At 37.6% G+C, this 72,089-nt stretch overlaps 2 protein-coding genes and 1 long non-coding RNA gene across 3 annotated transcripts; 1 reads left to right on the top strand and 2 right to left on the bottom strand.

Moving 5' to 3' along the window:
- Positions 1-29,541: 29,541 nt before the first annotated feature.
- Positions 29,542-34,189, top strand: LOC141684737 (uncharacterized). Its single transcript, XR_012560669.1, has 2 exons — positions 29,542-30,104; positions 30,340-34,189. It is a non-coding gene; the product is annotated as an uncharacterized LOC141684737 (long non-coding RNA).
- A 347-nt stretch (positions 34,190-34,536) lies between these two features.
- On the bottom strand, positions 34,537-37,262 carry LOC141684346 (uncharacterized). The gene is made up of 2 exons (XM_074489269.1): positions 36,934-37,262; positions 34,537-35,547 (listed from the first exon to the last, which is right to left on the bottom strand). The coding sequence occupies exons 1-2, from the start codon at positions 37,164-37,166 to the stop codon at positions 34,902-34,904; spliced, it is 879 nt and encodes a 292-aa protein (XP_074345370.1). The 5' UTR covers positions 37,167-37,262; the 3' UTR covers positions 34,537-34,901.
- Positions 37,263-66,419: 29,157 nt separating this feature from the next.
- On the bottom strand, positions 66,420-66,923 carry LOC141685694 (uncharacterized). The gene has a single exon (XM_074490784.1). It carries the CDS (start codon positions 66,921-66,923, stop codon positions 66,420-66,422), a length of 504 nt encoding a protein of 167 aa, XP_074346885.1.
- Between the last annotated feature and the right edge of the window lie 5,166 nt (positions 66,924-72,089).

Genomic DNA, 72,089 nt, shown 5'->3' with positions numbered 1-72,089 from the left:
AATCCATTTGTAGTACAGGGCATTAAACAGGTGTAACCGGTAGTGTGGATTCTTGACAGTGGATCATCAAGACATATGACCGGAGATAGAGCCCTGCTATCAAATGTGGATTGAGAAAGCTGGCCCCCTGGTTACCTTTGGAGATAACAGCAAAGGTTTATCTGAGGGATATGGCTGTTTGCAAGCTGGGAATGTTATCATTGTAATTTTGTATATTGTGCTAGGTTATTATCAGGAAGCAGTATCTAACATATAGCACCAGTGACGAGACTTGAGAATATTACGACATATCAAGCACCTGCTGCACATTACACTTGGAATTGTACTCTAGTAAGATGTGTACAAGTGTACTCCTGGTTGGTAAGTCAAAAGAGGAAGTCAATGCACCACAGTTCATGAACTTTGCGGTTGCAGATCTATTGGACTATGCAATCTCTTCTTCACAATCTCACTTCAGGTTGGTATGAACTAGTATACTGCTCAAGCAATCGTCAAGGACATGGTATGGCACTCTAACTGCAGTTACAATTTTATATGAATAAGTAGAGTCGTCATATTTATAACTATCTTATCACTAAGCACAATCATATTTTTTTATATGTGCAGTGGTATATTGATTATGCAACATAACAATTAGTATCTAAAGTACTTGACAAGTATCGGTCAATGATATCTTGTTAACATTATGTTGCAGATATTTGTAAGCTTTTGACATGAATGAGAATTACTTAGACTTTACCCTAAGTGATCAATGTTTTATCAAAAACTCATTCATATTGAAAAACAAAATCAAACTTCTTTCTACATTAGTGATTTCTTATGTCATGTAAAATCTTTTGAAATCACTATTGTAAATCATTTTCTCTCTATTACCATTTATTCTGTGGTACATGTTCAGTCTCCAATGACTTTCTTTCATTGACAGTCATGAGGTTGAAAACCCACAACGTCTATCCCAGACTGTAAAGACAAACACAAAAACAGAACCAACCAACACTCTCTTACCACTAAATATAGTATGAATGAGCGTGAGGGAGATAGTTCCTTAGTACACCACATAAGGAAGGTTCTGTAGTCAACCCAGTAGCTCTGTCTCCTACATAGATGAGTAGTATTTAAACCGAGACAACTGCTAGCCCCCATACATCTTCTCAAAAAGATGTAATGGTTGAAAAGGCACAAAAACAGTTACTAGATTCATTCTCTCAAAAGGGTGCGTCTATTGAAATTTGCCTGTCGGCCAGGGTATCCGATGTAGTGTCACCACTTCAAACATAAACAATTCTTGATACAAAAGGAAAGGTTACACACACAAAGGATGAGTTGACGGAAACAAGAGTTTCGACCATTTTAAGGTCAGATTCGATTGTTCAAGGTTCGTTAATGGACCAATTGCCTTTACAGGTGTTAGGAGAGGATACTGATCCAAAAGCCATATGTCAGTGGTCAGTGTCTACCTCCCCAGGCTTAAATCCCCTGGATGCATCTGCGGATAGTGGATCTGACATAGGTGCAGATCGGCAACTTGTTGACAATGATTCAGATATTACCTGATGAGTCACAAGGAAATGTCTTCACAGACATTAGAAGGGAACCTTGATCTTTATGCTAAATTCTTTGGATCATTGTTTACCTTCCCAGAATTCAAATCTGGAACCCTCAAAGGGAAACTAGCAACTTGTAAATTATGACTCAGATTCATCTGACGAGTTTAACAAGGATGGGGATTTTCGAACTCCCATTGCACCACCTGTGACCTCCTTAAGGATGGCTCAGGTGATTTTCCTTGCAGGTACAGCTGGATTATGGAGCTATGAGAGAAGAGTGATACACTTGTGAGAATGAGTGTAAACACGAGTGGAGAGAAGAGTGAAACACATATGAGGTACACTAAACAGAATCACACACTCACAGTGAGGAAGAAAGAGAAACTACTTGTTATTTCTTTTCCAACCAAGTGAATATGAGAACTCCCTCAGACGACGGCATACATTCCTTCTTTAAGGGGGAGATAAAAGCTTAAGTAATAGTTTGGAGGATTCCTCAACTAAGGGGGAGAAATAGCAGGGAGGAAGAAAAAGATCATATGTACACTACACCACACCATTGTTGTTTGTAACTACGGATCCTATTGTACGGGAGAGGTGGTAAACACAAGGTGATTTTCTAGTAAGGGAAGAAGCTGTTTTCAAAAGGGGAGTACCATTGGTTTTTATCTGCGGATCCTATTGTACGGGAGAGGTGGTAAACGAAGGTGATCTTCTTTAATCAGTTGATTCTCATAGGGGGAGAAGCAAGAGATATATGGGCTTCTTAACAGGAAATGTGGTTGTACAAATGAAGATGGAACTACTTGAAGATATGTTCATTCAAGAGGAACATCTACTTGGAATCTGGAAAATGTTAAATCTAGTCCAGAACTTTTCTACTATTTACTTTGCATTTCTGTTTATATCTTTTTCTTATTTGTTAGTTGAGTTATCCTCTAGGTATTTGTGTGTTATTGTCTAACAAACAAATAGGGGGAGATTGTAAGTCATATGTCATAGGCCTATTTGTATATTCGAGGATTCAACTCAACTCAAATAAGAATATAATAAGTAAATAGTGGATCAACCGTCAGAGAGATCTCGCAAAGTAATATCTGTCAAAGGATTCAGAAACAAGGTTCATCTACAGACTTGAGGAGTTAATTCACTGGAAGAAGTTCAAGAAGTTGATCATGCCTCAGTGATATAAATCAAGATCGTGGATTTAATCAAGTGACAGAGATCTCGTCAGAGTATCATTAATTACAAGGATTTAATCTGAAGAAAATCAAAGTGTCAAAGTCAAGACATGAAGAAACGTCACGGAAGTTAGTCACTCATGAACCAGACAGTACATCGAGTGTCAACATTGAAGTGGTGGAATTGATTCATAATTTTCAGTGATTTTCAGAAGATCTGTAGAAGGATGGGTGCTGTTGAAGACTAGAATTAATTCTCTATTAATTAATTAAGTCATCTAATTTAATTAAGAAAATAAATTATATCTGCGAAGAATAATTTATTTATTAATTGAATTAATTGATTAATTAATTCTGAATTAATTTTAGGAATTTTCAGAATTTAAATTGGATTAAAATATGCATTAAATCAGCAAGACAATTGAAAATGAACTAGCATGACAATCAGGATTGTCATACCGATTGTCATGCTAGGCCATTTTCAATAGTCTCACCGAAAGTTACACTAGGAGAAGGATTGTCTTGCTAGTTCATTCTGATTGTCATGCTAGTTCATTCAGATTGTCTTGCTAGTTCAATCAATTGTCCTACCGAAAGTCTTGCCAGCTAAAGGATTGTCATGCCAATTCAATTCTATTCGGTTGTTGATTAAAAAAAGAAGCAGAGAAGCAGCAACTCAATAATCCAGAACACAGAAGTCAAGAACAAAGCAGAAAAGAAAAACAAGAAGAAATATTTCATCTTTTCATCTGCATACTTCAAGATTAAATTTCTAGATTGTAAAGTTAAATCCAATCCACTAGAAATCTTTATCTTGCTCTTGTGTAACAATCTAGCGGATTAAAATCCCTAGAACTTAATCTCAAATCGCGTTTAGCATTTGATTCTAATTATTGCAAAAATAGAAAAAGTTCATGTCGAATTTATTCTAAATTTGTGATAATTAATTTGAGATTAATTCTTTGTAATCGATACAGTTGTTGTAACACCTTTCAAGTTTAATAAAAGTTTTATTTAACTTGAATTTTTTTTCACATTTTTTATTCCGCATTTAATTCGATTATTTGGTACTGTTTGTATTCAACCCCCCTTCTACAAACACATTGGGACCTAACAGATGCTAAGGTACGACATTTACTGCATAGTGTTATTGATAATGTAATGTCAAACAGGGTAATTAACTGCAAGACTGCAAAGGAGATATGGGATGCCTTGGAGACAAGATGTCAGGGAACTGATTCAATTAAGAAGAACAGGAAGACTATACTCACTCAAGAGTATGAACACTTTAACTCAAAGTCTAATGAGTCATTGACTGATTTATATGATAGATTTGTCAAACTCTTGAAAGATATGTCACTAGTTGATAAGGAGTATGATCTTGAAGATTCAAACCTTAAATTCCTGTTAGCTCTTCCTAAAAGTTGGGATTTGAAGGCCACAATTATAAGAGACAACTATAATCTTGAAGAAACAACTCTTGATGAAATTTATGGGATCCTCAAGACTCATGAACTTGAGATGGAATAAAGAAGCAAGAGGAAAGGAGGAAAGTCAAGGACAGTTGCTCTTAAGGCTGAGGAAGAATCCCCAAAGCAGCTACCTCAAGGAAAGGCAAGGGAAAAGCGCTCATCACAAAGTCTGATACTGAGTCATTAAGTTCTGATAGTGATGATAATTCAGAAACTGAAAGCTTTCCTGAGATGGATGCTGATGAAGAGATGATGAAGCTGTGTGCTCTTATGGTGAAAGGAATCACAAGGATTGCATACAGAAAATTCAGGAAGGGAAAGAAGTTTTCCAGGAAAGGTGCAAGTTCTGATAAAAAGAATTTCAGAAAGTCTGAAGGCCAAGGAGGAAAGTCTGACAGAGGAGATAACACAATTGTCAAATGCTACAACTGTGGTGAGAAAGGCCACATATCTCCTGATTGCAAGAAAGTGAAGAGTGACAGAGGCAAAGCTCTTGTCACAAAGAAGAAAAGCTGGACATACACTTCAGATTCTGAAAGTGAGGAGAACTATGCCTTGATGGCAAATGCTGATAGCAGTTCTGATGCTTCTGAGTTAAAGGTACCTCAAACTACTTATGCCTTTCATACTGATGATATTAATGAGTTGAGAAGATATCTTAAAACCATGTTTATTAGTTATAGAGATCAAACCTTAACATGTGAAAGATTAACTTCTGAAAATCTTGCTTGTAAAAAGATGAATGATTATTTAGAAAAAGAGTTAGTCATGTTCAATCAAACTCAGAAAGATAGAGATGATGCTTTCTATGTTAGGGATGAAGTACTTAAAATGAATGAATCTTTAAAAACTGAGTTAAAAAAGGAAAGAGATATTATCAGGACTTGGACTAACTCTGGTAGAACAACTCAGAATTTGTTAAGTAGTGGAAACTGGAAAGAGGGCTTAGGTTATGGAGATGATAAGAATGATAAAGGAACTGTAGAAATTAAGCCTATAGTTGTTAAACAAAAGCCAAAGGTAAAACCTGTTAAGTTTGTAGCTGTAAAGTCTGATACTGAGAAATCAGAAGTTAAAGAGGAATTAACTTTTGACAAACTAAAACAGGAAAAGCCAACCGAAGTTAACATAGGCTTAATGACAAAGAAGCAGCTTAAGCATAAGCTAAAAGATGTTAAAAATGTGAACAAGGTAAAGTCACCTAGGAAAAATAGGAATGGAAAGGAAGGTGTGAATAAAAGCAATAGTTATAAGCCTGTTCCTAATGCTCCTAGGAAAACATGTCATAACTGTGGAAGTTCTAACCATCTGGCTTCTTTTTGCAGGAAGAATAAGAACATAAACTCCTTACCTTCAAAGTCAGGAGTTAAGAGTCAGTCTGTTAGATATAGGCCACAAAATCCTTGTTTTTATTATGGTAGTTTATGGCATTCCATTTATACTTGTAAGGAATATCATAGTTTGTACTATGATTATTATCAAATAAAACCTTCTTTAAAGAAAGTTAGCATTGTTCCTTCTAGTGTAAGTTCTGATACAAAGTATGATAAATACTGATAAGAAAAATGTTAACATAAACTCTGATGCTAAATCCGCTGTAAATGTTAACAAACTTAATAAGGCCAAAGGATCCAAGCAAGTCAGGGTCCTTAAAACTAATCATTTGTGGTCTTTGTGATTGCACAGTAACATGAAAAACATCATAGTTCTGGACAGTGGATGCTCAGGACATATGAATGGAAATAAAGCCCTGCTATCAGACTTTGTGGAGAAAGCTGGCCCAAGTGTTTCTTATGGAGATGGAAATATTGGAAAAACACTGGGATATGGCAATATCAATCTTGGGAATGTCATCATTAAAGAACTAGCTCTGGTCTCAGGACTTAAACACAATCTGCTGAGTGTTAGTCAAATCTGTGACAGAGGTTATCATGTGGATTTCTTTGAAGAACACTATGAAGTTGTAAGAAAATCTACAGGCAAAGTTGTTCTGAAAGGATACAGGCATGGTAACATTTATGAAGCCAAGCTTTCAACAAGTATTGATGGTTCTGCAATATGTCTGTTGAGTAGAGCATCAATTGAAGAAAGTTGGGACTGGCACAAGAAATTCTCTCATTTAAATTTCAACAATATAAATGAACTAGTCAAGAAAGATCTTGTGAGAGGACTGCCAAAATCATTATTTGCTCATGATGGCCTTTGTGATTCTTTTCAGAAGGCAAAAGAAAATCTTTATTTAAGAGCAAGACTGAATCATCAATTCTTCAGTCTTATCACCTACTACATGTTGATCTATTTGGTCCAGTGAATGTCATGTCTATTGCAAAGAAAAAATATGCTATGGTCATAGTGGATGAGTTCACCAAATACACATGGGTGTATTTCTTGCACACAAAAAGTGAAACTACATCTATCTTGATTGATCATGTCAAGCAACTGGATAAATTGGTCAAAGATTCTGTGAAGATCATAAGAAGTGATAATGGCACTGAGTTCAAGAATTTGATCATGGAAGAGTTCTGGAAAGACCACGGAATCAAGCAGGAATTTTCTGCTCCTGGAACTCCACAGCAAAATGGAGTTTTTGAATGAAAGAATAGAACTCTTATTGAAGTTGCACGAACTATGCTTGATGAAGCAAAGCTACCAACCTATTTTTGGGCTGAAGCTGTGCAGACTGCTTGTTTTACACAGAATGCTACACTCATTAACAAGCATGGAAAGACACCATATGAGATGGTGAAGAAAAAGAAGCCAAATCTGAAGTATTTTCATGTATTTGGATGCAAATGTTTTGTTCTTAAGACTCATCCCGAACAACTATCCAAATTTGATTTAAAAGCTGTTGAAGCAATTTTTGTTGGATATCCACTTTCCACAAAAGCCTTCAGAGTCTACAATTTAAGAACAAGGGTTGTCATGGAATCTATCAATGTCTCCTTTGATGATAAGAAGATTACTGGACTTGAAGATTTCAATAATCATAATCAGCTGAGATTTGAAAATGAAGACTTAAATTTTGATACTGTAAATCCTAACAGTCTAAATCCTGATACTGCAAACTCTGATGGATTAAACTCTAATGTTATTAAAACTGTGGTGACTACGCCAAAGGAAGATGCACCTGTGCAGGGGGAGCATACTGAAGATACAACCACATCTCAAGAAACATCAGAACATACAACTGGCTCTTTAAGTTCTGATTCATCAAGTTCTGATGAACCAAGTTCTGATAATTCTGAAAGATCCAACTCAGAGAGCATAATTTCAGGGGGAGCAACAGAAAATGTTGATGAAGACAGCATGGATCATGGAAGAGCATCCAGTTCTAAAGAAAACCTTTCATCTGCAAGGAAGTGGACTAAATCACATACAACTGACTTAATTATTGGAAATCCTGATGCAGGTGTCAGAACTAGAACAGTTACTTCAAATGAATGTCTCTATAATTCTTTTCTTTCTCAGACTGAACCAAAGAAAGTGGAAGAAGCTCTTCAAGATGCTGATTGGGTGCAAGCAATGCATGAAGAGTTAAATGAATTTGAAAGAAACAAAGTCTGGACCCTAGTGCCAAGACCAAAGAACAGATCTTTTGTTGGTACAAAGTGGGTGTTCAGAAACAAAACTGATAGTGATGGCATAATTATAAGGAATAAAGCAAGGCTGGTTGCAAAAGGATATTCTCAACAAGAGGGAATTGATTATAATGAAACATTTGCACCAGTTGCTAGATTGGAAGCCATAAGGATATTTTTGGCTTATGTTGCTCACAAAAAGTTTACTGTCTTTCAAATGGATGTGAAAAGTGCTTTTCTCAATGGAGAATTAGAAGAGGAAGTATATGTTGAACAACCTCCAGGCTTTGAAGATTCCAAATTTCCAAATCATGTCTACAGGCTTGATAAAACACTTTATGGCCTTAAGCAAGCTCCAAGAGCATGGTATGAGACTTTAGCTCAGTTTCTTCTGGAAAGTGGATTTAACAGAGGAACTATTGACAAAACACTGTTCTACCTCAACCATGGAAAGGACTTACTTCTGGTACAGATACATGTTGATGATATCATTTTTGGTTCTACAAATGACAGACTTTGCAAGAAGTTTGCCAAACTGATGCAGTCAAGAAATCAAATGAGTATGATGGGGGAACTTAGCTATTTTCTGGGCTTTCAAGTCAAGCAGAATGAAGAAGGCACTTTTATTTGTCAATCCAAGTACACCAGAGATTTGCTGAAGAAATTTGGAATGCAAGATTGTTCAAGTGCATCCACTCCCATGGCCACTGCAACAAAATTGGATAAGGATACTGGTAAATCAGTAGATATTACTGATTACAGATGTATGATTGGCTCACTACTCTATCTAAATGCTAGTAGACCTGATATCATGTATGCTACCTGTCTTTGTGCAAGATTTCAAGCAGATCCAAGAGAACCTCACTTAACAGCTGTGAAAAGAATTTTCAAGTATCTTAAGGGTACAGCTGATCTGGGATTGTGGTATCCTAGAGAATCAGACTTTAAGCTAATAGGTTACTCAGATGCAGATTTTGCAGGATGTAAAATTGACAGGAAAAGCACAAGTGAAAGCTGCCAATTCCTTGGAGGCAGATTGGTTTCTTGGTTTAGCAAGAAACAAAAGTCAATTTCCACATCAACTGCAGAAGCAGAGTACATTGTTGCAGGAAGCTGTTGTGCACAGATTCTTTGGATGAAGAATCAGTTACTCGATTATGGGTTAACATACTTTAAAATCCCTATTTACTGTGATAATCAAAGTGCTATTGATATGACAGGTAATCCAGTTCAACACTCAATGACAAAGCACATCAGCATTAGGTACCACTTCATAAGGGAACATGTGGATGAAGGTACAGTGGAATTGCACTTTGTTTCAACAGATCAACAACTAGCAGATATCTTCACAAAACCACTGTGTGAAGCTACTTTTACAAGATTGGTAAATGAACTTGGAATGGTTTCAGGTTCTTTCTCTAAATCTGCTTAGTTTTTGTTCTGATGCATCAGATTTTATGATCAGTATTTACAGATATTACTATCTTTGTGTATTATGTGCTTAATTGAAAATTGCTTAAGTACTGATTGTTGTCTTATGTGAATTTCTAAACTCTGATAGTGATATGAATGTTTTTGTGACTATTCAATCCAATGAGGATAACTGTGCTAGATGCTGACCTAGTAGTCTTTAATATACTAAAGTCCCATGGTTGAAGTAATTGGTTATATGGAAATCTCTTAACACAAGCAAATTCTGATATTGAGCTTAGTTAAGTTTACTTTGTCTATCTTATTACTAAGTCACAAAGTAGAATAATGCTTCTTATCTGTTAAGTTCTGATGTTCGTAAATTTGGTGGATGTACTAAGTGCTGATAAGCCTCACTTATCAAAAGAAAAAGAAAAGGAAAGGAAATAAAGATCAGGTACTCCTTTGAGATCTAGAGTAAAATTGTGGAAGGGACGATCCAAGTGCATTGCTGGTATTAAGTAATATACATCAGAAAAGCAAAATAAATATTTTCTTGGTGACTTTTCACACTCTATGGTTACTGGAGAAATACTTTGATAATAGCATAAATTCTGATGAGCAGTCGTGACTCACTTACACTGAGAAGCCACTGTAAAATGGAATTTCAAAAGATGCATAAAATTAGCACAAAACAGTTGAGGTGGACTCATGTATGAACTCATTCTAAAAGTAGACTTCAGAATCATGACAGATTTTTTAGCAAAGTTCTCAGTTATGCCTTATTTCTAAGATGTACTGAAGTGAATCAAACTTTAATCTTTATCTGATATTTAGCTTACTGCACACACATACACTCCATATGAATGATGAAAATTACTGTGGTGATAAATGTTGTTTTAGATGAACAGTTTATGTGTCAGATTGCATAAATTCTGAGGATAAGTTATGATGGAAGTTCTGATGATTAAGTTCTGAAGAAACGAAATCAAAATTTGTGTGAAGAATTACAGATATAGGCATTCACTTTTTGAGTTAAGGAATCATGTTCTGATGACTGTTAAGTTCTGATATAAGTCTAAGTACTGATATTAGATCCTGATTCTTTACTTGACTTATTTGAGGCTAAAATCTGGAACAGTCATATTTAAAATCAGAATATGTTTAGGTGAGATATAGACAGTCAACATAATTTGGGTTAATGGTACTCGTAGATGCACAGTAATTTTTACTTATTTTGTGTGCTCATTAACTCCTGTTTAAGCTTCCAATGGCTGTCATAAGTACTCATCAGTCTAGGGAGACGAGGTAGAATCACTCTTACCTATAACCATTCAATATTACTTGCGTATCTTGGCATTCTATTGGTTATTTAAACCAACACCTTATTCCAGCCTACACATCATTCATTTTCTCACAAACTCACTCTCTTTTTATTCATATCAACAAAAATAATTCGTTTCAACATGTTCTTGAACTATGAAACCTTCAATATGGAGTTGAGCTGTGCGGAATGGCAGCAGGAGTGGCATGTCACTGCCATTCCTGATGAAATCTGGGACTCAGTTCCCCAAGAGGTTCTCACAGACCTCTTGTTCTTCTATATGGACTATCATCGCCATCTTGAGCGTCTGGAAGAGGAAAGGAGAGAAGCTCTCCGACAGCAGGAGTGAATCATTCGTCTTGCTGATCTTTTTGTTGAGAGTAGGAAGAAGAAATAATTTCAGCTATCTGTTTCTCTTCACCGTCAGCTTTGTCAGTCTTCTTAGACTAGGACTAAAGTTGTTGATGTTAGGATTCGAAGCTTAGGATAATCTTGTAATTTTAAGCATGTAATTTGAATTTCATGAAATGTATTTGCTTAATATATTAATGAAATTTTATATTTTTGCAAGATTTTGTCTCGAGTCGTTTCATATTGTGATAACATTTTAAATCCTGATACTAGCCATATTCTGATGACCTCGTTAGCTCTGATACAAATCAAGTTCTGATTCTGACGTGGTAATATTTGTTTACTTGGTTTATTATTGGTCATTCTCTCATTGGTCAATTTTTTTTCAGAATATTTGTAAAGCAGTAATAATAATTTATTAAGTGGGAACAGTTTTAAAATTTAAAATAAAACTGAATGTCCTTGATTAATGGGATTACTTGGTTAGTGGAACGGTTTTTCCTTGAAAAACTGCATGTTCTAAGTAATGATTACTGAATACCCGTGCCCATTAATTAATTTTTACTGCTGCATGTCTGACAGGTGTCTCAACGGTTACTTTTTCTACCGTGTATAAGTAAAAGAGAGAAAAGATTGTAAAATCTTTTATTTACTTTCATATCTTATCTCTCTCTTTTTACTTTTATTCTCTCTCGTCTACTGACGATTTTTCATACAGACGTTTTATCAAACACCTTACAGGCAACTAAATGTTCTCACTAATTTCTCATGGCACCCAAGGACATAATTTTTAATGGAGCCAAGTTTGTTCCTAATAACTTCTCTGCCATTCTCAGCAAGTCAGAAGCCCCATCTGAATTTCACTTCATTCAGGACTTTCTTGCTAGTTCTGATATTGGGTATGCTCTGACCGAACCCGACGCAGTCTCTGGTACTCAAGTACTGGAGTTCTGGAGAAGCGGTGTATACGATGATGGTGGTGGTCACGGGTCCCCAAGTATTATTTTTTCATCAGGGGAGGATGAGTATGTTATGACAGTGTCTACGGTTCGACAAGTACTGCAGCTACCTGAGAACTGTGTCTATTCTACTGTTGAAGAGCCAGTTCTACAAAACATGATGGCCAGTCTGGGATATGAGAAGACATTGGCAAAGCTGGGCCAGTTGAAGAGATCTTTCATAAGGAGGGAATGGAGTTTCTTTTTTGATTGTATAACCAAGGCTTTTGCAAACAAATGTTCAAATTTTGATGCAATTCCCATATTCAGCCAATAAATCGGGTATGCTCTCATAAATCAATCTGATTTTGACTATGCAAGTGCTGTCTTAGGTTTTATTGGGGACAAAATGAATGAAGATAGATCTACTGTATATTTTGCTAGATTCTGTCAGCTTATCTATAGTTTCTGTTGTGATAATAAGCCCCCAGATGCTAGTATTAATTTCATCATTCAGAATAGCTAAAAGAGCTTTTACTGACTTATTATCTACTGATAATAAGAAGGCTGTGTTAAGACCCCTCTTTATTCCTTTATCTGTCAAACAAGCCTTAATAACCTATGATCCCGTTAAATACACTGCACTATATCCTGATGTTCAACCATATGAACCTCATCCATCAGCACCTACCACCTCTACTCAACCACCTCAAACTTCTCAACCTAAACTTTCAGAACCTACAGTGCAACCTTCATCTTCCAAATCTAAGAGGACTAAGAAAGTAACTCAGACACAACAGAAGAGAAGGAGATTCATTCTGCGAGATGAATCAGATGTTAAGGAACAGGTTTCTGTATCAGAACCTGTTGTTTTAGAAGCTGAGAAGGTCTCTTCTCAGAAGGATGTTGATGTTGGGAGTTCTAGGCCCCTAAAAAGGCTTAGAAAGCATAATTCTGATGATACAACTCCTACAGCCTCCTTAAAAGCTAAAAGATTCAAATCATTGGCAAAAAGGCCTGAAGATTCTGGTAAAGGAATGGAAGCAGCAGCTAAGGAAGGGGGTCAGGAATCTCTGATCTCACAAGACCCTGTTGAAGCTCACAATTCTCCTAGTGCTGATCCAGACCTTCATGCAACTCGTCTCTCTCCACCACATGAGCAAGAAACAACTCATATTCCCACACCACCAGTATCTCCAGTACATGCTGATAACTAGGGGCCAAGTGATGAAATTGACATCCATAACTTGGAAGTGCCTCAGGCTTTGAATCTAGAAGCTCCACCAACCCAAGTCACTCCATCAACAACACCAATTCCTGATGGTGATTTTATTCCAGAATTGCCTACAACACCTTCTCTGCATCTAGATACTGAAGATCAGATTTTAGGTGAGCATCAGAATATGGCTGTTGATCAGAACTTAATTGAAGATCAGCACTTAGAGGATGATGTTGAAGCCTTCATCGCCTCTCATACTGTTCTTTTATCAAAGGATGTTGAAGATATTGACTCTGTAAGTTCTGATGCTGCCAATGTTGATGATACTGGTAATGTTGCTACAAATATAGATGCTGATGCAGCTGGTCCTTCTGGACATGCACCTCTACAAGCTTCTTCAAAAGCTGAGATAGTCAAAAAGTTTGTTACAGGGGAAGCACCAGTACCTGGAGTGAAACTCCTAGAGGACAGGAGTGGACTAATGAGTGGAACACAGTTACCTTTGTTCCTACTTAAAAGATTCTTGCTGATCACTTGGCAAAGGCTGATGAGATGCTAGTCAATGATGATTTCAAGACACAACTAAGAGTTACTGCACTTAGTACAAGGCACCTTAAAGGTCAACAATCTGTAACTCAGGACAAGGTGGACAAGATTCAAGAATCCTTAATTCAGCAAGATATAGTTGTCAAGTTGGACAAGAAAAGGTTTTTCCAACCTTCCTTTGACAAAATTACCAACATTGAGAACACTCAAGAGAAGCAACAGTCTCAGATTGATGAAATTTTGAAAAATCAAGCTTCTCAGCAATATCAACTCAATGAGATCCAATCCTCAGTGGAATTGCTTGTCTCTCTTCTTTTACCTGCTGATGCCAAAAAGGGGGAGAAAGTAATTAAGTCCAAATGCAAACCTGATAAGACACTGAAGGGAAAGGATGGTAATGACCCGGGAAACTCTGGAATGGGTGGAGGTCATGGTCAAGGTAAAGATCATTCATCAAGTAAAGCTGGAATTACAAGTCATAGAACAAGTTCTGATACTAGGAGAAGAATAACTTTTGATACCGGTAAAAGGATAAGTTCTGATGAACTTTTGGATCTTGATGAAGAAATTTCAAGACAGTTATTTCTGAAAGAAAATCCAGGAATGGACTTTAAGAGTCTAAAGGAAGAAGAAGCAAGACTTAAGTTAGAAAAAGTCATCTCCAAATCTGAAGCTTCTGTTGAAAAGAAACTTCCTACGGCTAAAGGCATTGTGATAAAAGAAAGGACAAATCCTATGGCAACCAAGGCCAAATCACAATTGCAGATAGATCCAAGGTCCAAGGGCAAAGAAAAAGTTGGTGAACCTGTAAAGGTCTATGTGCCTCCTATGGATGAAGAAATTTCTATTGAAGATGCTAATCTTACTCTGGTTTCAAAGAAGATTTCTAAGACAACCTCTGACATGGCTCAAGTTGTTCAGAGTCAAGATGTAGTTAGTTCTGATATGACAAAGAAGCAAGCAACCTCTGACATAGCTCAAGTTAGCTTGATATCAGAAGATAAGTTAAAGGAAACCTCTGACATTGCTCATGTTAAATCCTCAAAGTTACTCCTACCAGGATTCACTAAAGCCAAATAGACTCAACCTTTGAAGACTGCAGCAAGTGGTTTTGAAGCAAGAGTTGTTACTGGAAAGGAAGCAAGAGATAAATCTGGATTGGGTAGTGCTGATGAAAGAAGACTGCAGAACACAACCAATGATCCAACTTCCTTAGGTGAATCAGGTGTTGGAGCAACTCCTGAAAGATTGAATCAGCTTGAATCTGTACAGATGGTTTACCATACCTTCTTGAAAGAACACATCTTGTTATATTTCATGACAGATGGAAGGGTTTACCACATAAGGGAAAATTTTATATCACTGAAGTATTTTGAGGAACTAGAACATGTTTTATTCTTACTTCAAGTGAAGGACAGATTGACAGAAAGTGCTGTAAATTATTTGAAGACTCAAATTCAGAGACAGAAGAAGCTCTATTCTGTAAAGTCTGACAGCACATATTGTCCCAAGTACAGAGATCACAAGGGTGATATTGTTGATATGAAGCCTAATACTGCAAAGATCAGAACATATCTTGGTATTAAGGGACTTGAATTCAATCTAGAGTCTGACAAAGCCTATATCATCAGACTAGATCAGGAGTTGAGAAAAGCAAAAATTAATGATCTCAGATATGCTATCTTCCGAAATGGTGAAGATACTGCAGAGCTTAAAGATGCTAAAAGGAGAATGATTGATGAACTCAGATATGCTGAGAGATGTTTGTTAAAGAACTATCTCAGAACAACTCCTGATATTGAAGAGATCAGAAAGAGAAGCCAAGTCAAGATCTACAACTGCTCAAATTCTAATATGTATACAGACTGAAGTTGTTATCAAAAGTTAAAGATGGTAAAGCTTTAAGGACTGTAAGTTGTAGTTATCTAGTCAAATTCTCATGCATTTGTACTTAATGTTTTTTACATCATCAAATATCTGTTAAACTTGTATATTATGCTAATTTACAAGTTGGGGGAGATTGTTAGATATATTTGATAATGTCATGTCTGATATGATTTGTGTTTAGTTTTTCAGATCTTACTTAAACAGGACAAATCAGTACTTAACTGGAAATCAGCACTTATACTGAAGACAGAACTTAAGTTATCAGTACTTAAGGTTTAGGAGATATTTAGCAGGAGATATTTACCAGGAGATAATATCAGGACTTAAGGAAACTTTCAGATAAGGAAGGCGGCTGATTGAAAGGAAAGAAGATCAAGACAAATGCAAGAAGAGATATGCATGAAGAAGGAATTCTATGAAGAAAAGAATACTTGGAAGAAAAGATAACTGATTGATATATTTTAGGAAGCAGAATTATATTCCATATCAATTAGCGATTATCTTGTAACTGTGTAGTATATAAACACAGACATAGGGTTTACACTATAAGTGTTATCATAATCGAGAATAATATTCATTGTAACCCTAGCAGCTCTCGTGATATTTGTTCATCACCGAAAGAGGACAGTTCCACATTGTAACAGAGTTTAATAAAGTTTGTTTTCTGTTACTTGTGTTCTTTGAATTCAATTTGATTGTGTTATACACTGTATTCAACCCCCTTCTACAGTGTGTGTGACCTAACAAGCCAAAGACATGAAGAAAATTTATAGTTGGCTTCCTATTCTTGAACAATTGGTAGGGTGTCATACTCTTTGCTTGATTAACTAAAGCAATATTCTGAGTGTAGCAGGCAATATTCACAGCTTCAGCCCAAAAATGTGTTGGTAACTTTAATTCTTCAAGCATTGTCCTTGTAGCTTCAAAAAGAGATCTGTTCTTTCTTTCCACTACTCCATTTTGTTATGGAGTTCTTGCTACAGAAAACTCATGCATAATCCCATTCTCTTCACAAAATGATCTCATCACAGAATTCTTGAACTCAGTTCCATTGTCACTCCTGATTCTTCTTACTTTAAAATCAGGATGATTGTTGACTTGCCTTATGTGATTGATAATGATTTCACTAGCTTCATCTTTAGACTTTAGGAAATATGTGCAAGAGAACTTTGAGAAATCATCCACAATTACTAGGAAAAATCTTTTCCTTGAGATGGACAACACATTAACTGGTCCAAATAAATCCATATGTAGCAATTGTAAAGGTTCTTCAATTGTTGAATCAAGCTTTTTTCTGTATGATACTTTGATCTACTTTCCTTTCTGGCAGGCATCACACAATCCATCCTTAGTAAATTCCACTTGAGGAATACCTCTAACTAGTTCTTTCTTGACAAGCTCATTCATGGTCTTGAAGTTTAGATGGGAGAGCTTCTTCTGCCATAGTCAACTTTCATCTTGACTTGCTTTACTGAGAAGACAAGTGACAGATTCTGCATTAGATGAGTTGAAGTCAGCTTAATACACATTTCCTTTTCTCACTTCAGTGAGAACCACTTTGTTGCTCCTTTTGTTTGTCATAACACAGGCTTCTGAATTTAAGGTTACTGAATTGCCCTTATCACAAAGTTGGATGATACTCAACAAATTGTGCTTGAGGCCGTCCACTAGGGCAACCTCTTTAATGATGACATTGTCTTTTGAAATCAAGCCATATCCCACAGTATAACCTTTGATGTCATCTCCAAAAGTAATACTTGGGCTAGCTCTTTCCTTGAACTCATTGAGCAGGGTAGAATCTCCAGTCATGTGCCTTGAGCAACCACTATCCAGATATCAAAGATTATTTCTATTTCCCTGCACACATCAAAATCAAATCAAGTTGATTTTGGTACCCAAGTTTCCTTGGGTCCTGTCTTGTTAGCTTTCTTCTTTGGTTTCTTAGGTTTGATCTCATCTGACTTGAGAATTTCTGATTCATCCTTAGTCATTTGAGTTGAACCTTTGAAACAAGTCATTAAAACAGAATTATCATGCACATTTTGATTAACAGGAAAAGGCATGCTATTTGCAAACATGTTATTCCAGTAAGGCATGCTAAATGGCATTTGAGGCACACTAAATGCAGCATAATAAGGATTAGTTGCAAATGGCATATTAACAAATTGTGGATATGCAGAATAGGTTGATTAATTATAAATATAAGATGTCTTGTAATTCTGTATAAGTGAAATGGAGTCAAGTGACAAATAGATACCCGACGGATAATCAACAAAGCTACCCGACGGATGATCAACAAAGCTACCCGACGGATGACAAGCATGTACCCGACAGATGATCAAATTGTCATTCGTCGGAACTATATTAAATCATCCGTCGGGACTATATTTGATCATCCGTCGAGTTCTACAAAATTCAATAAGTTAAATCTACTATGGTGTTTTGTTTAATTTATTATCAAGTTCACAACATATTCCTAACAGCAACTTTGTAGTGGAAACCAGATGCATAGCATTTAAAATATTCTTGATTCTTTGAGTTGGAGCTTCCATCTTGCCCTCTGAATGCACAAGCTTGGAATGTTAACCACTTGATTGCATCTATTGATGTTTTAATACACATTCGATTTTGTTTGATTTCTTCTGCACTTTGTTTCTCTACTATCTTCTCCAAGTGACATGACTGATTTTTGAGATTATAATAACATTTGTCCGCAAAATTATGAGTCGAATTAAAACTATCTCATTTCTCAACATGACATCTGAAAGCACAATCTTTTCCATTATTTACTTTCCTTTAAGTATTAAACCCCTTTTACAGTAAATGTATTGGAACCACACCTTTCTAATAGATTTTTAGCAAAAATAAAACAATAAAAACATATGTGGCATCTTTTTCTGGTGAGTTCTCTAACCAAGGAAATTTCTCAAACCAACATTTTTGAAATCGACGGGGATGATGTTCTGGACCCGAGAAAGGATAAACTTGCATAGGTTGATATAAACCAAGATCAATATATGCCCTCCTAACTAAATCTTTTTTATTTAGATCATAAGTCTCAATTTATTTTCACAAACGAAGATCACCTTTATCAACATTTTTAGAGTCAATACCTTTATTAATATCATGTTGCTCAGAGTTGTTGTGTGTCCAGGAAAAAATTTGAGGCTCGACTCCATGATCTCATCTCCAGTGACTTCGAACGAGGCAGCAGTATGAGTAGGTTGTGTTTCATTTTCGCAAATAGTTTGCTTCTTCTTGGGTTGTAAATATGATGTAATTTCTTTTCTCTTGCTCATATCTACTGATGAGATTCAAAGGGAGAGAACAGATAGAGAGATGAAATTAGGGATTGTAAATACGTGTCTATTAAGGATTTTTGGGGTTCAGAGCAGTGGTTTTGTTTCTGATACTTAATCGATATATTTTTTGTCACAAATTGTACTATCTTACATGTTTATTTTATTTGCTATTAAGTAATTAAGATTAAATGAATAAATTCACTAATTTTCATCTAACCCATATTATTTTAGATAAAATATTTAACAAAGTCAATAAATTTGTTTAGACAATTCTCAATTTCAATATTTTTTTTTATATTTAGGGGAACCGAAAGAAAAATTCTTGGTAAATTTTAAAAAATTTATATTGAAATAACCACGACCTACAGCCCCTGCTATCGCAGCTCAACCCGATTTGATTTTCTCATATGAAACTCCGATTAACCAAACTCAGATTTGAAAAAAGTACCCCGGTTTGATTTTTAATGTATTTTCGTTCCTCTTTGGTAATTTTATATTATCTGATAATTTATTATTATATTGTAATAGTGATATTTTGAACTTAAATAATTTTGGTCATGGTTTGTGGTAGTAATGAAAACGAAGTAACGGTGATGATGGTTTAATTTGATTGTGGTGTTTAATTATCAAATATGATGATTTCTATTTTAACGTTATCGGTAGGAACTGATTAGAAGAGTTAGTGCCCAGATCTTGTGGGAAAAGATAGTAGGTGGGTATAGTGACTTCTGATTGTCGGCGATGATTTTTCAATTTCTGGTAGTGATTTTTGATTTGACAGCGATGATTTTATTTTTGTCGGTGGTGATTTTTCAGATGGTCCCCAGAGATGGTGTGGCCGGAAATGCTGCTCGCCGGAAGTGGTGTGGCCAAAAATAATGCTCGTCGGAGGTGATGGTGATTGATAGGTGGTTGAATTTGATAAAAGATGATGAAATATTAAAATATTAAATATTAAATGAATGGTCAGAGATAAATATGATGTATTTAAATGAGTGGATAGAATTAGATCTCATGTAAGATTCTCATTGGAGTAAGACCCTTGATTTATGGGAACTCGTGCACAGTATATAAGAGCATATCCAATGGTGTTAGATATAATTGGTTGGCTAAATTGGACTTGTATGACAATATGTAAAATTTGTTGAACCTGCATTGTAATTCAATGGTATTGGTTAGCTATATTTTAAAAATAGTATATTATTAAAATTTTAAGTTGTTATAAATAGAATATATTACTTCAATCTGGTAATAAATGATTAATTTTTTTTTACAGATTTCTTACAAGTCTCTAGTGGTTCGACAAATATAGTCAACATCAAGAGGTTAGCTATATTTATAAATAAGGAAAATGTACCATTCGAGATTTTTTTTTTTACATAATCTCTATATTTTTTATTTATAGTATATATAATGATTTTTAGTTAATGGTCCTATGTGGTTAGAGATGCTTTAAGCTAGCAGTGATAAAGGCCACTTATTTCCCTTTTCGTTTGCCAACTCCCAAACAAATGCCCCTTTTTTAAGTTATTATCAGCAATTTTTCTTTCTAATATATAACTCTTTTGGGTTTTAGATTTTTTTCAAGTAAAGTTTATATATCAGAAGAAACGATGCAAAAATAAATTATATTTTTTTAACTTATTGGCACACCATTCTTTTCTAATAATTACTGTTTCAGTCTTTGTATTTTTGAATATTTTCATAATCTAAAATCCATGTATTAATTAAATTATTAGTTTTTTAAATTATAATATACCAAATACTTAAAAGTAATCTTATAAACACACTTAAAAGAACTTACAAGTGTTACTTAACCCTTAATGCTCGTGGCATCTCTAACACATTCTCTAAATAAAAAATTTAATGAAAATTTAAAAAGTATGACAAGATATAAGAGTTCCAATACTATTAATGGCTCTTAAATTCTTCATAGATTTTTCTCTCTCCTCTACCTAGCTCTTAACCTGTTTTTATTAATAAAATATTCACTTGCACTTGTTTCAATTTACGGTGAAATAAAAAATATAAATATTATATAATTTATGAGTCAAGATAAAAAATATAATTACAGTTGAACTACAGAAATCTCTTACAACTTACCGCTTACCAGTTACCACTTACAAGACACTTAGTTAATACAAGACAATTTGTTTTCAAAGATAGCCTAAATGGGCCTAAGCCAGTGAAGAATAGAAATTTGTATGCCAAGCTGTTTAAAGTTGAACTTGTACATGGAAACATGTGCCGAAAGCAGTTAGCACTCGTTGCTTTAAAATTAGGAAAGAGACAAAATTTTCCCCTAATCACATAAACAGCTCTTCGAAAAAAATCAATGTGAGAATAATTTGGTTTTTTTACAACTTTTAGCTCTGAAAATAAATAAGTTCTCAAAATAACATTTCCCCAAATTTATCATGTAAATATGCGGGTGATGGTTAAAAATGCCCATTTTTGGGATGGAGTTGCTCAAAATACCCATTTTCAAAACATATGGCTGTAAATACCATTTTAATTACGCATTTCGCAATAGGGTAAGTGTAATATACTAAGACAAACCAGCCTGATGTTTGTTGTCTGAGCCACAGGAGTGATAAGGATCAAATAGTTTGGAGAGATAAGGATGAATGCTCCAACAATAACTCATATAGTAGTAGACTGTTGTTGGTGGATAACGCAGATTCAGGAAATACAAATTCAAGCCAAGATGATAATCTATAAAATATGTTTAGATAAGTTTACTAGTACCTTTGGATGCTTATTTAGTAACAGTGGTAGTTGATATCTAAAAGTCTTTTAAGTAGGTTATATAAGTTTCCAGGTGTTCATTGTAAAACTAAGTGTTCAGGTTTATAATAAAAAGTACGTTTACATCCTGATTTTCTTCTTGGTATCAGAGCCAGTGAACACTTGGCATCACAAAAAAAATATTATCACCATGACTTCACTCTCCTTGAATGTTGGAAATTTCATCACACTCAAGCTTACCTCATCCAATTATCATTTATATCACGAGCAAGCTTTGGCTCTCGCAGAAAGCCAAGATTTCATTGGTCATCTCACCAATGAAAACCCAGCTCCTACAAAATACAAAACACAAAGTTCAGACACCACAGAAACACGAAACTCTATACCAAAATTAACTGAAGAATTCATATCTTGGCGAAAATTTGATCGTCTTATTCGTGGATGGATTATTGGAACATTCTCTGAAGAAGCTCTTGTACTGGTTGTTGGATTGGAAACAGCTTTTGCAGTCTGGGAAGCCCTAAAAAATGTTTATGCACAAGATTCTTAGGAACAAGAATTCACACTACGGCAATAATTAACATATCTTCGCAAAGAAGATGAAAAAGCCATTGGAGAACACATTCTTATATTTAAAGGTTTATGTGACAACCTTGTGGCTTGAAAGGCATATGTCATAGCCTATTTATTTATTCGAGGATTTAACTCAACTCAAATAAGAATGTGACAAGTAAATAGTGGATCTATCGTCAAAGAGATCTCTCAAAGTAATATCTGTTAAAGGATTCAGAAACAAGATTCATCTACAAACTTGAGGAATTACTTCACTGGAAGAAGTTCAAGAAATTGATCAAGCCTCAGTGATATAAATCAAGATTGTGGACTTAATCAAGTGACAGAGATCTTGTCAGGGTATCAGATAATTGCAGGGATTTAATCTGAAGAAAATCAAGTTATCAAAGTCAAGACATGAAGAAACATCACGAAAGTTAGTCACTCATGAACCAGACAGTACATCGAGTGTCAACATTGAAGTGGTGGAATTGATTCATAATTGACAGTGTTATCAGCAGATTTTCAGAAGAATAGTTGCAGTTCAAGAGTAGTATTAATTCTCTATTAATTAATTAAGTCATATAATTTAATTAAGAAAATAAATTAAATCTGCAAAGATTAATTTATTGATTAATTGAATTAATTGATTAATTAATTCTGAATTAATATTAAGAATTTTCTGAATTATAATTGAATTAAAATCAGTTTTAATTCAGCAAGACAATTAAAATTGAACTGGCATGACAAACTGGATTATCATACCGATTGTCATGCCAGGCCTTTTTCAATTGTCTCACCGAAAGTTCTACTGGAAGGAGGATTGTCTTGCTGGTTCAATCAGATTGTCATGCTAGTACAACAGATTGTCATGCCGATTGTCTTGCTAGTTCAAGTGGATTATGTTGATTGATTTATTTAAAAGACAGGAGCAGCAGAAGACAATCATTAACACACAACATCTTCAACCACTCAAGAACAGAAAAGAAAAGCATCTGCAGAAAACATTTCATTTTCATCTGCTAAATTCAAGATCACATTTCTACTAATTAAAGTTAAATCCAAACCACTAGAAATCATTATCTTGTTCTTGTGTAACTATCTAGCGGATCAAAATCCCTAGAACATAATCTCAAATTGTGTTTAGCATTTGATTCTTTTTATTGCGAAAATAGAAAAAGTTCATGTCAAATTTATTCTAGATTTGTGATAATTAATTTGAGATTAATCCCTTGTAATCGATACCGTTGTTGTAACACCTTTCAAGTTTAATAATATTTTTATTTAACTTGAATTTTGTTTCAATTTATTTTTCCGCACTAAATTCGATTATTCGGTATAGTTTGTATTCAACCCCCCCTTCTACAAACACATTGGGACCTAACAATTGGTGTCAGAGCCTTCTGATTAACAAACAAATCAAGATCTTAGACTTTTGTGATTTTCCAACTCCTTGAATTTTTATTTATTCAAAAATTCATAATGACTTCACAAAAAGTTGGAACCTTTAAATTCCACTATTTGATAAAGAAAATTATATTATGTGGAAGAAGAAGATGCTCTTGTTTTTACAAGTTGCAAATCCCAAAAATATGAACTTGGTAAAGAAGGGTCCAAAAATTTCGATGGTTATTGAACCAGAGGTGATAGAAGATGATGTTGTAATTACCAAGGCTAGAACCTATGCAAAAGAACCTGAGGATTTTACTCCTGCTAAAAAGGAAGAAGCCTCCTTGGATGCTAGCCTTCAATTAATTTTAGTTGATTCCCTTGATTCCTTGATGAACAGACATGTGATGAATTGTAAAAATTCCAAACACATCTGGAAAACTATTGAGGTGATTAATGAAGGTACAGAGGAAGTTAGGGAGAACAAGTTAGAGATCCTAACCTCTGAGTATGAACATTTTAAATCCAATCCAGGAGAAGGAATTACTGAAGTATTTGAGAGGTACAATGCATTGATGAACAACCTGAACATAAATGGAAAATATTATTCAATCAGGAAGGTCAACAAAAAGTTCCTTTTAACACTGCCAACTCATCTTGAACATAGAATCACTGCCATAAGAGAAGCTAGAGATCTGAGTGAGATTTTTTTGGATAGACTCTATGGTGTGTTAAAAACCTATGAGTTGGAGCAGATTCAGCAGAAGGAAGTCTACGGGAAAGATAGAGTGGTCAGCACATCTACTGCTCTAGTAGCAGAAGGTCAACAATAACAAAAACAACAACAACAACAATCTCAACAGTAAGAGAGAATGGTACAGTATTCCAAGGCTGAGGAAAATATGTTAGTAGCAGAATATGATCCTCCTACTACAAATCAATCCAGTGATGATTTTTACTCCTTAGAAGAGCTGGAGCAATTGGAAGATGAGTCAATGGCCCAGATTGTCAAGAGATTCTCCAATGTCAGATTCAAGAGAAATTCGAAATTGTAGTACAAGTCCAACTACAACAGATTCCAGACAGGTGGATCTTCATCCTCTAACACCAGTAGTGGTGGATACAAAACAGGGACGGTTGATCGGAGCACCATTAGATGTTATAACTGCAATGAGTTGGGACACTTTGCCACAGAATGCAGGAAGCCAAAGCAAGTAAGGAAGAACTCTTATGATTCAAATCAGAAGAGTAACTCTGAAAGGGCTTATCTGGAAAAGGGAAGAAGCTGGGATGATACTGATAGTGAAGATGAAGAAGAAGGGAATCTTGCTCTTATGGCTATTGATGAAAATACTTCATCGTCAAGAAAAGAGGTAAAATTTACTGATGCTGAATTAGTTTATCATCTAGGAGGTTCCCTAGATTGTGCTCTTCGTGATAATGAACTGTTAAGTCAACAGATCAAAGACCTTGAGAAAGAGGTCAATGAATTAAGACTTGTGCACATTAATCAAGACAAGTTAAAAGAACAAGTATCTTTTCTAGAGAATAGAGTTAACTGTTATAGACAAATCGAAACTATTCTCAAAGACAAGATCATCGGTCTTGAGACTAAGGTTAAAGCCTACTTCAATTCTTGTTCGAAGGCTAAAGAGTTCTATAGTAAGAAAGCTGTTAATCAAACATCTGGAATAGGTTATGATTACAATGCTGCTATTGGAGAATTAGGCATAAACTCCCCTCCTCATGTCTGTGCTAAAGGTAGGGAAGTACCACATGTGCTTAAGGGTGTTGATAAACCCCTCTATAAAGTATCAATTGATGAACCATTTGATGCGACCTCCTCTATTATTCAAGAAGAAATACGTGCTGAAGATCATGCCAATGAGAAGGTTGTTTCCAAGTCAAGTGTGTCGAAAGTTCCAGTCAAAGTTGTGAAAGCAACTGAGACTAACTCAGACACACATGAGTTGGATAACAAAAATGCCATGTATATCATGCATAAATTGCCTGCTGTTAATCCCTCTCATAAAGCATGTGGTGTTGCTAATTGTATGTCTTGTGCTTTCAATTTGATGTATGCTTATTTTAATGGTAAGCATGTTTCTAGTGATAAGACTACTCCTCGTCAGCATGTGAATAATAGGAAGCATGATAGGTCTAAGACTGCTAGTCCTTCTAAGGCTAGAAAGGAGACATTTGTGCCTAAGCCTAAACAGAAATTTGTTAAGGCTATTTACAAGGTCAAATGTTCAGTCATTGAGAAAGTTGAGACCATTAAAGTTAAGAATGTTGTTTTTCCTGACAAAGGACAATTCTACAAGTATGTCGGGCCCAACCAAGTTTGGGTTCCGAAGAAGGTCTAATCCATTTTTAGTGCAGGGCATTAAACAAGTGGAACCGGTAGTGTGGATTCTTGACAGTGGATCATCAAGACATATGACCGGAGATAGAGCCATGCTATCAAATGTGGTTGAGAAAGCTGGCCTACTGGTTACCTTTGGACATAACAACAAAGGTTTAACTGAGGGATATGGCTGTTTGCAAGCTGGAAATGTTATCATTGAAAATGTGTATATTGTGCTAGGTTATTATCAGGAAGCAGTATCTATCATATAGCACCAGTGACGAGTCTTGAGGATATTACGACATATCAGGCACCTGATGCACATTACACTTGGAATTGGACTCTAGTAAGATGTGTACAAGTGTACTCCTGGTTGGTGAGTCAAAAGAGGAAGTCAGTGCACCACAGTTCATGGACTTTGCAGTTGTGATCTATTGGACTATGCAATCTCTTCTTCACAATCTCACTTCAGGTTGGTATGAATTAGTATACTACTCAAGCAATCGTCAAGGACATGGTATGGCACTCTAACTGAAGTTACAGTTTAATATGAACTAGTAGAGTCGTCATATTAATAACTCTCTTATTACTAGGCACAAACATATTGTTTTATATGTGCAGTGAGTTTTAGGAGAAAATTAAACTTCTTTCTACATTAGTGATTTCTTATTTCATTAAAATCTTTTGAAATCACTATTGTACATCATTTCTCTCAAAAGATTAAATGTATAATTTTCATTCATTATAGATCTTAAGTACATTTTATCTATATTTCCATATGTTCTGTGATACAGGTTCAGCCTCCAATGGATTTCTTTCTTTGACAGTCATGAGGTTGAAAACCCACAACATCTATCCCAGACTGTAAAGACAAACACAAAGACATAACCAACCAACACTCTCTTACCACTAAAATGAAGTATGAATGAGCGTGAGGGAGATAGTGCCTTAGTGCACCACATAAGAAAGGTTCTGAAGTCAACCCAGCAGCTATGTCTCCTACATAGATGAGTAGTATTTAAACCGAGACAACTGCTAGCCCCCATACATCTTCTCAAAAAGATGTAATGGCTGAAAAGGCACAAAAACAGTTACTAGATTCATTCTCTCAACAGGGTGCGTCTATTGAAATTTGCCTGTCGGCCAGGGTATCCGTTGTAGTGTCACCACCTCAAACATAAACAATTCTTGATGCACAAGGAAATGTTACACACACAAAGGACGAGTTGACGAAAACAAGAGTTTCGACCATTTTAAGGTCAGATTCGATTGTTCAAGGTTCTTTAATGGACCAATTGCCTTTACATGTGTTAGGAGAGGATACTGATCCAAAAGCCATATGTCAGTGGTCAGTGTTTACCTCCCCAGGCTTAAATCCCCTGGATGCATCTGCGAATATTGGATCTGACATAGGTGCAGATCGGCAACTTATTGACAATGATTCAGATATTACCTGATGAGTCACAAGGAAATGTCTTCACAGACATTAGAAGGGAACTTTGATCTTTATGCTAAATTCGTTGGATCATTGTTTACCTTCCCAGAATTCAAATCCAGAATCCTAAAAGGGAAACTAGCAACTTGTAGATTATGACTCAGATTCATCTGACGAGTTTAACAAGGATGGGGATTTGCGAACTCTCATTGCACCACCTGGTGAGCTCCTTAAGGATGGCTAAGGTGATTTTCCTTGCAGGTACAGCTGAATTTTGGAGCTATGAGAGGAGTGATACACTTGTGAGAATGAGTGTAAACACGAATGGAGAGAAGATTGAAATACATGTGAGGTACACTAAAACAGAATCACACACTCACAGTGAGGAAGAAAGATGGAACTACTTGTTATTTCTTTTCCAACCAAGAGATATATGAGAACTCCTTCAGACAACGGCATACATTCCTTCTCTAAGGGGGAGATAAAAGCTTAAGTAATAGTTAGGAGGATTCCTCAACTAAGAGGGAGAAATAGCAGGGAGGAAGAAAAAGATCCTACATATGTACACTACACCACACCATTGTTGTTTGTAACTACGGATCCTATTGTACGGGAGAGGTGGTAAACACAAGGTGATTTCCTAGTAAGGGAAGAAGTTGTTTTCCAAAAGGAGAGTACCATTGGTTTTTATCTGCGGATCCTATTGTACGGGAGATTTGGTAAACGAAGGTGACCTTCTTTAAACAGTTGATTTTCATAGGGGGGAAGCAAGAGAGATATGCGCTTCTCAACAGAAAATGTGGTTGTACAAAAGAAGATGAAACTACTTGAAGATATGTTCAGTCTAGAGGAACATCTATTTGGAATCTGGAAAATGTTAAATGTTATCCATAACTTTTCTGCTATTTACTTTGCATTTCTGTTTATATCATTATCTTATTGTTAGTTGAGTTATCCTCTATGTATTTGTTGTTATTGTCTAACAAACAAATAGGGGGAGATTGAAAGGCATATGTCATAGCCTATTTGTTTATTCGAGGATTTAACTCAACTCAAATAATAATGTGACAAGTAAATAGTGGATCTACCGTCAAAGAGATCTCTCAAAGTAATATCTGTCAAATGATTCAGAAACAAGGTTCATCTACAAACTTGAGGAATTACTTCACTGGAAGAAGTTCAAGAAATTGATCAAGCCTCAGTGATATAAATCAAGATTGTGGATTTAATCAAGTGACAGAGATCTTGTCAGGGTATCAGATAATTGCAGGGATTTAATCTGAAGAAAATCAAGTTATCAAAGTCAAGACATGAAGAAACGTCACGAAAGTTAGTCACTCATGAACCAGACAGTACATCGAGTGTCAACATTGAAGTGGTGGAATTGATTCATAATTGACAGTGTTATCAGAAGATTTTCAGAAGAATGGTTGCAATTCAAGAGTAGTATTAATTCTCTATTAATTAATTAAGTCATATAATTTAATTAAGAAAATAAATTAAATCTGTAAAGATTAATTTATTGATTAATTGAATTAATTGATTAATTAATTCTGAATTAATATTAAGAATTTTCTGAATTATAATTGAATTAAAATCAGTTTTAATTCAGCAAGACAATTAAAATTGAACTGGCATGACAATCTGGATTGTCATACCGATTGTCATGCCAGGCCTTTTTCAATTGTCTCACCGAAAGCTCTACTGGAAGGAGGATTATCTTGCTAGTTCAATCAGATTGTCATGCTAGTACAACAGATTGTCATGCCGATTGTCTTGCTAGTTCAAGTGGATTCTGTTGATTGATTTATTTAAAAGACAGGAGCAGCAGAAGACAATCATTAACACATAACATCTTCAACCACTCAAGAACAGAAAAGAAAAGCAGCCGCGGAAAATATTTCATTTTCATCTGCTAAATTCAAGATCACATTTCTAGTTATTAAAGTTAAATCCAAACCACTAGAAATCATTCTCTTGTTCTTGTGTAACTATCTAGCGGATCAAAATCCCTAGAACATAATCTCAAATTGTGTTTAGCATTTGATTCTTTTTATTGCGAAAATAGAAAAAGTTCATGTCGAATTTATTCTAGATTTGTGATAATTAATTTGAGATTAATTCCTTGTAATTGATATCGTTGTTGTAACACCTTTCAAGTTTAATAATATTTTTATTTAACTTGAATTTTGTTTCAATTTTTTATTCCGCACTAAAGTCGATTATTCGGTATAGTTTGTATTCACCCCCCTTCTACAAACACATTGGGACCTAACACGGCTATTGGCAAACCTATCCCTGATAGAGAAAAAGTTTTTTGTCTCCTTACAAGCCTAGGTCTTCAATATGAAACCTTCACAACTACAATGTTGAAACCACCAAGACCCTCATATTCTGAATTGATATCACATTTCAGAATCTTGATCAACGACGCAGCTGGTTCTCGGGATGTGTTGGTGGTTCTACTTCACAATTTACTCCACCAATGGCATTTTACGGAAACAACAAACGTCTTCTTCAGGTTATCGTGACAATGCGCCACGTTTTTCTTCTAATGGACTTGGATTTCAGGCTCAACAATGCAAGAATTATAATCAAAACAACAAAGCTAATAATCTTACAAGTCTGCAGCGACGACCTCCTCCACCAGGTGAACGGCGTATGACGCAATCTGAGAGAGACTTATATTGAGAAGAAAAATGTCAGTATTGTGGAGCAATGGGGCATATAGCTAAAATTTGTTGGTGGGTGCCAAAAAGGTCCACTCGGCATAGTGGAATTCCACAAGCTCTTGCAGCTCTGACCTTGGACAACCCTATTACCGAAACAGAGTGGACTTCCGATACAGGAGCTTCTAATCACATGACAGGTAAATCAGGTATGTTAACTAATATTCGTAAAACATGTGGCACTGATTATATTTTTATTGGAGATGGATCATCATTACCCATTACCGGCGTTGATGACTCTTGTATTAGGCAAAAGAATACAACAATGACTCTTCAAAATGTGTTATTAGTTCCTGTTTGACAACAAACTTGTTATCAGTCAGTCAGTTAACCGATCAATTTCCTGTGAATTGTGAATTTTCTAATGTTGATTTTTGTGTTAAGGAACGGAAGACGGGTCATCCACTAATTATAGGGAGGCGCAAGGGTGATCTTTATGTCTTATCCAGTTCACCAAAATTGCATTTTTCTCATCATTTCAAATCAGGATCAGCATACATGTGGCACCAACGCTTAGGACATCCGCAATTTTCGACTTTGCAAATTTTAAAGAATAAAGGGTTAATTAGTGTATTAGGATCTCTAAAAATTGAACATCTTTGTGATAGTTATCAGCTAGGCAAACTTAGTAAATTACCTTTTTATGCTTCTGAACATTCAAGTACTGGTATATTCGAAAGGATTCATTGTGATTTGTGGGGACTACCCATGTTCGTTCTATTGGAAATTTCAGATTTTATGCATGTTTTGTTGATGATTATTCTAAGTATACATGGATTATTCAATTGCAATATAAATCTGATTTTTTCAATATATTTCTAGCTTTTGAGCATTATGTTGACAGGCAATTCAACAAAAAAAATAAAATATTTCATTCAGATGGAGAAGGAGAATTTATCAACACAAAATTATCTTCATATTTTCTCTCCAGCGGAATCACCCATCAGGTATCTTGTCCATATACTCCAGAGCAAACAGGTATGGTTGAAAGAAGACATCGAATTATTCGAGAGCTTGGTATGACAATGTTATTTCACTCTGGTGCACCTTTATTTTTGTGAGTAGAAGCTTTTACTACTGCGGTCTATCTTATTAATCGCCTACCTACATCTGCTTTTAACTCTGAAACACCATATTTTAAACTTTATAATGATCATCCTGTTTATTCTACTCTCCGCGTGTTTGGATCTAAATGATTTCCATATACATGGGATACACGACGAAATAAGTTCGATCCCAAAACCATTCCTTGTGTTTTTGTTGGATATAGTGATAGACATAAAGGTTATAAATGCTTTCATCCTCCAAGCAAAAAGTTTTTAATTTCTAGGCATGTGGTTTTTGATGAGTTATGTTTTCCGTATAAGCCTGTAAACATTGTCGGTCCAGTATGTACTCAACCACATGTTATATGTATTTTTTATTCTTGGTTACCACATATTGAATGTGTTTCTTCCACATGTATAAATTCGGAGATGCAGTTACCCCAATGTGAAATTTCACTTCCATCTTCAACAACTCCTACTTCACGTTTAGTGCCATCTACATCATTTATACCCGTATTAGAAACTTCTTCTACCCCAGTGAGCAGTCTTCACGATCCTACACTATTCCATGAAAATGGTGATGCATCAACTACAACTCATCCAGTGAAAACAATACAATCTCTGCCTGATCAATCTTCATCAACTGAGCTTGACATCACTACCTCGCAGTCATCTCAGTCTTCAGAGGTGCCACTCCCTCGTACTATTGTAACTCGTTCCTAAGTTGGAATTATGAAACCCAATCCTAAATATGCCTTATCAAGCATTAAATCTGTTGACATTCTTCGTGAACCTCGTAACTTTCGGTCAGCATTAGCATATCCTGGTTGGAAGGCAACGATGATGGAAGAACTTGCTGCTCTACACAATACTCGAACATGGAAACTAGTTTCTCGCACCTCAAAGATGCATGTCATCGGATCTAAATGGGTTTTTAAAACTAAACTAAAACCTGATGGCACTCTTGATCGTCTCAAAGCTCGTCTTGCGGAAAAGGGATATCACCAAATTGATGGGGTTGACTATACCGAAACTTTTTCTCCGGTCATCAAGCCTGGAACCATTCGAATTGTCATCACCCTCGCCCTTGTTCGACAGTGGCCAATTCGACAACTTGATGTAGGGCTGTGCACGGTTCGGTTCGGTTCGGTTTTTACCGAAAACCGTTACCTAACCGTACATGTCGGTTCGGTTCGGTTTTTAGCTATTAACCGTAACCGAACCGTCCGGAACGGTTTTTTTCGGTTCGGTTAACCGTTTGTCGGTTTCGGTTTTTTTCGGTTTTATATTTGAAAAAATATAAGATAAAAATGATAAATTTAATATTTAAAATTATACACTTTCTATTATATTTTTATTATTAAGTGAGTTTGTTTTCAAATGTAGAATTAAAGATTAAACTAGTAATTATTTGACTTTATTATTAGACACTGCAATACATACAGACTTCTAACATCAATCTGGAAAAACAAGCTTCTGTACATGGTTAATATCATACTCAATTTAATATTAAAATGAAATTAGGTCTTGTATGGTAACTATGGTAACTAAAGTTTTATATATGACTATATAACTTTATTACTATTCTGTTAAAAAAATAAACTTTATTACTATATTACTAGCTATAATTATTATTCCCTCTGTCCCTAAAAATATTTCCTATTTGTGTTGGACATGTTTATCAATGCATACTTTTGATTGCTAATATCTTTAATTTCGTATTAGTATTAAATATAAAAAAATTATTGTATTAATGTACTCATCACTCATAACTATATTTGATCTTATAGATTAGACGTAAATTAATAGTCAATCGTTGACCATGAATAATGTCAGAAGTCAAAATATGAAACGTATAATGGGACGGAGGGAGTATTATTATATATTGTCATGAAAATATAATATTATACAAACGGTTTGGTTTTCGGTTTGGTTATATGAGTAAAATCGTAACCGTTACCAAACCGTTCTATCGGTTCGGTTACGGTTTTTCTCGGTTTTTGTCGCGGTTTCGATTTTTTTCGGTTCGGTTTTTCTATTTTTCGGTTTTTGTTTGCTCACCCCGAACTTGATGTTAAAAATGCCTTTTTGCATGGTTACGTCTCTGAGGACATTTATATGGAGCAGCCACCAGGAATGGCAGACTCTCGATTTCCACACTATGTGTGTAAGTTATTGCGTTCTATTTATGGGTTAAGACAATCATCGTGTTGCTGGTTTGATCGTTTTAGCTCGTTCTTACTTAATTACGGTTTCTTTTGTAGTTTAGCTAATCCTTCATTATTTATTTGTCATTCGAGTCAAGGATCACTAATCTTGTTTTAATATGTTGACGATATCCTTCATACAGGTTCTTCACTAAAGCTTGTTATAAAATTATTCAACTCCTTAACAAAGAGTTCTTAATAAAAGATCTTGGACGCTCCACTACCGGCTACTACACCTTCCTTGGGAGCAACATCATCTCATGGTGTGCAAAGAAACAACATACCATCTCTCGTTCAAGTACAGGGGCTGAGTATCGTGCCAAGGGTAACATTGCAGCTCAACTTACTTGGCTTACATTTCTTCTCAAAGACCTACAAATTCCAATATCATCCCACCAGGACTCTATTGTGACAATCTTAGTGCTCTTCATTTGACGGTTAATCATGTAATTGATGCTCGCAGCAAACATAACGAATTAAATTATCATTTTGTGCGTGAACGCGTTGCTCTTGGACTGCTTATTACTCGACACATCTCCACACTCATCAGGTTGCGGATATCTTTACTAAACCCTTATCTAAAGCTGCCCTTGTCCATTTCCGCATCAAACTCTGCCTTCAGCCTCATCATAGTTTGCGGGGGAGTATTAAGACAAACCAGCATGATGTTTGTTGTCTGAGCCACAGGAGTGATAAGGATCAAATAATTTGGAGAGATAAGGATGAATGCTCCAATAATAACTCATATAGTAGTGGACTGTTGTTGGAGGATAACGCAGATTCAGGAAATACAAATTCAAGCCAAGATGATAATCTATAAAATATGTTTAGATAAGTTTACCAGCACCTTTGGATGCCTATCTGTAACAGTGGTAATTGATATCAAAAAGTCTTGTAAATAGGTTATATAAGTTTCTAGGTGTTCATTGTAAAACTAAATGTTCGGGTTTATAATAAAAAGTACGTTTACATTTTGAGTTCCTTCTTAATACACATTTGAGAGTTGGCATTTGAGAGTCGGGTATATAAGAAATTTATTAAAATTACGCAATTTTAGTTTGGGTATTATCATTGAAATACGCATTTGGCTTAATTTAGTTTGATTTTACCATAGAGATAGAGATACGCATTTCCCAAATGCGTATCTTAGAAAAAAAAATTGATACCGAATTGAAAAATGCGTATCTAGTGCAAAATAGGATACCCAAATGGCAATTGTCTATCCCAAACGGTATTTTCAGTCATCAACTTTCAAAACATGTATTTTCGGCCATTTACACCAAAAAATTGTTATTTTTAACATTTTTTTTAAATATGTAGACTAAATATGTGTCTTAAAAATGCTCTTATACAGGAAAAACATTTTATTACTAAGGTTTTCCATTATGATACTCTGAAAAACTTAAGCTTTAGGTTTTAATGTCTATCTGTACAATGATACTACAGTGACATTACAATTGTAGCCAAGGCACATTATAACCCGGAGAGGGATAGTACATTTTTAGCCAATGTAAGATGTCCATTGTAAGTCCTGAGGAAAGCAAAACAAGTATATCATATTGTCCGGTACTTGATTCCTTCGCAAAGATAAGTAAGCATCAAACCTCCCGTTTACATCCCGAAGCAGTCACCTAGCTATCCAACCTAAAGTTAATTAAGACTCCCACCTCAATGAAAAGGAGATAAGCCATATCTACGCATAAACAACTCTACCATCAGGATTGAAAGCATGGTACCAAGGGAATTCTTTAATTCGACCATTCTGACCGAAAATAGCAACATTGAAGAACATCTCACCGAGAGAGGTAAAAACAAGGAAATCACCCTCACGAAGCTTGTGATCCTTGACAAAAACATCCCAACCACCCTTTATTACTTGGCTATCAACCTCCACCTTCCATTCTCGTTCCCCATTCCTCAGTCTCATTGAACCCTCCCTGACGTTGCTGTGCTGCTGCAAATACATTGCTGGTATTATCAACTTCTTCTGATACTCACCTATCAAAACCTTAAAGAAACTGTTACCCTCCTTGGTATACTGAACTTCATGTACAATCTTTTTTTCAGGCTGAGTTACCATCGTGGATAACCAGTCAATCACTTCGCGCTTGGTATTCCACTTGAGAGATTGTCGTGGAGACAAGTGAGGAGCATAATAACGAGCAAAGGACCTATTAACTTCATACAACATGTGACTTGCAATGATTTGTTTCCCAATGACTGCCAGAGTATACTTTCCATTAGATTTCTTCTGCAGGTAATAACCAACTATACGCTCGCATTTTTTAGCTGAAATAATTTGCTCTTCCCATGACGAGAACTGAAATTCCAAGCAATCACTAAAAGAGCAGAGACAAATTATTAAAGCAGTGCAGGAAAACATTATATCCTTCAATGATTTTAAAGACAATAAACAAGCTTGTATATTAAATTTCCGCAAGTAAATAGGAATCAGAGAAAGAAATATAAATACAGCTGACAGTAGTACAAAACGTAAATTATATACAGCAAGAGCAGACGTATCATATCAATTTGCAATTATATTGTTCTACCTTGATCACTGTAATTGGTTTAAGCATGTTTAAGTTCAACTTAACCTAAAGAATCTGAATTTTTTATTATACACATATAGTCTACTGAATGATGTAGACATAGTGAATAATTAGAACTCTCACATATTTGAGAAAGACAGTATTATGTATATAACCTTAAAATATATATTAAGTAGTCTTTCCAACATGGGCTATTGTAATATACTATGTTTATATTAAAGGGAGAAATGAAACTAGGCCAGCTCAGTTGGTTACACATCAGATAACATCTTTTAGATAAGTATATGAAAATAAATAATTTATTATATTGAAACAGAATACTCTGTTTAACAGCTACCATCTAAAAAATGAACCATATCCTCTTGTCCCTTAGTTCCCTGTATCTTTGATGAACTTTTGATCAAGGTCAAAACAATACATTAACTCAAAAGGCTAACTTCAACAAGTTTCTCAACATATATCCAACTACAAATCACCTTAAAGGCTGAAACTGCTCACCTACATCATCTAATAGTAGTTGAAACACCCCTTTTTGCCTTTCATTTTTATGTAAGATACTACTAGGCGTAAAGTCAACTACTTCCCGTTCCCTCTTTTATGTGTAATCCTCCAACTGACAATTTTTATTTTTATTTTTGTTTCATTAGGGAGTAGTGAAACCTAAATGACAACAATAAAATTTAAAATTTGGCTAGGATGATCATTCAAGATTCAAATCCTCGATTTCCATCCTTTATATTCTAAAATCCACTCGATTCTCTCAACACCATCTACAGCACAAAAATCCATAAATAGCACGGATACTCATTTATCGAATGACCCGAAATGACTTGCTACTTATAATTTGTTTCTTCAAGCCAATATATTCATTCCATTAAATTTTTAAACCACTTAAAATTGACTCGTTTACAACCATGAACACCGGTTCGAAATTCGATTGACACTCTGTATAAGTATCAGAGTCCAAATTTTTGTCTTAAACTTCGATCATGAAACAAAATCATAAAAACCCAATGATAAGAACCAAAATAGTTTAAGCTTACTAATAGCTCAACTGCAGAAAAATATTTTTAAAAGAAGCAAAGCACATATGAAAACAGTGAAGCACTAAACAAAGAACACCAAGATTACATAAAAAGAAGGATATGTGTGTGTAATAATATATATATATACCTAACATCAGTAGGAGAATTGCAGCAGGTACTAGGGGAATCACCAACACAAGAAAGAGCCCTGAAGAAGCTGCAAATATTCCCAAGAAAAGAAGATTTCCAAGCCAAATCATCCAAAGGAAAAGATGAATAGCCATATTTATGATTAACCCTTTTCAAGAAACCATAGATTGCAGCCATGCCACCCAGTGTTAGTGTGATCACTAGCCAACCCATGTCATATATTTGATCCATCTTTAAGAAATTCTTGTATTAACAATGAATTTTATGATTAGAAAGAGGGGAACACGGAATGAGTTTGAAATGGTTTACAACTAAGAAGGTAATAATAACTCGGGTATGGGAGGAGCAAGCTCTTTTATACAACGTTTGCTTGGGGTAAAGGTGGGTCCACAACATTATCACAACTGACAAGCAAGTTTTAGGTTGTCATTTTATGGTTTCTTGCATACATCATAGTCTCTCTCTCTTTTTTATTTCATGTTAATACATGTATGAAGCCTTTTAAAAAGTTGAAATCGGCGGAGTTACCGATTTAAGATTAAATAAAAATAGAGAATTAATTGAAATAATTAATCGGAGTAAAAATCAGATATATTATTAATATTATATTATATTTAATATATTATTATCATTATATTTGTTGTGGATAAAAAACTAAGGTTATTACTTGCTGTATTTAATACTAAGATTCGGGAGCTCAAGGCCTTTAATGGCTGCTCTCGTGTTTCGTAGCTTAATTCTAAGATGCCTACGTATCTCTGTGAATTAGAGAATCAAGCCAAAAAACGTAGTTCTGATTGGTGGGGGTGAGACCCCTTATATAGATGTTGGGAGTCCTTGAATTGGACTTGGTATAGGAGACTTGGTGGGCAAGTCTCATAATTAGAATGGACTTTGAAGTCCTAGATAGTAGGAAACTGATTCCTTATCCTTTTAGGTCCCTTTGAGACTAATCTCCAAGGATTTATATCCTTATCGGGACTCTTTTCAACATCTGATTTGTCCCTTATTAATTAATTACGAAATTAATTAATAATCAGGGCTTTTGGGCCTTTTTTATTCCATCAGGCCTGATCTGGTCCATCAGGCTTAACCTTTCTGGTCTGAGTATCATATATCTTTTTATTGGGCCTAGCAGCCCACAGCTTGTACAATTAATGCAGTATTTAATTATACAATCATAATTTATTTATCCCTATCATTTGCCCCCCAACTTTTGGGAAACATCGATTAGGTTTCGCAGAAGTTAAGTCTGTTCGTTCCCTTACAGGGTTTCATTTTTCCGTAAAGTGTGGAGCGACCTACACATTTACAATGAATTTTTCCTTTTATTCAGGAATTATCTTAATTTCCAGGAATTTTTCCCTTATTTCCGGGATTCTTTCCTTATCTTCTGGATTTTTCCCTAATTTTCTGGGATTTTCCCTAATTTTCTGGGATTTTTCCCTATTCTCTGAAAATATTTAAGGAATTTCTGGATTTTTTCCCTAATTTCTGGGATCCTTTTCTGGATTTATTCCTTATTTTTGAAAATATTAACATTTTTCAGAAAATATTTAAGGAATTTTCTTATTTTTCTAATTAAATGATCAGAAAAACAGAACTTTTGCTGCTCAATACATCCTAGGCGTTGTTGATCCACGCCTAGGAGACAGTTTCCTAACAACGTCTAGGAAACTTGCGTCCTGGGCGTTGTTGGAGGCTGATGCTTCCTGGGCGTTGTTGATCCACGCCTAGGAGACAGTTTCCTAACAACGTCTAGGAAACTTGCGTCCTGGGCGTTGTTGGAGGCTGATGCTTCCTGGGCGTTGTTGATCCACGCCTAGGAGACGGTTTCCTAACAACGTCTAGGAAACTTGCGTCCTGGGCGTTGTTGGAGGCTGATGCTTCCTGGGCGTTGTGCACCCACGCCTAGGAGACAGTTTTCTAACAACGTCTAGGAAACTTGCGTCCTGGGCGTTGTTGGAGGCTGATGCTTCCTGGGCGTTGTGCACCCACGCCTAGGAGCCACACTTCTAACAACGGCTAGGGACGATGGATCCTGAGCGTTGTTGGGGACAAATGCTTCCTGGGCGTTGTTGTACCACGCCTAGGAGCCACACTTCTAACAACGTCTAGGGACGATGCATCCTGAGCGTTGTTGGGGACAAATGCTTCCTGGGCGTTGTTGTACCACGCCTAGGAGACACACTTCTAACAACGTCTAGGGACGATGCATCCTGAGCGTTGTTGGGGTTGTTCGAGCCTTGATTCATTCAATGAACTTTGATTTTAAATCTTTTCAAAATTCAAATCTTATGGGCTTCCCGCCTTTTTCTTAGGCCCAGGCCCGTTTGTGCATCTTTGAGCTCCTCTATATAAGAGGTGGAGTGTGAGTTCATTTCTCACACTTCACTTTCACAAAAATTTCTAAATTTCAACTCTGCAATTAGTCTCTCAAGAATCGCCACCTCCAAGCGATTTCCGGCTTTCTACTCCGCCGCTTTCTGGGCTTATTTTGAAGATTCAGTTTGAATCTTTATCTTCTTTACTTACTTTCAAGAGCTTCCTGAGTTTTTGTCTTCATTCATGGCGGATTCCGATTCATCTCACTCCCATGTCCCCCAAGCTGTTGCCCGTCCCTCTAGGGCCAGCCGAGGTAAAAAATCTCTTGTACATTCCTCAGTTATTTCTCTTAGGGATCTTTTAACCGAATTTGGGCAAGCCTTTCCTAATATGTTACACTTAGATGCATATAATTATCCTTCTAGATTTGGTCCAGATCAAGTAGGTACCATAGCCCGCCTTTTTGGCATTTCTCACCCTTATAGGGCCGAGGCTCCAGGTCCAAATGATAGGGCCTGCTACCCAAAACCTGGGGCCATTCGGGTCTATAAGGAAACCTTCTATGCTGGTTTTCCCCTACCTCCTCATCCTTTTGTTTTTCGCCTTTTGGCTGAGGCCCGAGTCTGTCCGACCCAACTCACACCCAACTCTTGGCGTTTTATTCACTGTTATATGGCCCAATCTCGTAAACACGGTTTTGAGCCAAATGTTTGTGTCTTTCGTTATTTATTTAAATTTGTAAATGCTTCTGAGGACCAAGGATGGGTCAAAATAGTTCATAGATCCTTGGCTCGTTCCTGCTTTATTTCTGGCACCAATCCCGACTCGTATCCAACATGGAAGAGTGAGTGGTTTTATATATTTCTGGATTTCGAGGAGGGTTGGGACCATTTTTTCAGGCCCAACTTCTCAAAAAGTATAGACGGGTCTTTAAGAGACCTAAAATTGGGGATAGATGAGGATGCGGCCATCAAGGCCATTACTGCTGATAACTTGCACCATTGCGCTCTCATCCTTTCAGAGGGTAATTTACAAGGTTTAGGTCTAAGTGACCTTGGTCCCGAGGGTATTTCTTTCCCCTTTTTGTTCCATTTCCTCCATTCTCTATTTGTCCTTTTTCTTACGTGCTCGTATTTGTCTGCAGCTAGGGCCGCTTTGGACACGATCTTCAAGAAGCGGGAGGCCCGTGCCGCCAAGGGCTCTGCTGTTGAGAGCCACCGCGACAAGTGGGTTAGGATTGGTGACGGCCCTTCAGTCACGGTTCAGGAGGCCGTCCCTACTTTTTTATCCCAGAGGCCTCCTAGCCTTGATGAAGATAACTCTCCCTTCACCGTCACTTGGGGCCTTCAGAGGAGGGACACGGTGGTAGGGAGTTCCGAGGCTGCCGCCATTTGGTCTCAGAGTGTGATCACGCCTCGTGACAGGGCTGAGATCGTCGAGTCTTCTGATGACCTACAGATTGAACGTCTGGGTGCTCAGGCCGTGGCTTCTGTAAGCCTCTTCCTTTTTTAACTGTTTTTTTTTATTATTACTTACTGTACTTTGATATGTTCGTGCAGATGAATACCTATCTCCAGGCTGTCCTTCACAACTTGAAGGATGTGAGGACCAGCCTAACTATTGCTGAGAGGGACAGGGATAGGTACCTCAAGGCTTCCGAGGCCAACTTCACTCGTTTCCGTGAGGTAGAGAAGGAGCTGGCGGACGAGAAGGAGAAAGTTCGTAAGCTGGAGCTGGATGCTCAAAGGGCCCGAGCTGAGGTGATAGCTGAGTATAAGGCATCTCAGGACTTTCAGGATGTCCTAAATGCTGAGTACGATGCTAACTTCCCGGAGACCTTTTCTAGCTGTTGGGAGCAGATAGTAGAGGAGATTGGGAAGAAGATTCCGGAGGTGACTCTCACTGCCTATCCAGTCCCTGATATTCTTGGGAAAGAACCTCTTCTTGATGATATCCCTCTTTCTCCTATTCTTGCTTCTTCTGCTGAGGCCGAAGCTGTTTCTCCTCGAGGTGCTGATCCTGTTCCAGTTCCTTCTTCTGCTGCCAATGAAGGAAACATCGATGATGACTTCTTCAAGGATCTTTGAGTATTTTGTTTTTCTTGTTTGGCCCATTGTGGCTTTCTATGTATTGACTTAATCGTATTCAGAACTTATTACCCTTCGGGGCTTGTATTCTATATGTTGCTTTTCTTGCCTCTTTCTATCTTTGAGCTTACAATCTTAATATGCATTTGAATCTTAAACATCCATAGATTGAAATAATTTCAAACTCTTTAATATGAAGTCTGGTTTTTCAAAACCTTACATAGCATGGGTTCGACCCTAATTAATAATAACTAGACAAAGTAAATTCTACTGGAATATAAAATCCTACGCAAGCAAAGCTTCAAGGTGCTTTTAAACCTACTTGTCCTAATGACAAGTGAGAATCGTACTTCGGCTATCTTACACGTAGTAAACCTTCAGGTTTTGTGCGTGCCAGGTCCTCGGGACTTCAAAACCATCCATAGTTTCCAGCTTGTAGGTTCCTCTACCCTGAACGCTCTTGACTCTGTACGGCCCTTCCCAATTTGGGGCTAGCTTTCCTTTCTGTCCGACACCAGAAGCCTCTATTTTTCTCAAGACTAGATCGCCTTGTTTAAAAAACCTTTCTTTAACCCTTAGGTTGTAGTAGAATGAAGCCTTTTTCTGATATTCTACTACCTTTGCATGTGCCGTATCTCGCACTTCATCGATCAGATCCAGGGCTAACCTCTGCCCTTCCTCATTTTCTTCTGCATTGAAAGCCTGAATCCTTGGAGAGGAATGTGATATCTCTACTGGAACTACTGCTTCTGCCCCATACGCCAACATGAAGGGAGTTGTTCCTGTCGTAACTCTACAGGTAGTCCTATAGGCCCATAATATGGGAAGTATCTCATCCACCCAATTATTTCTTGACTTCTCGATCCTTTTCTTTAATCCATCCAGGATTATTCGATTTGCTACTTCTGCTTGCCCATTAGCTTGTGGGTGAGCCACAGAGGTGAACCGTAACTCAATTTCATTTTCTTTACAATACTTCTTAAATTCCTCGTTGTTGAATTGTGTTCCATTGTCAGTGACGAGGATACGGGGAATTCCATATCGGCACATAATGTTTTCCCACAGGAATTGTGCAACCTGTTTAGTTGTGACTTTGGCCAAGGGCTTGGCTTCAATCCACTTAGTGAAATAATCAATGGCTACAATCAGAAACTTCCTTTGTGCTGTGGCCATAGGGAAAGGCCCTAGAATATCCATCCCCCACATAGCAAAGGGGATTGGGGAGTTGATAGAGGTCAGCATCTCGGGGGGTAGTCTAACAACTGGTGCATGCTTCTGACAGCGATCACACTTCTTCACATATTCTTTGGCATCAGCCATCATTTCTGGCCAATAGAAGCCTAAACGAGTTATCTTATGAGCCAAGGCCCTGCCCCCCAAGTGTTGTCCACAAATACCTTCATGCACTTCTTCAAGAGCCAAGCGTGCCTCATCGGGCCTGAGACACCTCAAGTAGGGAACCACGAAAGATCTTTTGTAAAGAATCCCATCTATCAAAGAGTACCTTAGTGCCCGAACAGTTAACTTCCGTGCTTCAGTTGCATCACTTGGCAACCAACCGGTCTGAATGTGAGCCTTGATGGGATCAATCCATGACGTCCCCAAGCCTATGGGAGCCACCAGCTTAACATCTATGCTTCGTGTCTTCAAAACACGGAAGTACACACTTCCTGAACTTTCTTCAATCTCAGACGAAGCGAACTTTGATAGTGCATCTGCCTTAACATTTTCTTCCCTTGGAATGTGTTCAACATGGCACCCATTAAATTGGGTCATCACAGCCCTTACTAGGCGGACATACTTAGCCATCGTATCATCCCTTGCCTCGAATTCTCCCTTTACCTGGGATATGATCAGCTTCGAGTCTCCACGGACCTTTAAGTTTTTGACTCTAAGTGTCCCAGCTAGACCAAGGCCAGCTATTAGGGCTTCATACTCTGCCTCATTGTTTGTGGTTGGAAAATCTAGCTTCATAGCATACTCAATTAAGAACCCATCAGGGCTTTGCAAAACCAACCCTGCTCCACTGGAATTTGTTTTTGATGCTCCATCAAAATAGAGAACCCAATATTCTTTCTCCTTATCATTCTTCTCCCTGTCCCCATTGTCGACTCCCTTGTCTTGAGGTATGGTATCTTCCTGCCCCCCGACTTCTTGGTTGGGTATGGTACATTCCACCACGAAGTCAGCTAGTGCCTGGGCTTTTATGGCCATATGTGGCTTATACTTGAGATCGAACTCTCCCAACTCTATTGCCCACTTAATCAGTCTCCCACTTGCCTTGGGACTGTGAATGATATTTCTCAGTGGCTGATTTGTTAGCACTTCAATTTGGTGAGCTTGAAAATAAGGACGCAGCTTTCTTGAAGCCATTACCAAGGCTAAAGCGAATTTCTCAATGGCTGAATAATTCAACTCAGCACCATGCAAAATTTTGCTGACATAGTATACGGGTTTCTGGACTTTCAGTTCCTCCTTAACCAACACGGCGCTCAAGGCGCTCTCTGAAACAGCCAAGTACAAGAATAAAACTTCATTCAGAACTGGCTTGGCCAACAACGGGGCCTGGCCCATATACTTCTTTAACTCTTCAAATGCCTTCTGATTTTCCTCACTCCATACAAAGTCTTTGATGTTCTTTAGTGACTTGAAAAATGACAAGCACTTGTCTCCTGACTTGGAGATGAATCGTCCTAACACAGCAACCCTTCCTGTGAGCTTCTGAACATCCTTGACAGTTTTGGGGGGTTCCATGTCCAGGATTGCCTTTATTTTATCGGGGTTTGCCTCAATTCCCCTCTTCGAGACCATCAATCCCAAAAAATTTCCAGATCCTACTCCGAAAGCACACTTCGTCGGATTCAACATCATCTTGTGGTACCTCAGGACCTCAAAAGCTTCCCTTAAATGGGCTATATGATCAGTCTTCACTAGACTCTTGACTAACATGTCATCAACATAGACTTCCATAGTCTTACCAATAAGATCCTTAAAAATTCTATTCACCAACCTTTGATAGGTGGCTCCTGCATTCTTGAGACCAAACGCCATAACAAGATAACAATAAACACCAAAGTCAGTGATAAATGATACCTTTGGAATGTCATCCTTATGCATTTTGATCTGGTTGTATCCGCTAAACCCATCCATGAAACTCAGCATCTCATGTCCAGCGGTGGCATCAATCAAAGTATCAATTCTAGGCAGCGGAAAACAGTCTTTGGGGCATGCATCATTCAGATCGGTGAAGTCTATACACATCCTCCACTTTCCATTAGACTTCTTCACCATTACAGGGTTTGCTAACCACTCCGGAAATTGAATCTCCTCAATGAAACCAGCCTCTAAGAGCTTTTCCACTTCCTGCTTTATAGCCTCTTGTCTTTCCGGGGCAAAATTTCTTTTCTTTTGTTTCACTGTCTTCCGGCTTGGATCTACGTTTAGCTTGTGAGTAATTAACTCCGGGTCTATGCCTGGCATATCAGCTGCTGACCATGCAAACACATCACTATTTTCTTGCAAAAATTTCACTAACTTCCCTCTAAGGGGCTCCTCTAATGTGGCTCCAATGAAAGTCGTCCTCTCAGGATTCTCGGGGTCTAAAGGAACCGAAACCAATTCTTCTGCTGGCCTTCCTCTATTCTCATCATTTTCTCGAACATCCATATCTTCAATAGGAAGAACCTGCCCCCCGACTCCATCTGCCCTCAAAGAGGCCACATAACAGCTTCTAGCCATTTTTTGATCTCCTCTCTCTTCTCCAATCCCGTTTTGGGTGGGAAACTTCAATACTGAATGGTAGGAAGAGGGGACTGCCTTGAAGGCATGTATCCCTGTTCTCCCCATGATAGCATTATAAGTTGAACTAGCCTTTACCACCACGAAATCCAGCATCTGCGTTGCTTGCCTTGGCTCCGTACCTATGGTGGTTGGCAATTTGATTATCCCTTCCACAGGACATTCTACTCCAGCAAATCCATATATCGGCATGTCGGTTGGTGTCAACTGGGAGTCGTTATACCCCATCCTTAGAAAGGTGTCGTGAAGCAAGATATCCACAGAAGCACCATTATCCACAAGGACCCTCTTAACCGGGCTATTTCCTATTATTGGTGTTATGACCAGCGGGTCGTCATGGGGAAACTTTACACCCTCTAGGTCGGAATCATCAAAAGCCAATGTTACTTCTGTCCTGGCCCTCTTCGGGGCTTCTCCAACAATATGCATAACCTCTCTAGTATATGCCTTTCTGGAATTTTTGGACAATCCAGCAGCAGTTGGACCTCCAAAGATCGTGTTTATCACAGGCCTTCGAGGTCTCGGCCCTCCATTAATGGTGTTTATAACTGGTCCTCTAGGCTGGGGGTTTCGCCCCTGATCGTCTTGGTCCCTCCTACGATCTTCAAAGTTCTTCCTTCCATTATTATTCCTATCCCCTCCTTCTCCAGTGTATTTGTTCAATCTTCCTTTTCGAATGAGGAACTCAATTTCATCTTTCAATTGCCTACACTCGTCGGTGTCATGGCCAACATCTTTGTGAAACCTGCAATACTTGCTCTTATCTAGCTTGGCGGGATCGGCCTTCAAGGGCTTAGGCCAGCGAACATCTCTGTCTTTCTCAATCTCCATCAAAATCTGACTTCTAGGAGCATTAAGCTTAGCGTATTCAGTGAACTTTTGCCCAGGTCCTCCCTTCTTGGGGGTTGAATCAGGGTTTTGTTCGGTTCTAGGATATTTGTCCTTTGCAATATATTCTAAATCAGTTTTTCGCTTCTTGCCTCCAGTGGGCTCATTACTTACTACGGTCTTCCTCATGCTTTCTTCCACCTTGATATACTTCCCTGCCCTCTCTTGGAGTTGTAACATGTTTTCAGGGGGGGCGTTTGGCCAAGGACATCTTGAAAAACTCATCCCTGGTTCCTTGTTGTAGTGCTATCATGGCTACCTTATCATCAAGGTCCGGGACTTTTAAAGCCTCCTTTGTAAAACGATTCAGGTAATCTCTCAAGGATTCCTTAGCTCCCTGCACAAGACTCATAAGGGATGCTGAACTTTTCTCATGGACTCTTCCACTGATGAATTGCTTAATAAAAGCCTGACTTAATTCTCTGAACGATCCAATAGAATTTGGGGGCAGGCGACTGTACCATCTTTGAGCCATACCCGACAGGGTTTGAGGGAAGGCCCGACACTTTATAGAATCATTCACGGGTTGCAGCAGCAGTGCATTAGAGAATGTCCTAAAATGATTTGCGGGGTCTCCCGTGCCATCATAGGCTTTGATAGTGGGCATCTTGAATTTCCTTGAGATATGGGCATTCATTATCTCTTCTGTGAAGGGTGGAGTTGGATCATCAGGATCTCCAAGGGGAAGGAGATTGCTTGGATCAGTTCTTGGGACAACAGCCCTTCTTCTTACCGGACCATCCAGGTCTATGACAGGAGGAGGATTTCTCCCCCTAGGAGGTATCTGGGGTCTGGTGGCCTGGTGAGCCTCCAAATCACGCCTCAGCCTTTGGATTTCAGCCTCATGAGCCCTGATCCTTTCCTGCACTTCTTGGGGATTCGCCCCTGGGGTGCTTTGGGGGCGTTGCCTTCCATCGGCCATTGGCTCTTTTCCAGGACGCCTCCTTCTCGGGGCCACGTCATCATCCGAAGATTCGGAGTCTCTTTCAGTATAAGGACCAGAAAATTCCCGATCCTCAGGAATATGACCCAAACCTCGTATATAGGGGGTGACTGCCCTCGTGCTTCGCCTCGCCCAGCATATCCGCTTCCTCCAACCTCAGGGCGAAGGGGCATCCCATAAGGGGGGTTAGTAGTAACAACAGTTGAATATTCATACCCGACGGGTCGAGAATTCACAGGTATATGTACTTGTTGAACTTGAGGATTCGTACCTTGAATAGTCGGGGGAGTTGTCCCTTGTGGCTGAGGTTGAGTTGCCCCTATCTGGGCTTCCCCCTGAGTAGATGCATAAGTTGAATGGGGAGGAACCTTCACGGTTGATGAAATCACCTGGGTTGTCTCTGAAGGTGTTCCTTCCTCTAGAGCTCCAATTGTTCTCCGTGTTCTCGCCATGGTTGTTGTTAAAGTTTCCCACAGACGGCGCCAAATGTTGTGGATAAAAAACTAAGGTTATTACTTGCTGTATTTAATACTAAGATTCGGGAGCTCAAGGCCTTTAATGGCTGCTCTCGTGTTTCGTAGCTTAATTCTGCCTTTACGAGATGCCTACGTATCTCTGTGAATTAGAGAATCAAACCAAAAAACGTAGTTCTGATTGGTGGGGGTGAGACCCCTTATATAGATGTTGGGAGTCCTTGAATTGGACTTGGTATAGGAGACTTGGTGGGCAAGTCTCATAATTAGAATGGACTTTGAAGTCCTAGATAGTAGGAAACTGATTCCTTATCCTTTTAGGTCCCTTTGAGGCTAATCTCCAAGGATTTATATCCTTATCGGGACTCTTTTCAACATCTGATTTGTCCCTTATTAATTAATTACGAAATTAATTAATAATCAGGGCTTTTGGGCCTTTTTTATTCCATCAGGCCTGATCTGGTCCATCAGGCTTAACCTTTCTGGTCTGAGTATCATATATCTTTTTATTGGGCCTAGCAGCCCACAGCTTGTACAATTAATGCAGTATTTAATTATACAATCATAATTTATTTATCCCTATCAATATTAGTTATTTATTAACAAATATATATTTATTATATTATAATTTCTATACTTATTCATATTTAAATTAATATAGTATTTTAATTTAATAAATAATTCTATATATTCAAATAATGAAAAATTTGTAAAAAATAATCGGATTTCAAAAATTGAATTGTTTAAATTCTTTGTAAGGGATTAATCGGGATTAATCGATTGAATCGGGGATTAATCGGGAATTAATCGGGGTTTTTAGAATAATGGAGGTATGTTACAACTATAATGTTTGGTTATCCATTCTTGGAAATTTATCAAAAGTTACTTAGCAAAAATAAAGAAAAATAATTATCGAACACTGGTTTTATTTAAAAAAATCTGCTTGCTATATATATATATATATTATGTATATGTTGTGTATATGTTGCGAATAACTAAGATGTGAATAATTTATTTTAAAGGGTGTATTGCAAATTTACAAGTGCATCTTGTTGATTCAAGAAAATTTGTAACATAGTTGTCTTTTGTCTTTTCAAAATTTCGTATTTTTGAGGTTAAAATTATGAAACAGTATTTCTAGGGAAAGAAGTTCAAAATTATGCATTAGTGAAAGAAAAATGTTAAAGGTCCCATAAAATTATAATTTTTTTTCAAATAATATTATAAATGATAATTTTTCTTATAACAATATGTGATCCCATTTATGAAACAAATTTTACCGCTGCCATATCATTTTATAACTATTTTATATGTCATATCATTTTATAACTATTTTGTTATTACATTATATTTTTTTCTAAATTTAAAATTTAAGTTTATTGGAAAAAATTAAAAAGTATTTTACAACCTAAATTTAGTTAAAATTAAAAATGAAATTCGACTTTGTAACTTGAAACTATCTTAAAACCCGTGATATATACGGATTTTCTTTAATAATGTAAATTAAATGGAAACAACACCCCTTGTCGTATTACATTGAAATTGAAGTTGCTCTTGGAATCCAAACTCCAGTATATAAATATAGCATTTCTATTGTTTTTTGACAATCAGATTAGATGGAATGTACGAGTCATTAAGATTACAGCAGTAAGTTTTGAGAGGACGGGTTTGTTTATTGAATGGGAGGACAAAAGTAAACGGTTCTAGTAGATTTCCCAGATACAAAATTGTTAATCGAGTGACAGCTTCTAGATGAGTCGATATGGGGATGGGGACCCCACCTGACATGATGAGGTGAGGTGACATGTCTCTCGAGGTTTTATCGGATAGGAATTTGGACTTGTCTTGAGGATATATACATGGCTGTGTGTGAATTCTAGAACCCACCGAAATTTACAAATGTCTTTCATCTCACTTACAACCGCATTCATTTCATATTCTCGGTTGCTTTATTCCTGAATTATTGTTTGTATACACGCTTGCTTGTAAAAATTGAAATCAATTCATTATTGCATTAATTAAACTCTCTATGTCCTAACCAACTTTTTACACACTTTCTTTTGTGACATTTCAAAATTTTTCAAAAATAATAAAAAATTTATAATATAAAAAGTAATTCATCCACTACCTAACTCCACTATACCCACTTTATACATAAAATATTAATTTATCTAGCCACTTTACTAACTTTTTTAACTTTTCACCACTATTTTATTATTTTCTTAATTTTCGTGCCCAACACAAATGTAAATAAATTGATGGAACGGAAGGAGTATTCTTTTATAAAATGATAATTAACTAAAATGATTAGTTAAAAGCGCTATTAGATACCTCAAGTGGTTAATGATTTAACTCTTATCGTTTCAGATTCTGGATTAGATTCTCGTTTATCCCCGCTAATAAAAGTTCACGTAATATTTAGAGATGCAAATTGTGTAAGGTGAGTTCTTGTTAAAATTTTGAAAATCAGAACTAGTTAGTTGACATACCGATTTGTAGCCATTTTTGACAAATTAAATAATTTATCATCAATTATTGAACCAGTTTAATATTTTTTTACATATTTATCGACGATTTTGAAAAATCCATTGATTTCTATGATAGAGGGCCCATGTTATAATTTTTTCTGAAATATATAAATATGTTTAACAAAAATTTAAGAATATGAGATGTTTTACTAACATTTGTTCCGTAACATTCTAAAAAAAATATTATTCGAAATTTAGTATTTGAATACTCATATGTTTCATTCAATTCTATACAATTTCCTTCATTTTTAGATGTTATATTCAATTTTATACATTTTAAAATTTACCAAAAATGATAAAATTTTATAAAATAAAAATTAACTACAACCACTCATTCACTATTTTCTTCTATGAGACTCATTATATATATTAAATATGGATCAATGTCACCATTTTACTCGCTTTTTAATTTTTCTTTGTAAATTATACTACCCCGTCTCGTTCGATTCTATACGTTTACTATTTGCACGTATTTTGAGACTTCTATAAAGTATAGTTTGATAATATTTTTTTCAATTTTTTTTTTAATAAAAGTTTAAACATGAAACTTTTATTCAGGCAAAAAAAATTAAAAAAAATTATGGAGTTATATTTTAAATAAGAATTGAAAAACGTGTTAAAAAATAACATATAGATTTAATGGGACCGATCTTTTTCCTTATTTTTTAACCAAATATTACTGACACATCCCAAGGGGATCTCAAGGGAAAGGAGAGAGTACAGAGTAATCTTTCCCATTTACAATTCGTGTATTATTGTATTTTTTTGTCCATTATATCAGAGAGAAATAATTTTAGCTAATATATAGAAGACCTGACGAAGACTTTTTTGAGTTAGTGGCTTGTGTTGTGACCGGTCCTGCCGGAGCATGTTTAGTCCAAGCCAAACGAGGCTTTTTAAGTAATCAAATAATTATTAGGGTTTTGAGAGTTGACCCCCGAAATTAGAGTTCTAACCATTATTTCTCCATTCTTCAACCTTCATTCATCAATTGATCAAGCTCTTTTCACCCTCCAATCTCCTCTTTTATTTATCTATTATTTTTTTTCAATAAAACCAAGATCTAATCCCTTTAGGTGAGATCTAATCGAGTACCTTGTTATCAAGATTGTTAGTCGTACCCATCTTTTTGGGATTTAGTGTTTTATGTCGTGATGTTCTTCTGTCTTTTGTTGCCGATTTTGATAATCGCTCTGAGAAAGATTTATATGATATCTTTAGAGATCTGTAAGGCTTATATCAGATTGTATCAGATCTATGACGGTGGTGGATATCGCAAAAACTTCCCTTTCACAACAATTTTTTTTTCGTATTTTAGGGGTCTTTGTTACTCTAATATCAGTTGATATAACTGATAATTTTGAATATTGAGCTACAAATGGTGCTTATGTGAAGGTCAATTGTGTTACTACTAGTTTCGGAATTGATGTAGATTGGATTACTCGATATGTCATTGTAATACTTTTTAGTTTAAAAAATTTGAATATTCTACGTGTTAAACAATCTGAAAACAAAGATTTGGTTAGCTCAATTTTTGTTTCACAATCAGGTTATAGTTGACAGTTCGGGGATTTGTCCCGCGGCTGGGGATTTAATGTTTTAATGAAGTTTTCACTTTGTTCGTCAAAAATAATAATTAATTTTTACTTAAAAAATAAATTGTACATTACTCCTTCTGTTTTTCCAATTCTATACACTTTTCTTTTTTATATTCCATTCATGTCTATACATATCAAAATTTATCAAAATGGTAAAGTTTTATAATATTAAAAGTAAGCACACCCCACTTATAACCAGTATTTTTTCCATTACACCCATTTTATATACTAGTTTTGTACCCGTGCAATGCACGGGAAGTTTTATTCATATTAGTTATGATTTTTTCTATTAGCTTTTTTGTGAAAAAATATTAGTTAGAAGTGTAAAACAATATCTATATACAATTTTTTAAGTTTAACCTTTTGTTATTTTAATTATAATTATTATTATATATTTTCATGAAATTTTATATTATTCTAAATATAAATCTTCAAAATTTAAAATATTTTATTTTAGTTGCTCTATATTGTATTATATTATACCGTAAATAGTTTTCTATTTTCTTATAAAATTATAAATTAATATATTCGAATCTCATTCACAATTTTAGCTAAATAATAATTGTAAAACAATATATATATATACAATTTTTTAAGTTTAACCTTTTGTTATTTTAATTATTATTATATATTTTCATAAAATTTCATATTATTCTAAATTTAAAATCTTCAAATTTTAAAATATTTTATTTGAGTTATTCTATATTGTATTATATTATACGTAAATATTTTTCTATTTTCTTGTAAAAATTATAAATTAATATATTCGAATCTCATTCACAATTTTAGCTAAATTATTTCTGATTTAATAAAATTTTTAATACAATTATACTAAAGAATAATTACTAATTATACTTGTAGAAGGATGATAGTAAATTCTTCACACCAATTTTTACTTTTTTTATAAAATTTGTACAATAATATATTTCAATCCCGTTTATTTTTGCAAAGTGAATTTTAAATTAAATTATTATTTTTAATGGTATGTGATACAATCAAAAAAATGATTACTAATTATAAATTTTGAAAAACCTTTTAATTATTATTAATAATTTCTAAATTATTTAATTATCTAAAAATATATAAAAAATATTATTTTCTTCCTCTTAGTTTTAAGTTCTTTTATCATAAATTTTTTTTTGCCAGAAGAAAAGAAGTTTATTTAAACTCTTAAGTCTTATAATAAGATAGAATGAAATTCGGGATGAACATCTCTCACCCTCCGAATACGATCTGCTATAAAACTAAATTCTCGGGCTAAATAATGAGCAACTCGGTTCGCAGACCGTTTAACAAATCAAAGCTGGATATTCCTATGTTGCTGATAGGAATAAATAAATTATGATTAAATACTGCAAGATGTGGGCTGCTAGGCCCAATAAAAAGATATATGATACTCAGACCGGAAAGGTTAAGTCTGATGGACCAGATCAGGCCTGATGGAATAAAGAAGGCCCAAAAGCCCTGATTATTAATTAATTTCGTAATTAATTAATAAGGTAAAAATCAGCTATTGAGAAGAGTCCCGATAAGAATATAAATCCTTATAGATTATCCTCAAGGGGACCTAAAAGGATAAGGAATCAGTTTCCTACTATTTAGGACTCCTAAGTCCATTCTAATTATGAGACTTGTCCACCAAGTCTCCTATACCAAGTCCAATTCAAGGACTCCTAACATCTATATAAGGGGCCTCACCCCAAAGATCAGAACTACGTTTTTTGGCTTGATTCTCTAATTCACAAAGATACGTAGGCATCTCGTAAAGGCAGATCGAGCCACGAAACACGAGAGCAGCCATTAAAGGCCTTGAGCTCCCGAATCTTAGTACTAAATACAGCAAATAATAACCTTAGTTTTTTATCCATAACATTTGGCACCGTCTGTGGGAAGCGCAACAACAACCATGGCGAGAACACGGAGAACAATTGGAGCTCTAGAGGAAGGAACACCATCAGAGACAACCCAGGTGATTTCATCAACCGTGGAGGTTCCTCCCCATTCAACTTATGCATCTACTCAGGGGGAAGCCCAGACAGGGGCAACTCAACCTCATCCACAAGGGACAACTCCCCCGACTATTCAAGGTACGAATCCTCAAGTTCAACAAGTACATATACCTGTGAATTCTCGACCCGTCGGGTATGAATATTCAACTATTGTTACTACTAACCCCCCTTACGGGATGCCCCTTCACCCTAAGGTTGGAGGAAGCGGATATGCTGGACGAAGCGAAGCACGAGGGCAGTCGCCCCCCTATATACGAGGTTTGGGTCCTATCCCTGAGGATCGGGAATTTTCTGGTCCTTACACTGAAAGAGACTCCGAATCTTCGAATGATGAAGTGGCCCCGAGAAGGAGGCGTCCTGGAAAAGAGCCAATGGCCGATGGAAGGCAACGCCCCCAAAGCACCCCAGGGGCGAATCCCCAAGAAGTGCAGGAAAGGATCAGGGCTCATGAGGCTAAATCCAAAGGCTGAGGCGTGATTTGGAGGCTCACCAGGCCACCAGACCCCAGATACCTCCTAGGGGGAGAAATCCTCCTCCTGTCATAGACCTGGATGGTTCGGTAAGAAGAAGGGCTGCTGTCCCAAGAACTGATCCAAGCAATCTCCTTCCCCTTGGAGATCCTGATGATCCAACTCCACCCTTCACAGAAGAGATAATGAATGCCCATATCTCGAGGAAATTCAAGATGCCCACTATCAAAGCCTATGATGGCACGGGAGACCCCGCTAATCATGTTAGGACATTCTCTAATGCACTGCTGCTGCAACCCGTGAATGATGCTATAAAGTGTCGGGCCTTCCCTCAAACCCTGTCGGGTATGGCTCAAAGATGGTACAGTCGCCTGCCCCCAAATTCTATTGGATCGTTTAGAGAATTAAGTCAGGCTTTTATTAAGCAATTCATCAGTGGAAGAGTCCATGAGAAAAGTTCAGCATCTCTTATGAGTCTTGTGCAGGGAGCTAAGGAATCCTTGAGAGATTACCTGAATCGTTTTACAAAGGAGGCTTTAAAAGTCCCAGACCTTGATGATAAAGTAGCCATGATAGCACTGCAACAAGGAACCAGGGATGAGTTTTTCAAGATGTCCTTGGCCAAACGTCCCCCTGAAAACATGTTGCAACTCCAAGAGAGGGCAGGGAAGTATATCAAGGTTGAAGAAAGCATGAGGAAGACCGTAGTAAGTAATGAGCCCACTGGAGGCAAGAAGCGAAAAACTGATCTGGAGTATATCGCTAAGGACAAATATCCTAGAACCGAACAAAACCCTGATTCAACCCCCAAGAAGGGAGGACCTGGGCAAAAGTTCACTGAATACGCTAAGCTGAGTGCTCCTAGAAGTCAGATTTTGATGGAGATTGAGAAAGATAGAGATATTCGCTGGCCTAAGCCCTTGAAGGCTGATCCCGCCAAGCTAGATAAGAGCAAGTATTGTAGGTTTCACAAGGATGTTGGCCATGACACCGATGAGTGTAGGCAATTGAAAGATGAAATTGAGTTTTTGATTCGAAAAGGAAGATTGAACAAGTACACTGGAGATGGAGGGGACAGAAATAATAATGGAAGGAAGAACTTTGAAGATCGTAGGAGGGACCAAGACGATCAGGGGCGGAATCCCCAACCTAGAGGGCCGGTTATAAATGCAATCTTTGGAGGACCGCGACGCCCTCGAGGGCCCGTGATAAACACGATCTTTGGAGGTCCAACTGCTGCTGGATTGTCCAAAAATTCCAGAAAGGCATATACTAGGGAGGTTATGCATATTGTTGGAGAAGCCCCGAAGAGGGCCAGGACAGAAGTAACATTGGCTTTTGATGATTCTGACCTAGAGGGCGTGAAGTTTCCCCATGACGACCCGCTGGTCATAACACCGATAATAGGAAATAGCCCGGTTAAGAGGGTCCTTGTGGATAATGGTGCTTCTGTGGATATCTTGCTCCACAACACCTTTCTAAGAATGGGGTATAACGACTTCCAGTTGACACCAACCGACATGCCGATATATGGATTTGCTGGAGTAGAATGTCCTGTGGAAGGGATAATCAAATTGCCGACCACCATAGGTACGGAACCAAGGCAAGCAACGCAGATGCTGGATTTCATGGTGGTAAAGGCTAGTTCAACTTATAATGCTATCATGGGGAGAACAGGGATACATGCCTTCAAGGCAGTCCCCTCTTCCTACCATTCAGTCATGAAGTTTCCCACCCGAAACGGGATTGGAGAAGAGAGAGGAGATCAAAAAATGGCTAGAAGCTGTTATGTGGCCTCTTTGAGGGCAGATGGAGTCGGGGGGCAGGTTCTTCCTATTGAAGATATGGATGTTCGAGAAAATGATGAGAATAGAGGAAGGCCAGCAGAAGAATTGGTTTCGGTTCCTTTAGACCCCGAGAATCCTGAGAGGATGACTTTCATTGGAGCCACATTAGAGGAGCCCCTTAGAGGGAAGTTAGTGAAATTTTTGCAAGAAAATAGTGATGTGTTTGCATGGTCAGCAGCTGATATGCCAGGCATAGACCCGGAGTCAATTACTCACAAGCTAAACGTGGATCCAAGCCGGAAGACAGTGAAACAAAAGAAAAGAAATTTTGCTCCGGAAAGACAAGAGGCTATAAAACAGGAAGTAGAAAAGCTCTTAGAGGCTGGTTTTATTGAGGAGATTCAATTTCCGGAGTGGTTAGCAAACCCTGTAATGGTAAAGAAGGCTAATGGAAAGTGGAGGATGTGTATAGACTTCACTGATCTGAATGATGCATGCCCCAAAGACTGTTTTCCACTGCCTAGAATTGATACTTTGATTGATGCCACTGCTGGACATGAGATGCTGAGTTTCATGGATGGATTTAGCGGATACAACCAGATCAAAATGCATAAGGATGACATTCCAAAGGTATCATTTACCACTGACTTTGGTGTTTATTGTTATCTTGTTATTGCGTTTGGTCTCAAGAATGCAGGAGCCACCTATCAAAGGTTGGTAAACAAAATTTTTAAGGATCTTATTGGTAAGACTATGGAAGTCTATGTTGATGACATGTTAGTCAAGAGTCTAGTAAAGACTGATCACATAACCCATTTGAGGGAAGCTTTTGAGGTCCTGAGGTACCACAAGATGATGTTGAATCCTACGAAGTGTGCTTTCGGAGTAGGATCTGGAAAATTCTTGGGATTGATGGTCTCAAAGAGGGGAATTGAGGCTAACCCCGATAAAATAAAGGCAATCCTGGACATGGAACCCCCAAAAACTGTCAAGGATGTTCAGAAGCTCACAGGAAGGGTTGCTGCGCTAGGACGATTCATCTCCAAGTCAGGAGACAAGTGCTTGTCATTTTTCAAGTCACTAAAGAACATCAAAGACTTTGTATGGAGTGAGAAAAACCAGAAGGCATTTGAAGAGTTAAAAAAGTATATGGCCCAGGCCCCGTTGTTGGCCAAGCCAGTTCTGAATGAAGTTTTATTCTTGTACTTGGCTATTTCAGAGAGCGCCTTGAGCGCGGTGTTGGTTAAGGAGGAACTGAAAGTCCAGAAACCCGTATACTATGTCAGCAAAGTTTTGCATGGTGCTGAGTTGAATTATTCAACTATTGAAAAATTCGCTCTAGCCTTGGTAATGGCTTCAAGAAAACTGCGTCCTTACTTTCAGGCTCATCGGATTGAGGTACTAACAAATCAGCCACTGAGAAATATCATTCACAGTCCCAAGGCAAGTGGGAGATTGATTAAGTGGGCAATAGAGTTGGGAGAGTTCGATCTCAAGTATAAGCCACGTACGGCCATAAAAGCCCAGGCACTAGCTGACTTCGTGGTGGAATGTACCATACCCAACCAAGAAGTCGGGGGGCAGGAAGATGCCATACCTCAAGACAAGGGAGTCGATAATGAAAGCAAAAAGAAGGACGATAATGAAAGCAAGGAGAAGGATGATAAAGAGTTTTGGGTTCTCTATTTTGATGGAGCATCAAAAACAAACTCCAGTGGAGCAGGATTGGTTTTGTAAAGCCCTGATAGGTTCTTAATTGAGTATGCTATGAAGCTAGACTTCCCAACCACAAATAACGAGGCAGAATATGAAGCCCTGATAGCTGGCCTTGGTCTAGCTGGGATACTTAGAGTCAAAAACTTAAAGGTCCGTGGAGACTCGAAGCTGATCATATCCCAGGTAAAGGGAGAATTTGAGGCAAGGGATGATACAATGGCTAAGTATGTCCGCCTAGTAAGGGCTGTGATGACCCAATTTAATGAATGCCATGTTGAACACATTCCAAGGGAAGAAAATGTTAAGGCGGATGCGCTATCATAGTTTGCTTCATCTGAGATAGAAGAAAGTTCAGGAAGTGTATACTTCCGTATTTTGAAGACACGAAGCATAGATGTTAAGCTTGTGGCTCCCATAGGTCTGGGGACATCATGGATCGATCCCATTAAGGCTCACATTCAAACTGGTTGGTTGCCAAGCGATGCAACTGAAGCACGAAAGTTAACTGTTCGAGCACTAAGGTACTCTTTGATAGATGGGATTCTGTATAAAAGATCTTTCGTGGTTCCTTACTTGAGGTGTCTCAGGCCCGATGAAGCACGCTTGGCCCTTGAGGAAGTGCATGAAGGTATTTGTGGGCAACACCTGGGGGGCAGGGCCTTGGCTCATAAGATAACCCGTTTAGGCTTCTATTGGCCAGAAATGATGGCTGATGCCAAAGAATATGTGAAGAAGTGTGATCGCTGTCAGAAGCATGCACCAGTTGTTAGACAACCCCCCGAGATGCTGACCTCTATCAACTCCCCAATTCCCTTTGCTATGTGGGGGATGGATATTCTAGGGCCTTTCCCTATGGCCACGGCACAAAGGAAGTTTCTGATTGTAGCCATTGATTATTTCACTAAGTGGATTGAAGCCAAGCCCTTGGCCAAAATCACAACTAAGCAGGTTGCACAATTCCTGTGGGAAAACATTATGTGCCGATATGGAATTCCCCGTATCCTCGTCACTGACAATGGAACACAATTCAACAATGAGGAATTCAAGAAGTATTGTGAAGAAAATGAAATTGAGTTACGGTTCACCTCTGTGGCTCACCCGCAAGCCAATGGGCAAGCGGAGGTAGCAAATCGAATAATCCTGGATGGACTACGAAAGAGGATCGAGAAGTCAAGAAATAATTGGGTGGATGAGATACTTCCAATACTATGGGCCTATAGGACTACCTGTAGAGTCACGACTGGAGCAACTCCCTTCATGTTGGCATATGGGGCAGAAGCAGTTGTTCCCGTGGAGATATCACATTCTTCTCAAGAATTCAAGCTTTCAATGCTGGGGAAAATGAGGAAGGGCAAAGGTTGGCGCTGGACTTAATTGATGAAGTGCGAGATAAGGCACATGCAAAGATAGTAGAGTATCAGAAAAAGGCTTCGTTCTACTACAACCTAAGGGTTAAAGAAAGGTTCTTCAAACAGGGTGACCTAGTCTTGAGGAAGGTGGAAGCTTCTGGTGTAGGGCAGAAAGGGAAACTTGCCCCAAATTGGGAAGGGCCGTACAAAGTCAAGAGCATTCAGGGTAGAGGAACCTACAAGCTGGAGACTATGGATAGCTTTGAAGTCCCGAGAACTTGGCATGCGCAAAACCTGAAGGTTTACTATGTGTAAAGCCATTAAACATGATTCTCACTTGACAAGTAGGTTGAAAAGCACCTTGAAGCTTTGATTGCTTAGGATTTACATGTTTTAGCTTTATTTTTAGGAGTGGTGTAAGGGATGAACCTCAAGAGTTGCCGTAAACCTGTTTTACAATTGTTTAGTTCATCTTATTATAGAACTATTTGATTCACATTATTATATGATCAAGTTTGCTTATCTATTTTAGTACAAGTACGGGTAAAATAGGAGATAGTTTTTAAAGCTAGCAAGCTAACAGTACAAGTACTTGAAAAGGATAGTAGAAAAGCAAACAAATAACTTAAAATAGCATAAAAAGCCCCGAAGGGTAATAAGTTCTGAATACGATTAAGTCAATACATAGAAAGCCACAATGGGCCAAACAAGAAAAACAAAATACTCAAAGATCCTTGAAGAAGTCATCATCGATGTTTCCTTCATCGGCAGCAGAAAAAGGAACTGGCACAGGATCAGCACCTCGAGGAGAAACAGCTGCGGCCTCAGCAGAAGTAGTAAGAGTAGGAGAAAGAGGGATATCATCAAGAAGAGGCTCTTTCCCAGGAATATCAGGGACTGGATAGACAGTGAGAGTCACCTCCGGAATCTTCTTCCCAATCTCCTCTACTATCTGCTCCCAACAGCTAGAAAAGGTCTCCGGGAAGTTAGCATCGTACTCAGCATTTAGGACATCCTGAAAGTCCTGAGATGCCTTATACTCAGCTATCACCTCAGCTCGGGCCCTTTGAGCATCCAGCTCCAGCTTACGAACTTTCTCCTTTTCATCCGCCAGCTCCTTCTCTACCTCACGAAAATGAGTGAAGTTGGCCTCGGAAGCCTTGAGGTACCTATCCCTGTCTCTCTCGGCAATAGTTAGGCTGGTCCTCACATCCTTCAAATTGTGAAGGGCAGCCTGGAGATAGGTATTCATCTACACAAACATATCAAAGTACAGTAAGTAAAAAAAATAGTTAAAAAAGGAAGAGGCTTATAGAAGCCACGGCCTGAGCACCCAGACGCTCAATTTGTAGGTCATCAGAAGACTCTACAATCTCAGCCCTGTCACGAGGCGTGATCACACTCTCAGACCAAATGGCGGCAGCCTCGGAACTCCCTACCACCGTGTCCCTCCTCTGAAGGCCCCAAGTGATGGTGAAAGGAGAGGTATCTTCATCAAGGCTAAGAGGCCTCTGGGATAAAAAGGTAGGGACGGCCTCCTGAACTGTGACTGAAGGGCCGTCACCAATCCTAACCCGCTTGTCGCGGTGGGTCTCAACAGCAGAGCCCTTGGCAGCACGGGTCTCCCGCTTCTTGAAGATCGTGTCCAAAGCTGCCCTAGCTGCAGGCAAATACAGGCACGTAAGAAGAAGGACAAATATAGAATGGAGAAAATGGAAGAAAAAGGGGAAAGAAATACCCTCGGGACCAAGGTCACTTAGACCTAAACTTTGCAAATTACCCTCTGAAAGGATGAGAGCGCAATGGTGCAAGTTATCAGCAGTAATGGCCTTGATGGCCGCATCCTCATCTATCCCCAATTTTAGGTCTCTTAAAGACCCGTCTATACTTTTTGAGAAGTCGGGCCTGAAAAAATGGTCCCAACCCTCCTCGGAATCCAGAAATACATAAAACCACTCACTCTTCCATGTTGGATACGAGTCGGGGTTGGTGCCAGAAATAAAGCAGGAACGGGCCAAGGATCTATGAACTATTTTGACCCATCCTTGGTCCTCAGAAGCATTTACAAATTTAAATAAATAACGAAAGACACAAACATTTGGCTCAAAACCGTGTTTACGAGATTGGGCCATATAACAGTGAATAAAATGCCAAGAGTTGGGTGTGAGTTGGGTCGGACAGACTCGGGCCTCAGCCAAAAGGCGAAAAACAAAGGGATGAGGAGGTAGGCGAAAACCAGCATAGAAGGTTTCCTTATAGACCCGAATGGCCCCAGGCTTTGGGTAGCAGGCCCTATCATTTGGGCCTGGAGCCTCGGCCCTATAAGGGTGAGAAATGCCAAAAAGGCGGGCTATGGTACCTACTTGATCTGGACCGAATCTAGAAGGATAATTATATGCATCTAAGTGTAACATGTTAGGAAAGGCTTGCCCGAATTCGGTTAAAAGATCCCTAAGAGAAATAACTGAGGAATGTACAAGAGATTTTTTACCTCGGCTGGCCCTAGATGGACGGGCAACAGCTTGGGGGACATGGGAGTGAGATGAAACAGAATCCGCCATGGATGAAGACAAAAACCCAGGAAGCTCTTGAAGGTAAGTGAAGAAGATGAAGATTCAAACGGAATCTTCAAAATTAGCCCAGAAAGCGGCGGAGTAGAAAGCCGGAAATCGCTTTGAGGTGGCGATTCTTGAGAGACTAATTATAGAATAGAAGTTAAGATATTTTTGTGATGGTAAAGTGTGAGAAATGAACTCATACTCCACCTCTTATATAGAAGAACTTAAGGATGCACAAACGTGGCTGGGCCTAAAAAAAGGCGGGAAGCCCATAAAATTTGAATTTTGAAAAGATTTGCAATTAAAAATCAAAGGCGGGAAGCCCATAAAATTTGAATTTTGAAAAGATTTGCACCTCAACAACGCCCCGGGTGCATTGTCCCTAGCCGTTGTTAGAAGTGTGGCTCCTAGGCGTGGTCCAACAATGCCCAGGAAGCTTCAGTCTTCAACAACGCCCAGGGTGCATTGTCCCTAGCCGTTGTCAGAATGTATGTCTCCTAGGCGTGGTACTAAACCTGTCTCCTAGGCGTGGGTGCACAACGTCTAGGATCTATGAAAACATCAGCCTCCAACAACGCCCAGGACGCAAGTTTTCTAGACGTTGTTAGGAAACTGTCTCCTAGGCGTGGATCAACAACGCCCAGGAAGCATCGGCCTCCAACAACGCCCAGGACGCAAGTTTCCTAGACATTGTTAGGAAACTGTCTCCTAGGCGTGGATCAACAACGCCCAGGAAGCATCAGCCTCCAACAATGCCCAGGACGCAAGTTTCCTAGACGTTGTTAGGAAACTGTCTCCTAGGTGTGGATCAACAACGCCTAGGATGTATTGAGCAGCAAAAGTTCTATTATTTAATCAGAAAATTAGGGAAAATCCAGAAATTAAAGGAAAAATCCCAGAAAATTAGGGAAAATCCAGAAATTAAAGGAGAAATCCCAGAAAATTAGGGAAAAATCCAGAAATTAAAGGAAAAATCCCAGAAAATTAGGGAAAATCCAGAAATTAAAGGAAATATCCCAGAAAATTAGGGAAAAATCCAGAAATTAAAGGAAAAATCCCAGAAAATTAGGGAAAAATCCAGAAATTAAAGGAAAAATCCCAGAAAATTAGGGAAAATCCCGGAAATAAGGGAAAAATTCCTGGAATTAAGATAATTCCTGAATAAAAGGAAAATTCATTGTGAATGTGTAGGTCGCTCCACACTTTGCGCAAAAACGAAACCCTGTAAGGGAATAAACAGACTTAACTTCTGCGAAACCTAATCAATGTTTCCCAAAAGTTGGGGGGCAAATGATAGGAATAAATAAATTATGATTAAATACTGCAAGATGTGGGCTGCTAGGCCCAATAAAAAGATATATGATACTCAGACCGGAAAGGTTAAGCCTGATGGACCAGATCAGGCCTGATGGAATAAAGAAGGCCCAAAAGCCCTGATTATTAATTAATTTCGTAATTAATTAATAAGTTAAAAATCAGCTATTGAGAAGTGTCCCGATAAGGATATAAATCCTTATAGATTATCCTCAAGGGGACCTAAAAGGATAAGGAATCAGTTTCCTACTATTTAGGACTCCTAAGTCCATTCTAATTATGAGACTTGCCCACCAAGTCTCCTATACCAAGTCCAATTCAAGGACTCCCAACATCTATATAAGGGGCCTCACCCCAAAGATCAGAACTACGTTTTTTGGCTTGATTCTCTAATTCACAGAGATACGTAGGCATCTCGTAAAGGCAGATCGAGCCACGAAACACGAGAGCAGCCATTAAAGGCCTTGAGCTCCCGAATCTTAGTACTAAATACAACAAATAATAACCTTAGTTTTTTATCCATAACAGTTGCATAAAAGACAACAAATACCGGCATTATTTAACCAACCTCCCCAGGTATGAGTAACAAGGAAAGGAACTACGTATTGCTTGAACCATGGATAGGCTATCTGATTCAATTATAGAATTATGAACGTCTATTTGTTTAACCCAACTAAGGGCCTCTCTAATTCCCATCACTTCGACTATTTCTACACTGATCTTCCCATTAAATTTCTTGACACTAGCTTCGACTAACTGTCCGGCAGAATCTCAAACTACAAAGGCACAACCAAAGCTATTTATCTCATCGAAGATGGAGGCATCAGAATTGATCTTGACACTATTTTCTACTGGTTTGCTCCAACGTTCCATACCATCCTTAGGTGTCATATACTCTGGGAACTGATCGTATGAACGATCTTGAACGTTACTTTATTGGTCAAGAATAGAACTTGCTGATAGCACCACCTCATTGGGATCAATGATGCGTTGATTCCAAATGAGCTCGTTACGACTCCTCCAAACCATCCAACATACCATTATTATTCTGAGAACCACATCTTTCTGGTATTGGAAGACCATTTTTAGCCACTCGGTGAAGTTAGAAACGATTACAGATGGCAGAAGACAATTAAGTTTTGCTAGACAAGTGCTAGCAAACGGGCAGAGAACCAATATATGAAAGATTGATTCAGAATCTGCATTATAAACTGCACATATCGGACTAACATGGACATTTATGGTTCGAAGCATTTCTCAAGAAGGGAGACAATCATTAGACGCTCGCCAAAGGAAATTTTTCACCTTAGGTGGAATTTTTAAATTCTAGAGAGTACGCCAAAAACCTGAGTTATTGGCTGAGGAATTAGAGGGATGACTTCTTCTAGCATCAAATAAGCATTTTTCACCGAATATTGTCCAAACTTCTCTTTACGCCAGTACCAAGAATTATCTACTTCCTTATCGATAGGAGTGGATAATATGATGTACGAATCCCTTCTGTTAAAGATGTCCACAACCAGGTCTGTGTCCCAAGTATTTTGATCCGGGCTTATTAAGGAAGATACAATTTGCTCTGCAATGGCTTCACTTCGAGTGTGAATATAAGGATCTGTAACGTCCGGAAACCATGGATCTAAACAAATACTGATAGATGGGCCATTACCCACTCTGCAACCAACACCCTTGCAGATCAGGGGCTTTGATCCTATGATGCTACGCCAAATGTAGCCCAGGTTCATTTCAATTTCAGCGTTTAGGAATGAGCTTTTGGGATAGTATCTTGCCTCGAATACCCTGCTGACAAGCTTGTTCGGATATTTTAATAGTCTCTACCCCTGACTACCAAGTAGAGCCAAATTAAAAATTTTGAACGTTACGAAACCCCATACCACCTCTGGACTTTCTTGTGCTCATACGAGACCAACTTTGCCAATGAATACCTCGATCCTTCTTAGAGTCAGTTTGCCACTGCACATCAGACATTCAAATTGCTGGCACAAATCCGCAGGCAACAAAAACACACTCATGGCATAGTTAGGAAGTGTTTGAGCAATGGTCTTTAGTAACACCTCTTTTCTTCCTTTTGATATAGTTTTATGGCTCCATGCTTGTATCGTCGATTACAGCTTCTCCTTAATGAAACCAATAATGGTTATTTTGTTCCTACCTATAATGCTAGGAAGACCCAAATAGGTATTCTTGCTGAAGAAAATCGAAGACTTTGCTGAATTGATTTTTTGTCCTGAAGCTACTTCGAACATATGAAGCATGGATAGAATGTGATCTGTATTATCCACATTAGCCTTACAGAAAATATAAGAGTCATCTGTAAAGAATAAAAATGAAATTGCAGGCGCTGTCCTTGCAATTTTTACCCCCTTGATGAGAGATCTTCTCTCAAAGTCCTGTAGTAAGATAGAGAAGCCCTCCATGCAGATGAGAAAAAGATAGGAAGACGGTGGGTCTCCTTGTCTGAGTCCCCTTTGAGGGACAATGTTGCCTAAATTACGACCTGCATGAGCTATAGAGTAATTTACAGATGTTAAACAGCTCATAAATAGTAGAACAATATGTTGATGAAACCCCAACTTTAGCAGCATTGCTTTCATATATGACCATTCGACTCGGTCGTAGGCTTTAGACATGTCCAGCTTCAGTGCCATCAGTCATCCTTACCTTGAGACTTCCTTTTCATGTAATGCATTATTTCAAAAGCAAGCATTATGTTATCCATGATCAGTCTTCCAGGAATGAAAGCATTTTGAGCTTCTGAGATGTAGGAATCGATAACTCCCTTCAAATGATTCGCTAGAACTTTAGAGATTACTTTATACAGAACATTGCATAAAGATATAGGGTGAATATCTTGCATTACCTCAGGGGTCGTTTTCTTAGGGATTAGGGCTATGTTTGTCTGCTGCAATTGTTCATCTAAACAACCCGAAGTGAAAAACTTTTGCACGATACTGATCACGTCCCCTTTAAATATGGGCCAACATTTTTGATAAAACCCTGGGCTCATTCTGTCTGGCCCAGGAGACTTATCAGGATGCATACTGAACAGGGCTGCCTTGACTTCATTTTTCGTAACATTATCTAACAGCATTTCATTATGAATTGTAGTTACCTTTTATTGTACCAGAGATAGGACATCGTCCCAGTTTGTATCAGAAGCCGTAAATAGTTCCTGAAAATAGCTCTCGACTGTGTGCTCTAGACCTCTCCCCCATTCCACAATATTCCCTTGATTGTCCTTAAGACGTTCGATTTTATTTAACTTTCTTCTAACTTTCGTGGCATTATGAAAAAATTGACTATTTTGATCTCCTTCACGGAGCCAAAGTTGTTTAGATCTCTGACGCCAAAACACTTCCCGCTGAGCATAAGTTTCTGTTAACTTCTTTTTCTCCTCACACCTAAGTAGCAAAGAGTTGTTATCAGTACGGCCTTTAAGCATTTGAATGATTCTTTTGCTTCTATTTATCCATTTTTTGAAACTACCAGTGAACTCCTTTCCCCATTCAGACAAAACCTCAGAGCACTTAGTCAATTTGTCATAGAAAGAATCAATCGGACTACACCACACTTCTTTCACCAACTGGACACACATGGGTTCTCTCAACCAGGTGTTTTCGAATCTAAATCTTTTTGTTTGGGACAAAACTTTGCCCAGGAGTAGGAATTAGCCAAATTGGAGAGTGATCCGATGTGGAAACCTCTAGATTCATGAGTTTGACATCCCTAAACAAATGCATAAAATATTGATTTACCAAAGCCCGATCAAGACGTACCTCTATATGATTATGAGTCCCCGCTCCTCTTTCCCAAGTAAATTGATGCCCTTGCATATTTAAATCAGCCAGGTTACAATCAGTGAGAGTATCTTGAAAACCTGATAGCAAACGATCAGGATAGGGACGACCACCCTTTTTGTCCTTCTGAGTGAGGGTATTATTCATATCTCTAATCAAACACCAGGGACTATTACTGTTGTTATACATATGCTTGATCAAATTCCATGTTTCTTCTATCTTGGATCGATCAGGTTCCCCGTAAATACCTGTAAGACGGTACTTTATACTCTCCCTAGTAGTTATGTCAACATCAATGTGGTTTTTGCTGTATGAACGCAGCGTAACCATGTCTTTTGAACGCCAAAGAAAGGCTAAACATCCACTGTAACCACTCGCTTCAACCACTATCATACCATCAAAATTTAAAGTTGTTCTTAGTTTTTCTACTACTGATGATTTACACAATGTTTCACAAAGGAAAACAAAGTCGGGACGTTTTTGGAAGATAACCTCCTTGATGAATTATGAAGCCCATGGAGTCCCGATTCCATGGCAATTCCAGCTGATCAAACTCATTGTGATAGGCGAGCATCCTCCTGGATACTCGCCTTTGATACGTTTTTAGGATCATTACCTGAAGTGGATGTACGGTCTTGGTCTGTCTGCATAAGGATATTTTCGTTAACATCTAGAATTATATTTGTGTTTTGGACCGTAATGTTGTTAAGGCCCACCCCGTCCAAGATTTTTCTTTTTTTGGGTTCAATAATAATTTCTAAGCTTTTTGAATTTTGTTGGTTTGTTGGGGTTACAACTCTATCAGCTCCCGTATTTCCTCATATCCCTATATTCCCGCCCTCTCCATTTTTCTGAAGGTTGTTGTCTCCTAAAAATCCTCTGTTAATAACTGTTCCCTCATTTTGTGGATAGATTTTTGGATCATGACATTGCCCTCCTCTCATCAGAATTGTTTCTGTCTGGCTTCTCCGGCTAGTCTGCTCAAAACCATTTCGAAGCCATTTTGCTCCAATCGGTTTTATCTGTCTTCTTAACGGTGCTCTTAACCATTCCCCATAAGGTTTTGTTAGTCCCTTAACAATATAGCAAGAATTACAGAAGGGGGGTTGAATGGAATTCTTTATCTTTTTCTTGAAATAAAAATGTTCAACTCGATTATAGATATGTCTGTTTTGATTAGCACAATGCGAAATATAAACTTTAATGAATCAAAACAAGAGTAATTAAAAACAAGAGTCTTTAAAAACTTTCTGGTGGATTTAAACAATTCCACCAGAGATATATATTAATATATCGAGAGAACTCTGTGTGCAGAAATGCTCACAGCCGCTTTTACAAGATAGAACAACTAAGAACACAGGAAATGCTAAAGATAGTGCTTACAAAGATTTCTCTGTGTTTGTTTCTAAGCTTACTTAGTTTTCTTAGTCTTCTATTTGCTACTCTCTTGGTTTATATATATTACCAAGATTACAAAGTCAAAAGAACTGAATAAATATAAAATCTAACAGTCTTGATCTTTGCTGCTTTTCGTCCTCTATGACCCAGTTAATAGGCTTCCACAGTGTTTGTATCCAATCTCGACGACTGTGTGTCAGCTTTCACTGTTCAACTGATGTTTGAATCTTGATATTATCATCCGTCGACTTTCAGATCATCCGTCGATGACTTACTTGATCATCCGTCGACTGCTATTTTGAACATCCGTTGAAAGTCATTTGATCATCCGTCGAAGCTTTGTTAAGCATCCGTTGATAGCTATTTTGGCACTTGACTTCATTTCACTTATACAGAATTACAAGACATTGCTAATGTACAGTTAATCAACCTATTCTGCATATCTAGTTGAAGTCAACATGACTTATATGCTACTACAGATTCTATACAAAGGTGCATACAACACTGTGCTACAAACTTATTATTATTCCTAGTGAACTAACAATGAGATTTACAGAAGGGGGGTTGAATGTAAATCTCAAAACTTTTTCAAGTTTTGAGCAGTTTCAAAGGCTTTGTGTTTAAGATAAACAAGTGTGTGAATTGCTTTAAGCTAATACAGACAGATATATATTCAAGCACAAAAGTACAGAACACAACAGACCTTAAAAACTTTTCTGGTGGATTTGTTGTTCCACCAGAGATGGTATTTCAGAAAATCTGTGATTCAAGAAGTTGATCACAGCTGCATCCTAGTACAAACTAGATAATTTTTCTCAAGATTTTTCTAAACAGCTCTGGAAAAATTCTATTCTAATTACTAGCTGCTACTTGGTTTATATAACACCAAGTTTACAAGTGAAGACAAAGATAAAAGTACAATAATAAAATAAGTTCTCCACTTGTTTCTTCTCCATTTTACTCCAGTGCATTGTTGACTATTGCCTCTTTATACTAGAGTAGAACGGCTGCTTTTTCTGATGTTCCTGAAATAGGCTACCACATCTCAGTTGTCTCTGTCAACCCATGTGCCTCTGTTTGTAGGTACAACTACCACTTGTCAACTGCTATTTAACAGATCATCCGTTGAAGCCTTCATCCGTTGATGGCTTTATCCGTTGATGTGTTAGCAGTTGAAGCTCTATCCGTTGATGCACTCATCCGTTGAAGGATGTTATCCGTTGAAGCTTTAGAGACATCCGTTGAAGCTTTGTTTCTCATCCGTTGAAGGTCTTTAAGTTATCCGTTGATACCATTTCATTTATACAAAATTACAAGGCATGAAATATTTACAATTGGCCTTCCTATCTGCATATCCTTTAGTAGTCAACATGACTTATAATTTTCCTCAACATTTAAGAATTATATCTCAAATTCAGAGACTAAAATGTGCTACAACACTAGACTTATTTCTAAGTAAAGCTACACCATCAACGGATAGCCAAAAGTGGTCTTATCCGTTGAGGCTACAAACACTAGATTTCTACTTAAGTGTTTTGTTAAACATATCATCAAACTAATGCACATATATTCCTAACAATCTCCCCCTATTTATGTCTATAAGAATTGTAGACATAAATTCAAGATTAACTTGATGATAACAAAACACTTAACAAATATATGAACTGAAACTAAGTAGAAATTTAAAAGTGCTGCAAAAGTGTATGTACTAGAAGGTAATTGAAGATTTACAGTGTTTCCAAGGGTGCTCCTCTAGCCTGAGCAAATCATCTTTTTCTTCTTTGATCCCTGGTTTTCTTTCCTAGCCCTTTGTCATTTTCCTCAATTTGGAGTTGGAGTTGTCTGAAGAATTCAGCTTCATCTTCATCGCTGATATCCAACTTAGATTGCATTTCTTTGAGAGTTTCATTGCTAGCAATCTTGAGTTGGTCTTCAAGTCTGAAAAATCTTCTGACTCCTTTATCATCTCTGAATTCCATTAACCAATGAGGTGATTTGTGAATTATAGTTCCCCTTTCTTGAATGAGTAAGGTTCTGGGCAAAGCATTGGGCTCCCTCCAAGTTTTCCTTATGTTGGCAATCTTGTTGAGAATTTCAGTCTTGGCAGTCCTGGTAAAGCCAGAATCCTTTTGTATGGCTGAAAAGACTCTGATCAAGGTAAAGTAGCCTTCATTCAGAATCCTGTAGAGAGGCCATGTTCTTTCCCCAGCTCCTTTGTATCTGAACACCAATCTCTCTGGTAGCTGTCTGTAAGCAGTAATTCCCCTTACATCCTCCAGCTCATCCAGATAGAGTTCAATGTCTGAATTTTCTTTTATGTCACAGATGTGAACATAATCATCTTTAGAAATGGGTGGCTTAGGGTTAGGTTTATGTTTTTGAGTGAATTTCTTAGAGTTTAGGGGAGGTGTAGATTTGGATTTTCTTTTCTGTTTCTTTGGTAGTGGAAGAGTGGTTAAAAAGGTAGGCAAATTGATGGTGTCCCAATCAATAGGTTCCTCTTTTGGGATGATTGGTTCACCATGGATGTTTATAGTGGGATCAGCAACAAAGGGTTCAGGTATGGAAGGTAGAGTTTTGGTTCCTTCAGTGTTGCCTTCACTCCTTCTATGTGCCTTGGCCTTTCTTCTGTTTCCCTTCTACCATTCCTCTTTTTCCTCCATACTTTCACCAAATATACTCCCAAAAACCTCATCTAAGTTTGCAATCTTGTCTTCACCCCTGACTTCAATTCCTTTCTCATTTTCAACTAGACTTGACTTTAGCTTTTGTTCAAGCTTTGCTTGTGCTCTTTTGTCAGCCTTGAGTTTTTCAGCTTCTTTCTTTAACCTTTTGGTTTCTTCCCTCTTGGCTATTGAGAATTTGGGATGTCCTTGCATCACACATATGCTTTTTCCCTCTCTAAAGATAATAGCCATATTTCTCCTTACTGCCTCATCCATGGTCTCCTTGTGTTTTATGATGCTAGTACCCAAAACTTTGTCTTCATCAGGCTTTGGAAGAGGAAAGTCCACTTCTTTCATCTGAGCAAAGTCTAGAGGGTTCTTTGTGGAGTCCTTGCTGGATCTGGTGTTGGGCTTGAGAACCATAGGTTTTAGATTCCTGAAAGAAGTCTCTCCAACCTTATTTCTCCTTTCTGGCTTGTGCTCCATATTGATTGGTTCAACCTTTGTGCTATGTTTCACAGATATTGATTTATCTTGTGTTGAGCCAAACAGCTGTTGCATCCTTTCATCAATTCTCCTCATTTGCTCTTTCACTTGAATTTCAGCTGCTGCTAGCTGGATTAAATCAATTCCATCAGGCTTTCCTTTGATTTGAATGATTGGAGAAGTAGTGATGGCAGGAACTAGCACTTTAGATATTTGGATTTTTGTAGATGGCTCTCCTTCCCCTTCCCTTTTACTCTCCCCCTTTTTGTTATCATCAAGGAGAGGGGTCAAGCCCTATGCTTTTGCCAGCTGCATAAGTAGATTTGTCTGAGATTGTTGGTTGTGAAGAATGGTGGCCACAGAATCTTCAAGAACTTGAACTCTGTCTTCCAATTTGGCCAGCCTCTTTTCAGTATGTGATTCCTTTTTCAATCTCAACAAAATGTCCTGCATTGTACCAAAGGGCATGACTGAATCCAATTTTTCAGAATTGTAGGATTTCAAGTCAGCAATATCCTTTCTGAGTTCATCCACACTCAGATTCTGTCTTACTTGCTGCAACTTCATGAGATGCAGTGAGTCCAAGTGAGCTGTAAGGATAGCCTTTGTACCAGCATGAGAAGTTTTCTGAATGGCCTGTTTGATAGTACTGATTTGTTTGACTAAGGAGACATTGAATTGCCCTGTTGTAGACTCCTTTGTGAAGGCCCATTCAGGTAGATTTGGAATAGAACTAGGGCCTTCATCTCCCCCTAAGTTCATGCTTCCATCAGAAGAAACAAAGTCATCATCATCAGAATTTACTCCAAATTCTTCAAATGACTCACCAGCTGTTGAAGGCATCTTGTTAATAGCAGTTTTGTCCCTTTGAAGAGATGCTGTTGTATGTACTAGATGTAGTGTCTTTTCTGCCTCCACATTGCCCTGTGCAGCCAATACTTGATAG

Source organism: Apium graveolens, chromosome 9 (genome assembly GCF_009905375.1).
Source record: "Apium graveolens cultivar Ventura chromosome 9, ASM990537v1, whole genome shotgun sequence".
NCBI classification, from domain to species: Eukaryota; Viridiplantae; Streptophyta; class Magnoliopsida; order Apiales; family Apiaceae; genus Apium; species Apium graveolens.
The sequence above is the reverse complement of the archived record's forward strand: the minus strand, read 5'-3'. Positions and strand labels throughout refer to the sequence as shown.

Excerpts from the sequence above, each read along its gene's own strand:
- LOC141685694 (XM_074490784.1), bottom strand. The coding sequence starts at position 66,923 with ATGGTTACGCTGCGTTCATACAGCAAAAACCACATTGATGTTGACATA.
- LOC141684346 (XM_074489269.1), bottom strand. The coding sequence starts at position 37,166 with ATGGATCAAATATATGACATGGGTTGGCTAGTGATCACACTAACACTG. Across the intron at positions 35,548-36,933 it reads AATTCTCCTACTGATGTTAG|TGATTGCTTGGAATTTCAGT; the intron begins GTATATATATAT and ends CTGCTCTTTTAG.